The sequence below is a fragment of the Arachis stenosperma genome, chromosome 6 (genome assembly GCF_014773155.1).
Source record: "Arachis stenosperma cultivar V10309 chromosome 6, arast.V10309.gnm1.PFL2, whole genome shotgun sequence".
Taxonomy (NCBI): domain Eukaryota; kingdom Viridiplantae; phylum Streptophyta; class Magnoliopsida; order Fabales; family Fabaceae; genus Arachis; species Arachis stenosperma.
The window spans coordinates 123,257,012-123,329,100 of record NC_080382.1 but is presented as its reverse complement, the minus strand read 5'-3'; the positions used below and the strand labels follow the sequence as shown (position 1 = coordinate 123,329,100).

Genomic DNA, 72,089 nt, shown 5'->3' with positions numbered 1-72,089 from the left:
TAGATTTCCTTCTTCCATTCTTGGTAATGTTACTCCATTTGAGCGTCTTTATCATACCTTTCCAAATTACAACTCTCTTTGAGTTTTTGGTTGTATCTGTTTTGTTATTCTTCAGCCTTATGAACATAGTAAACTTGAACTTCGGTGTCGCATGTGTTGTTTCCTTGGTTATGCCACTAAATACAAGGGTTATCATTGTTGGAATCTTCTCTCTAGACTTATTCGTATATCTCATCATGTTGTCTTCTGAGAGCATCACATGTTTTCTCGGTTCTCCTCCTACTCAATCACCTTTTTTCACTAACCCTAATGTTGATCCTTTTTCTAGTGATAATTCTACAGGTTCTATCTTGAGTCACCCTCCATAGCCTCCTTCTCTTCCGCCTTCTCCATCTCCCGATGATTCCAAATCGGAGGACGATCCTGCTCCTACTGTCTGGCCTCCTCCTTCCACTCGTTCTTCTAGGATAAGAAATTCACCTCCTCATCTTCTTGATTATCATTGTTTCTCTATCATTCTTCATCAACATGAACCAAAGTCATTTAGAGAAGTTTCCACAAATTCGAATTGGCAACAAGCAATGTAGGAAGAAATACAGGAACTTGAAAAAGCACACACTTGGAATTTGGTTGATCCTCCTTCTAATCAGGAAGTTGTGGGCAGTCAATGGGTATACAAGATCAAGACTCGCTCTGGTGGCTCTATTGACCGTTATAAGGCATGATTGGTTGCTCAAGGTTGTACGCAAGAGTATGGTATTGACTATAAAGAGACTTTTACTCCTATTGCTTGTCTCACATCTGTTTGAGCTCTTCTTGCCATTTCTGCGGTCAACAAATGGCTTCTCAGTCAGATAGACATGAAGAATGCATTTCTTAATGGAGATTTGGAAAAGAATGTCTATATGAAATCACCTCCAGGTTATCCTTGTTCTTTTAGCAAAGTGTGTCTCCTTCGCAAGGCACCTTATGGTCTTAAGCAAGCTCCTCGTGAATGGTTTGACAAGTTCAGCACCACTATATGCAATCTCGGTTTTACTTGCAACCCACATGAGAATATTCTCTTTATTTGTAAAAGTGAACATGGAGCTATTTTTCTGCTTTTGTATGTTGATGACATGATCATTACTGGAGATGATGTTGATGGTATCTCTTATCTCAAAGCCTCCCTTCACCCTACTTTTGAGATGAAAGATCTTGATTTTCTCATTTATTTTCTTAGTCTCGAGGTCATATCCAAAGATGATGGCATCTATCTCTCTCAAGTTAAGTATGCTTCAGATCTTTTTGCTCGTGTTGGGATTACAGATAGTTGCACTGAGTCTATTTTCCTTGAGCCTAATGTTCGATTTACCCCTATCGATGACACTGTTTTGGATAATCATACTCTTTATCAACAATTAATTGGAGGTCTCATCTACTTGACTGTCACCTGACTAGACATCGCCTATCCAATTCATGTACTTAGCCAATTCTTGTCAGCTCCTCGTACTACTCACTATGCGGTAGTTCTTCGCATTCTTAGCTACATCAAAGGCACCCTATTTCATGGCCTTTATTTTTCTGCTCATTCATCTTTGTCCCTTCAGGCATACACAGATGCTGATTGGGTTGGTGATCCCACTGATCGTCATTCTACTACTGGTTATTGTTTGTTTCTTAGCGACGCTCTCATTTCTTGGCAAGCTAAGAAGTAAACTTTCACTGCTCGATCAAGTACAAAAGCTGAATATTGTGCTCTCGCTGACACCACTATTGAGGTTGTCTCGATTCGTTGGCTTCTTGCAGATTTGGGTGCTCCTCAGTCATCCCCAATCGATGTCTTTTATGACAATTGCAGTGCTATTCAGATTGCGCATAATGATGTGTTCCATGAAAGCACCAAAGACATTGAAATTGATTGTCACTTTATCCGACAACGTCTTCTTATTGATGTTGTTCACCTTGTCGCTGTTGGAACTCTGGATCAGACTACTGATATCTTCACAAAGGTTCATCATCCTACTCGTTTTCGGACTCTAGTATCCAAACTCAAGATGGTATCCTTAGCTCCCACTTGAGTTTGAAAGGGAATGTTAGAGAATAAATTATAATCAATTTAGATCAATTAGTATCATTTATATTTATATAGAATATCTGTATATTAATTATAGGATTGTATGCTTTTATTACTTTGATTCTTCTAACACTTATATATACTCCTATGTATTGTACCTTTCAAGTCAATCAATAATACATTCTTCAGATTACTCTCTTGTTTCTAACTAATTCAATAAATAATTGTGCATTAGCTAAAGTTAGACAACTCTAATGCTTATATACTACTATTCTTTATCCTTCTATACAAGTAGATTCTATACTAATACTACTATTTCTTATATTTCTATACAAGTAGATGATGTTAGTGTACCAGATTTACTTGAGTGAAGTTGATGCTGAAATTGAGCAAGTCCTAGTTCAAGTTTTTCATATTCAATATCATTTTTTTGGCTTGACAGTACCTTGCTCAAACTCAACTACTTAAAAAGTTTTGAAATTCACTATAAAAGGTATGGCATTGACATTGGCATTAACATATCATAACAATACATACAGATTTACATAATTTGAAAAGAAAATTAAATATAATATTATTAATAAAATACATGTAGTAATTAAAGTTTAGAGTTTCACTAAAGTTAAAAGAAAATACTATTTACTATCAAATTTTACTAGCATTTCAGATTTAAGCAATTAACTTTAAATTATGGTCACTAATTCATTTACATTTAAGATCAAGAGCTTTGTTTTAAATCTCTGAGCTAGTTGTGTAGTTAGCATATTTTGTTCATAATTGGCATGTTTTATAAATAGCTGAGCTTAAATTTTGGTTTAGAATATTTATTATTCCTAATATTATTCAGAAGTTTCTTAATTTATTAGCATAACAACTAGGTTCCAGAAATAAAGATAAGATAAAAATAAAACAATCAATAAATAAGAGTAAAGATTCGTTTGATGAAGAGCAGAATAAAATTCTATTGTACTCAAAATAAAATTTAGGCCAACAATAAAAGTATATACTATAATTAATCATTCAATAGTATGCAAATTAAAATGATCTTTTAAGCATAAAATAAACCTGATTTGCTGTTAAAGCAGCCATGATTATCTAGTGCATGAAAATATTCATTACACTGCATAAAACAATTTGGAGATTTTCTTATGTTAAAAAATTTTTTATTTCTTAAATTTTGAAAACAAAACTATAAAGTTACAATTCACTATACATATCAGACAAAGTATAAAATTATACAAATTTCATGAGTAAAACACTCTTTTTCAATTTGGATAAGAGATTATCGATACAAAAAAAATAAAATATAGAATATGAGATTGAAAATTTGAAATTCTCCTAACATAACACAAGATATAAGAGACCTTTAGAAACATTAGCTAAATTCTACATTAGCATCGAGTCAAGTGTTTGTTTTAATTTGTAACTAAAGCAAACACATAATGTACTCAACAAAGTAAATTACTTATTTTTATAATAACAAAATGAAATTAAAATAGAACATATATAAATCTTTGGTAGTACTTTTTTCTGTTCATCATGAACAAACAAGTAAACTTAGTACCTCCTTCAATTCAAACAAATAATAAAATACAAAATCCATTAAATCCCATAACATAAAAAAAAGTTAGTAATTTTAACAAAAATGATAGTGTATTTAAAAAAATGAATTTGTGGAAAACTCAAAAACGAAAAAAAAAACTCATCGAAAAAACTCCAGTAATGACCATGAAAAGATAGCCACCTAAATGTGATGAATATAGGATAATTTTATCACTACAAATTTTATTTATTAGTCTTTTCTTAATATAATATCTACTTGATTCTTTTTAATAATTTTAATATAATTAATTTTTTTATTAATTAACATCTCATACTGGTCCATGACACTAATTTTCTCTTTACATTATTAAGATCCAAGATTTCTAGTTGATAACTTCTTTCTTTTACCGAAACAATCAAGTTTTGACTTTTGAGTTTTAAATAGATCAATAATCAAAATGCTGTTTTTGAATACGCAATGCCGTGCCTTGTATGTTACAGATAATAATATGCACCTTCCATATTAGCATGGAGAGCACATCTATTAAGATTTTTTTTTTTTTTTATCACAACAACTACACATATCAACTAATGGAGTCAGCTTTAATGAAATAGAAAAAAATAAATAAATAAATAAATTAACGAAATAAAAATAAAAAAAACTCACGCATATATATTGTATGACTATATTTAGTTTTAAGAACAGAACAAGATAAGATATTGAGAATAAAATATAAATGATAGAAACATAAAAATTAGTGTTCTTATATTTTATTTGGTGATAAACTAAAAAAAATTATAAAAGTCCAATTTATTCTCAATTTTTTTCATTCAAAAATTTGAAAAGAAAAATATAATAATAAAAAATATAATTATAAAAAATTAACAAAAATAATGAAAAAAATAAAAAATAAGTTGTGTCTGTTGATAATATTTCTGTGTCCTTCTTATTAGGATACACATAAAATATACTAATTCAATATCTTTGGATACAATGTTTTATGAATTTGGATCTTCTAAATTTTGAATTTCACTTTAAAGAGAAAAGTGTGATCTCTCACAATTTATTTTATAGGTGGGATCAAGAGAAAATATGAGAGAGAAACCATTTAAGGAGGAGAGATCACACTTTACTCTTTAAAGTAAAAATTCAAAATTTAGAAGATCTAAATTCATGTTTTATCCATTTCTCATCTGCCAAATACGATTTTGTATTTCGATATATTTCGTGCCTATAAATATACGCAGCCTATGAGACTACAAGCATATGAAATGGTAAGAAATTTACATCAAACACAAGTACACAACAGGACCCTCACATCCAAAACTCATAAACTTGTCACATCCGAAAGTTAGCAATACTAAGATCAAAAATAAAAAGAACTAGCATTCAAAAATCCTATATCTGTAACATTCAAGTTGTCATTATCACCAACTACTGGTAGTTAACATGAGAAAATTTTTTAAAGCAATAACTACCATTTATGATATAAAAGGGAGTAATCACTCCTATATATGTTAATTGATTATTAAGTCAAGAGTATTATTATTATGATTATTAATTATTAGTTGTTTATTTGCAACGTTTGGTCTTGTCTGCTATATAAGCTGCATAACAAGACACATGAAATTCCGTCATATATTAATGCAAGCTGGTGAGGAAAAAAGAATAGTACATTAAGCATAATACGAAGGAAAGCATAGGAAAAATAACAGAACAAATGAAATTTGTCTTGGTAATATGATGACTTACATCTTTAGGATCAAACATATTAAGGTGCAAACTTTGGCATCTATAACATTGAACCCAGATCAATCATCAAATCAAGCTTGTGAATCCAAATCAATAAAAAAAGCTCAAGATCACATCAAAACATTCCTCTCAACTGTTCAAAGTTTGGTTTCCCACGAATCCCCTAATCTGATAACAGATCAAAAACTAATTTGTTGCAGATTTGAGTTCTACTTAGAGATTTATCTGCTGCATGAATACAAAAAGATTGCCCATTCAAAAACATACAAGTGAGTGCATTGTGATCTACATTTTATCAGGTGCACTCTGAATGCACTTGCATCATCATCATCATTATTATTATTAAAAAAGAGCAAAAATATGTTAAAAAAAAAGAGAACAGAAACAAGAAGGAAGAAGGGAAAAAACGTTAACTATTGCGTGCAACATAAAGAGAAAAAGTTTATTCACTGTATATTGACTAAAAAAACGTTAATCACTTTTAATTTTTATCATTTTTGGCTTTCCTTTTAACTACAAAAATAAATAAACAAATAAATTTTTCTAAGTAATTTTACAAAATAAAAATTGCTAAAAAAGTATGCTTGACAGACCATTAATTTTCATAATTCAATAGAAAATTAAAACCCAAGTAATATCATAAAATATCATAATCAAATTGTGTCATAGAAAACATTGCAATTTATGTCCATAATGATAATAGGATTTGGTTCTTCTTTGTTTGAATTCCCGTTGCTCTCTGCATAGTAACTAGGAATTTAAGAATTCACCGAAGCCTGAAGCATAAGAATGATCTATATGCATCGCTTTTCATATGTGCCGTACAATCAAAAGTTTCTTTTTCAAATAACAAACCACCACCACCATGCAAAGTGTGTGACACCTCTTTGAACCGTGAAGACAACCACCACGTTCACTACAACACTAGTATATAAACATAGCAAAGCTTCAACATATTTCATTCACAAACATCTCAAGGAGTATTCAGTGGAGGAACTAAACAGAAAAACTCAAAGAGCAAGATGGGTCTGAAGGGGAAGCAAGCAATGCAAATTCTTGCAGTGCTTGTGCTAATTTCATTGGGAATGGCTGATAATGCCATCAACAAAATCAAAACTGGGCAGTGCCTTGGTTTATGTGGAGACGACATTGTTTCCTGCATGATTGATTGCTACATTAAGGACATGCAGCACTTCTTGAATTGTGCAATGAAATGTGAAAACAAGAATAACCTGTGCATGGGATCATGCACCGATATCGAGATTCCTTCGCCTACTCATGGGGTGACACCGCCATCTCACAAGGTACCACCATCTCACAAGGTACCACCATCGGCACCACCATCTCACCGGGTACCGCCATCTCACCGGGTACCACCATCAACCTGATACGCATCTTAACTTGTTTCGATATGATATAATCTCACCCTAACGTATATGGGGAAAAATAATCCAGCATGTTATTATTATGAAAATAATTACAGGTCAATTTGAATTATAATTGACGTTATTGAACTCAACGGCAATGTTACTTGTTCTTCTTGAAGGAAATGATGTTATACTACTACTTGATTTGAATAAATAAATATTTTATATAGCAAATTTTACACAAATTCACTTAGAAAACATCCTGAATTGTGTCATTTATACTGAGTTCCTCAAATGTTATATAAATAACATATGCTATACTAAATGGTAAATGCTTATAATGTTTATATAAATAACATGCTTGTTCTCCTTAAATAATGCTTATATAATGTGTTATTTGCCTTGTAATTATATTTAGTTTTTAATTTAAATCCCAATGATAATTGTGAACAATGAGCCAAAAGGAAAATAGTAGAATAACCAAAAGATGACACAAAGATATAACAATCCAACTGAAACAAAATAACTACGAAGACCAAAAAGTTATGCAGATAAGTCTTCAATCCAGAATTACACCTTGCTACATATAAGCATGAATGCAATACTTAAATTAACTTAAGAAAACCTCTAAAAAATGTACAACTGATATCTAGTAGCGAAGTTGAAAAGTAACATCAAGATGGTGCTCTTGACATTCTCAACTTTCATATGCATACCTCATCAGTCACAATGATAAGAACACCTATAGTACATCCTGATATGTCAAAAAATCCGAATACAGTGCTTGAGATATGTACTTAGAGTTAAGTTCAATCTTGCTCTGATTTCTTGGATACTCGACTTTTCTTTTCCTCGATACCAGATTGGAAAAATCTCTGCCGAAGAACCTGCAGAACATCTTCTACTTTGACATCTTTCACTGCCAACAATACCATGGCATGATAGAGTACATCAGCCATCTCTGAAGCAGTACGTGACTTGTCCTCGTTATTCTCTAGTGTTTGACACAACTCATTTGCCTCTTCTCTGCAGATACAAAGATATAAGTCACAAAGGTGCATGTATTTTCTCCAAGCCAATAGAACTATAATTAAACGTATAGGTAATGTTTCTTTTAATAGAAAACTTTCATGTGGAGGCAATTCTATCAGCTATATAACACTTTGCAATGGAAATCACAGGAAATGCATATTTTTCGCTTTCTTCAGGATGAACAAACTTAAATTCAAACTCAAGATAACAACATGATGAGATATATCTAACCTGATTTTTGAGCACAACAACTTATCATTGAGCAATAATCGCTTAGTCCATGAGGGCTTTCCATTCTCTTCTTCTGCTAACTCTGCTTTGCGTTGGGAGATTGTCGACTCTAATGAATACAAAGAGGTTAATGCCAACCTATTTCCTTCAATCTGTAACATAACCAAAATAAATTTGAATATCACTTGAAATTTCCCTCCAGAAATACAATTCTGAACACAACATGCCCTAGGTTGTAATCGCCTAAAGCTAACCTCTTGCTGTTTTAGTGAGTCAAAGACTGATGTATAATAGCATGTTTCTGCCCCTGTGTGGCAGGTAGGTCCATCAGGTTTCCCGAAGTATATTATCTAAGAAGCATTTTCCATAGGGAAAAAAAAGATAATAAGTAACATGCCTATGAATCAAATAGTAATAATAATTCAAGGGTAAAAGGAAAAAAACATACAGAATCACGATCACAGTCAAGAAAAACATCGTGAATATTTATAAAATTATTAGAAGTCTCTCCTTTGGTCCACAATGTTGACCGTGACCGACTGAAGAACGTAGCCTTCCGGGAAGATAGGGTTGTAAACACTGCTTCTCTATTTGCAAAACCTTGCATTAATATGGCTCCAGTGTCAATATTCTGAGCTATTGCCACAGCCAAACCTTTATCATCCCATTTTACACTGTCCAGCAGAGAGTCTACCTGACAAAACTTTAACACTTTAATGTGAAATAAGATGGGGAAAAAAAGACAGCAAGAAATTACACATGCAATGCAATGAATAAAATTCCTTAGCATTAACCCAAATATACAATCACCATTAACTGTGAAAGAATAGAGACCCTAGAGACTTGTTCCTGCGTAATTAAATTTCCCCCCAACGTAGACCGACAAATCTAAATATAAACTAACTTACAAGAGGTGATCTTCACAATTTAATGTAAAGTATAATAGACAATTACACTAGTTTAGCAGTATTGGAGATTTAAAAAAACAATGATAATAGCTTGCCAAAAATAATCATGCAATTAAGATAATAAAGAACTTCTAGTGTTTTCTGATTTGGATCATTTACGGCCCAATTATAAAGCACTAAAATTCACCATTTGATCTCAAGCATCTAGCTACCTCCAGTAAGGATTTAACCAAAACTACTATAATAGATGTTTATGTAACAAATCTCAAAAGCAGAGCCAAGGCTTACACCACATACTTCGCCACAATGTACTTGGTGAAAAAAAAAGCAGGAGCAATGTCAAATCACAAGACCATTGGATAATGAAATAATAGGAAATCCTAAACACTGAACAAAAGTAATATATCATCAACAAAGTGGCGTAGTAATATGTTTTAGAATCTAAAATTAGTTTGCACAATGACCATGACCATTATCGTTGGGTTACATATACTACCAGGTGGTCTTAAACTCATTGAAAATAGAAAACATAAATGCATCATATACATAAACCCATGCTGTTTATTTCAAAGACAACATATGAATTCCACCTTGAGAACCATCTAAAATCTAGCTGAACAGTGAGTGCACTTTTAATTTGGCAAATAAATAAAATTGGTCTCTTATGTTTATCAATAGCTTCAATTCCCGCTATAACATTGCATCATAAAACTTGAATACACACATCATGAAATCCTATAAAAATTTCAAGGTGTACCTTGGGGTCAATGACTATATTTTTGTCTGGTCTCTCCAACGAAGCAAAAGCTAAGACGTGTGTCCTTCTCCCTTTATTGTCACTGGTAAATGATAGCTTGCCATTGAGGATACTAGTGGAAAATTGAAGCATGTGAGCATAGGAAATGGTCATTTTCGAACCTACAATTGCCATGCAAGTTTCTCAGTGTAAATACAAACGAAGAGCCTTTGCAAATTGTAAAGAAGCAAAGCATTGTTTTCAAGAAAAAATGCCAGAGGAGTATTTAATTGCAAGGCCCATGGGGATCAGAACCTGCCCAGGCCTTACTTATAAATTGCAACCCCCCCCCCCCCCCTTTTTCTTTTTCTTTTTCCCATACGCAAACCATGTGTTGGGTCCATAGATTGGTTTGTGTTTCCTAGAAAGAAAATTCCCGGGAATACTACACCCACAAATCAAATTCCAGGTAGGTACATTATTCCTGGAATTCCCAGGAATCAACATTAATATGGATGTGTGATTAGAAAAATGTTTTCAAGTATTAAAACAACAACAATCAAGTATCAAGTATTCTATACAAATTCCAATTAGTATCAAATTTCTATTTTAAACTTACATGAAAACAGCAACAATTTATATACAAATTCCAATTGCTTTCAAATTTGTGATCAAGTGTCATTTTATAAAATTCCAATTAATATCAATTTATCTATTCCACAGACTACACTACATTGAAAAAAATAAAAAAATAAAAGCTGACCTCTGCAGAAGTTCAGAAGCAGAACCAAAGCCTCAATGTTCCAATAAAATGTCACAGTATTCCTATTCACAGAACCAAAGCCAGAGGAAGCACGAGGCAAAAAGGGTCAGAATCAGCAAAAAATAGCCATTGCAGCTACATTAAAACACGATCAGCAGCAACAATCAACTAAATGGCCAAATCATTAAAAATTAATGATTGAAAAACTATAAAAAATAAGAAAGACTCACCTTGGCCGCACGCAGAGAAGAGGGCGACAGAGAACTGAGCCACGGCAAAGCACAGCGGAAGACGCGAGGGGCGTGGTGATGCACAGGAAGACGCGAGCGGCGGTGACGCGGAGGAAGACGCGTACGGCGCGGCGGCGCAGAGGAAGACGCGAGCGGCGCAGCGACGAAACGGGGGCTGGCGAGAGGCGGCGACAAAGAAGATCGAGGCTTTGAACTCTGCCTGTGTGTGTTTTAGTGCTGCGAGTGTGAGCAGTAGGTTGCAGGGGGCTTCTTTGAAGATTAGGGTTTTTCTTTTATTGTTTTTTCAAAAAAGATTAATTTTGACAGAAATTATTTTTAATATGGAAAGAAAGATGGTGTTTTAGTTGAATATTGATATTTAAGTGTTTTACAGTATTGTGGATATTGTCCAACACGCCCCCACGTGGTGCAACACGCTCCCCACGTGTTGGCTAAGATACTGCCACGTGTCCAACACGCCCCCACGTGTTGACTTTCCACCTAAAAAATCCACTCATCTGTAATTACACCAAATACTCCCATTTTCAACAAAAACACCAGTATTTTTTCTATATAAAAAAAATGTTTCTAATTTTGAACCGATTCTCTTTTAAGAATATGTCGTTTTAAAGTTTTCAATAAGGTGGAAATCGATTTACTTGAAGTTGATAGTTGAGAATTGTAAGATGAAAGTTTAGTCAAATTAATCAAATTATCTAACGATTCTCAACTATCAACTTCACTGAAGTCGATTGCACCTGAGTTTCCACCTTTCAATAAACAGGCAGATCAAACCATTTTACACCGGTTGTATATCTACATATCTACATATCTAATAATTTATATATAAGATTGAAATTATAATTTTTATTAAAATTAATTTAAATTATAAAAATTTTATTAATAAAAAAATAATATGATATATATTATTTTTTTAATTTACTGTTAAGTGTATCAATTTTAAAATAATTATTAATTAATTTTAATAATTTATTTTTTTAATAAATTAGATATATATATTTAATATGACTATAAATAATTTAGTAATATTTAGATTCACTAACAAATTTTTATATGTTGTTTTACTATTAAGTAAGGACATATTAAAATTAATTCAAAATAAATAACAAATTATTAAAAAATTTTAATAAACAAAGTTTTTCAATAAATAATAAATAATTTAAACTCACTAAAAAATAACTCAACACTCTTTTTTGATGTCTGCAAAATATATACCTGAAACAATATTATATCAATATTAGTATACAAATTATATGATTAACGTAATTTTAAAATAGTTTGTCAAAAGAATAAAATAATACATATTTTTATAATAATTATAATATTCTCAAACTATAAATGTAGAATAAAAATGTATTACCTATTAGCACCTAAAATTTGTCAATTCTTGTAATTGATAGTAATAAATTTTAATAAATTTGATTAAGAGAATTAGAAATTACTTTTTTATTATAAGCACTCAAAAACTTCTCTATATACCACATTTATCGTGCAGTTATTTTTCAAATGTTCGTGATTTTGCAACAGCATTCGCAGACCATCTTTTCTCTTTATTCTTCATAATGCAACATGCAATTGACCATGGATGAAAACTAGCCTTGGAAGGTATATTCCAACTTTTGATAAAGTTTGTCCCTGAGACTTATTTATTGTCATTGCAAATGGCATAATAATTGAAAATTGTCTTCTTTGAAACCTGACCGGGTAATGTTTCGTTATTTGGAATTAGATTCAGTCTTGGGATAAGAATAATACTTTCAACTTTGTTACCTGTTTAAAGTCTTGCATTTTATCACATGGTTTCCCATTCTTCTAACTTGCATTCTCGTTCCATTGCACAAACCATTAGTTTGGTCTATATTCTGCAGTAACATAACAAGAGCGCCAACCTTCACGATCAACTTGTGTGGTGATAGACCTGCACAATTTATTCCATTTAGAATCTTTGGTCAGAAAGCATCTAACTCAAATTTCATATTTCCCTCCTCAGCACACACAGAGTCAGAATTTAAGTAAACTCTTTTTTATCCAAGTAACCCTGCAGTCATTTTGTTGTTAACGTCAATGACACAATCCAGAGTTGGTGCAAAAATTGCTCTATCCTTGAAATAATTTTCAACAGATAAATTGGATAACATATCTGGATACACAAAATCAATGAGGTCATCCAAAGCTGTCTCAAAGTTCTTAACCAAAATGTCAGATAGTATATAAACGATCGATTCACCATCTGTTGTATCACCAGCCAAACCATCACCAATTTTGAGTAGCCATTCTGCAAAATTCTTGAGTTCTTATATGTTGTTATCTTCACCTAGTGACAATCTCATATTTTTTGTAAGCTTTAGAACATTACAGTTATGCCACAAATATGAAGAATTAATAGAAGACTGAATTATATCTTGCCTTAAGCCTTTGGAAATCACAGGTAAAATTTGTCTAAAATCTCCTCGAAAAATAACAACTTTACCTCCAAATGGCAAATAAGCATTATACGAATATGAGCATCTCAAAGATGTCTCTGAGACATTTGTCTAAAGTTTCGTAACAATACTTACTTATCATTGGAGCTTCATCCCATATGATTAATTTGGCCTTAGTTATTAACTTTGCAAGAGGACTTCCCTGTTTAATGTTATACAAAGAATCTTCATTTATGGTCAAAGGAATTTTAAATCTTGAATGTTTCTTCCATTAGGCAATAGAAGTCCAGCAATCCCACTCAAAACAACATTTAAAACTATACCTCCTTCAAACCTAATTGAGCATGATATAGTTGACCATAAGAATATTTTCCTACAACTACCTTGACCATAAAAGAAGAAAAGTCCACCCATATTACCGCTAACAGCACCCATTATTTAATCGTATGCAAATTTCTGCTCATCAGTTAGTTTTTCTAAATACCCACTTAGTTCACTCGCAAGAGCATTAACATTAAAGTTCAGCTCTTCCATTATAATTCTGTCTTCTAAGTTGGACACCAAATTTTCTGGAGGATATGGCATTCCACAATATTCTTTCAATGACTTTCCATTTGACTTGAGCAACTCTTCAATTTTTGCAAGTGCAATATTTTTTATTTGGACTTCTCACATCATCAAATCTGTATTTTTTTAATTTAAAATAACATAATTAATTAAAAATTTATTAAATAAGTCTTTGGTAAAAAAAATCTGAAATGCATTGTTGAATAATAAATCACACTCCTTATTTTTTGTTTAAAAAATACTTCATTAATAATATGTCTTTTTAAAAATTATTGTTGTGATTAACATGGATATCAAAATCACTATAATATTAAAAAAAAAAAAAGCACACAAACAACCTAAGCAAATGCAAGTATTCAAGGTATGTGAATTTAGTTATGGTTTCTTAGATGCAGTAGATACATTTTACGGCAATAAATCAAAATAAGTATTAAGAGAAGGAAGTAAAGCAAGTATGAAACTAAGATATATTTATTTTTGTTATATTTTCAAAATATTATTAGAAAAAGAGAAAAAGTTAAAGTGAACACCAATAAATAATTGAAACATATGTATGATAATTTTACTCCCAAAAAAGGGCATTATTGTTTATATTTAATTACTCTGAACATCCCTTGTCCAATGTTTTGTTATAATTATAGCCTAAGTTGAATTTTACAATGGCAAAAAATTTTCATAATAAACTATAGTTACCTTTTATTTGCAATAATCTTCTTTGTTCATATAGTACGTCATCAAAAAGAAAGTTCTAAGTCTTTTTTCAAACAAACTCTGGTCTACTTATGTTATTTGATGTTAATAGAACAATAAAAAGTCTCCTAAAAAAGTTGCAGAGTGCCATGTTCCTGCTTCAGAGATTGCGTTAATGAATTTCCTGTCATCCTGCACAGCTCTGCACTAGTCCAAGTGCATAGCATGCATCTTTGAAGGAGTTATAAACCACACCATCAACTGTTCTTAGATCATTGAAACTCGTACATCCCTTTTGAATATTCACAAGTAGCCTTAGATAGTAATCTTCTTTATTCATTGGTGGTATTTGAGATATCCTTCCTATGGCATACCCTTGCTTTCTATGAGTCCACATATGATGTTTTTCATTCCAAACAAATTTTGTCAGAAACTCAAAATAAGTCAGATTTCTTGCATCAATATGCTCTTCATTTTCTTTGAACCATCCAATCAACATAGATTTCTTGAAAAAAATTTCAACAACCGATTGAATTGTATCAGTATCTTTGTAGAGAATTGGCATATCATCAGGATAATGGAATGGCAATCTTATTACTACTGGTTCCTTCATTTGAATAGGATAACCAAACAATCTCCATGCAGCTTCACATGCTGATATATATCTACAATCATAATAATTACATATTTCATCTACCTGAGATCCATTGCTTTGATAAAATGTAGCTATCACCCTGTCATTACCCTTGTGAAGATACTTGAACAGATATTTGATTGATGAAGTTTGGCAAGTATACTTAACATTGATGTGACATCTAAATTTTAGAAGAAGACTGGCATTATATGGAATTATGAAGGAGTTGTCAACCTCCACAATTTTCTTTGATACAATTCGCCCATTATCTCTTCTTTGATATCTTGAAAAGTCTGCTTTGTCAATAATTGTCCTATCTCTAAATGCTTTGGGAAAAAACTTTGAGCATTTACCATTGATCATGCACTGGCTCTTAATATTTAAATGACCACATGGACCATGAACCATATATTTTCTCAACAGCAGCATACAATTTTGGATTTTTCCTTTTATCTGGAATCTCTGTCTTAATAACATTGTCTATGTCATCAACAATTCGTGGCTTTGATTCTGGATGCATGAATAAAAGAAGATGGGTGTGAGGTAAACCTCTCTTTTGAAACTCTATGGTTAGACAATCTGCAAATTTAAAGATATGATATTACTAATAATTTGGACAAAGTAAATAAAGATTTATGTGAAAATCTAAAGTATATAAAACTAAGTATATTGCAAATAAGTTAGATAGTGTGATTTAAAAAATAGTTGATTCTATAAAAAAATAATTGTTACGTGTACAACTAAACTATATAAAACTAAGCGTGTAGTGCAAATAAGCAAATAAAGTAAATTGAAAAAATTATGCTAAAACAAAATCATATAAAACTATATAAGTGTATTATACAATGAGTTTGAGATAATATAAACTATATAAGTATACTGTAATACACTCAAGATAGTGTACTATCCAAGGAGCATATTATATAAGTGTTCTATACATAATCATTTCTTAATACTGATAGTGTACTATATAATGAGTGTATGATAGATAATTAAACAAAGTAAATAAAAACTCATAAAAAGATTAGTTATACTTACATCTAATAATTTTTCCAAAGAATGTTCCTTTCTTCAATGTCCTTATTAATTTATCAACCTTCAACTTGAAAATTCTACATAAAATGTCTGGCCTATCTTCTACATGGAGTCCTTGGGGTGTTACCTCTCTTTTTATCTCATTCTACTCTGGATTACATGTCATAGTGATAAAATAACTTGGATATCCAGCATATTTACATATTGCAAAAGCATCTTTGTAATTATTGAACATGTACCTTAGACCACCGGTAAAGCTTTTTGGGAGAATAATTCTTTGACCGGTGTTAATGGCATTAGTTTCATCACGAACCATACACTCATAAAATTGCTTGAACTTGCCTAGCCTCAAGTTTGGTTGTTTCAATCGCAAGTATAAAAGCTGTTATAACTCAACCAAGTGTAGGCGTCTACTATGAATTGTTGCAGTAATCTTCTTGACCGCAAAAGGATTTGAGACTCGTTAGTCCTTTTTTGAAGTCTATATGCAAAGAAGTCTCTCATGCTTATTGTTGGTTTTTCTCAGTTTTTCTGACATTTGGTCGACAAGAAGTAGCTATATGTAATCTGTAACCATCCTCACCGTATGAAAACCACAAAGGATATTGAAGAGTAAGGTACATTGGATGTACTACTTCTATCATCTGCAATATTCTTGACTTTATCTCAATTATTATATCTCTATTAACCACGTTCTTGTCAATATCTCCAACTATCAGTGCAGCAACCTCATATGCTATTGGAAAATTATATATCTTTGCATATGTATTTCTTCTGGTTATTAACCGCAGCTTAACATTAGCGGAGCCATCAACTTGGTGTCTATCCTGAGCTAAACGAAATGTCTTTGCTAGGACATTATTTTCATCCATCATGACTTTTAAGGATGAAATAATTTCAGTTTCCATCAATTCTGAACCGATGTTTGACCTGTTAATAAATAAACAATATATAAGAACTTTGATTCATTTGTTAAGCATCAAGAAGATCGTATGAGAATTTAACTCCTAATAATATATTAATATAATTAGCATTTTTGATAAAGTTAGGCAATAGATGAATTACACGCATGAGTCAAACAATTACCTAAATGATTCCATGCGGTTTATAATTTTATTCTCAGTATCATAAATGTATAGCTAAGCAAATTTTGGCTTCACTTTTTGGTGATAGTAAACTGCCAATACGGTGACAATTTTGACCTCTAATGCGAAAAATAGGAGGTGCACCACCTTTATTAATTGAATGGTCAACTCTTCATGCCATATAAAGGAATGCAAACATTCCATTGAAAGCCGTTATGTTTTTAAGAAAGTATTTACTTTTTTCCTCTGTTCCACTATGTAACTCTTGCAGCGTTTGAGGTGGAAGCTTCAAAAAAGGCAATTCAACCTTTCCTTCCATACAACATAAAAAAATTACAGGATTGGAGCTACCTCCTTACTTTTCTTAGCATTCATCTAGCTACATCAAGGCTTGACAGTACGGATATTGGTATATGGGATCTCCAAGGTCTAATGTATCTAAATGATAATTACAATAGTTAATTATTGTCCAGAATTCATGAGATTTAGCTTTGTATATACATATAGTGGTGAAGATATATTTAAAAATAAAAAAGAAAAGAATACATCAATACCTTCTTCATCTATTGGGTTTAGACCATTATACTCATGTGGTATTTCAATATCTTCTGGTTCATAATCGATATCATCAACGGCTTCGATCACTATATTGAGATAAACGTATATCAATGGATTAACAAAAATTCAAATTCTCACAATTTTTTGCAGAAAAAAATAGAATTAGAAATTAATTCCAACTTTATTAAGAATAAAACAAAAACATAGATGTGGACCTTCATAATCTCTAAGAGGATCAATGTTAGAAATTTTGGTTGCTTGAATTGATGATTCACCAATGCAATGTCGAGAGTCTCTAAACAATTCATTTTCACTCTTCGCGACAGATTTTATAACTTGTGAATTTTGGATCGGTGTCTTTCCAATGGCTATCGTAATGCCATTAGCATTTTTTCCAATAAGAAAACAACAAACAAATGTTGAAATAGATAAGGCTATGTGTGTGTGTGTGTGTGTGTAAAGAGAGAGTGAGAATGTAATTTTCACATGTACCTGTTTGATAAATTTTTAAAAATTGGCATAGTAGTTAACTGAAGAATCGAAGAATATTGACAATTACCACACATCACAATTTTTTATATAATAATAATAATAATAATAATAATAATAATAATAATAATAATAATAATAATACTAGTAGTAGTAATAATAATAATAATACTAGTAGTAGTAGTAGTAGTATTTCGTAGTAGTAGTAGTTGGTTGGAAGATTAAATGAGATTATAGAATTCCCACGGATAGTGGATTCAAGGTAGAAATGAGATCATAAGGCTAGTTGAGTATCAATTTTCTAATGCATTCACAAAATCAGAATAAAAGGTACACAGGGAATGCATTCGGTATAATATTTTTCTAAAAGGAAGAAGATAAAGTTGCACGCAATCCTGCAACTTTTGGGAGGACGAAGGGAATGCCTGATGTCTCTTTGGGGTGAAAAAAGTAAAATACATGTAATAGGAGTTGTTCTAATTGTCTTGTTAATAAAATGCTGTCTATAATTCAAAGTTTTCTAGGTTCTTAATATTGATACATATTCATGTTTCCATCGTTTTATAGCAAAAAATGAAAAAAAAACAACAATGATTTTGTGATAATTTAGTTTTCCTCTATTGTATTATGAGTAAAATAAATTAGGTAGAGAATTACTAATAAAGAATTAGGAACATAGAATACGTATTTTTTAATTTTATTATAATAAAATATGGTCAGAATATAATACAGATTGTAATATAAATCACATCTGAAAAATTTTCTAATATTATGATTAGTAGACACGTTAATAAAGAAACACACTCCAAAGAACGAAAATTCAATTAACTTACATGTAACATTTGTTAATGGAGTCCTTATGCTAGTTGAACCTGGCCTCATTGCATGCAATAAATTTTTGTTGCTCTCATTTTGTGTGCATATTGAATTGTTAATCAAGAGAGTTTGACTATATGAGCTATTATTGGCCGCAAAACTCTCTTTGGCAACATTTCTTCTCTTTGCTCCATTGTAGGTGTCTTGGAACAATTAATGGTTGAAAAGAATGGAGTATTATGAAACAGAAAGAAAGCATGCCATGAAAGAACTGGGATGAGATAATTATGAATGGTGATTACCTTGAGGTGTCGCTTGTAAACAAGGACTTGTTCTTTTTCTTCTTTTCTGGCTGTCCATAGTTATTCTATGCCTAACCTTGAAAGTCTTGAATTTATCCTTGAATTTTCATTGTCCATTGATAAGAGGTTAAAATAACACACTAAACTTAAGGTACATGAAATTCAAAATTGTTATATATGCAGAGTACATTAGGAGTGTTTGAAAATTGAAGAAAAATAAGTTAGCGGAAATGTGAAAAGTATTTTATGACGTACAAATAAGAAATTAATACTCTACAATTAATCATCTATATTTAGAGTAGGATAATTACATTTGGAATGTTCTCGTACTTTTTTTATTTTTTTTTTTGCTTGGAATACCTTTTACTGAAAAATTACATTTGCAATCTTAGATCAAGGAAACTTGTAGGAGAGCCAAGTTTGGAATATAATAATCGATACATCATGTGATAGAAAAAAAATGATTTAAAATTCATTCATATATACATATATGGGAATATATAATAGTGAACTACTAGAAAAGAGCCAAAAGAAGAGATATATAAATATATATATATATATAACATTATTACTATATAGGAAACAAACTCAAAAAGATATGTTACTGTAATAAAATATCACACCATGAGCAACTATATTTGTGAATTAAAATTATTGATACACCATATCTATTATATTATTATATATAAAATTAAAAAACCTTAGTAAGTGTCGGAATCCCAGTTTGTTACGTCGAAGCCTAAATCTTTTAAGTTGAAACATTTAAAAGGAGGAAAAAAAGGAAGGGTATTTAAACGTCAAGCAAAGCTTATGCATAAAAAAGCCAAAGGTACACCGATAACCAATATAAATTGCAAAATCTATAGACCAAAGGTGATATATTCAAGTAAAGTTTCGGTAATGGCCTTTTTGGACTCATGGAATTGAAATATGATTAGACGAGATATTAAGATATTATAGGAGGCTCATTCGAAAAAGGCAGAGTTCTTAACATTAACTTGAGACCTCCTCTGTATGGCTTCGTAAAGGTAAATGCTGATGCAGCTTTTTCTAAGAATCAAAGAAGCTAAGCGTCAGCAGCAATTGTCAGATACAATCATGTTTGGCAACGAAAGCTCTGCCAGCAAGAAATGCAATGGTATTAATAAGTAATTTGCAATTAGAAAGGGTCCTCATTGGGTCAGACAGTCAATTAATTATAAAAGCAATAAAGTCAAGAAACTCAAATTGGGGAAATTTTGTCAATACTTCAAGATATCTGGGAATTCAACAGGGGAATGCTAATTGCGGATTTACCTGTGTACCAAGACAAGGCAATCAGTTGGCGCATGCGATACGAATTTGGCTAGCTTGAGTAATTTTAATCCAAGGTGGTTTGTGTGTCCTCCAGATGCAGACAAAATAATTGTCACCAAGGAAGGATCTCTATATTCGCCAGGGAGATAGGCCGCGTACAGAAGCTAATCTGGGCACACCCAGATCAAAACCAACATGGCACCTAGGAGCAGGAGACGTTAGAGATTAAGCATCATGCAGACTTGAACAAGAACGTACCCATGTCATCTGGTAGCTAAGGGTGGCAACATGCACCCTACTCGTGGGTACCCAACCCGACCCCACCCAATCGGGTAGGGTTGCCAACCTGATCCACAATGGATATGGTAGGGTACGGGTAGGGTTTTCGTGCGGGTTGAGCCTCAATCCTATATGAGCAACCCGCACTACATATATATATATATATATATATATATATATATATATATATATATATATGTTATATACTTATATAAAAATATGTTTCAAGTAGATGTTGAACTAAAGACCTCTTACTAAATGTAAAAGATCCTTAGCCACTAAAAAAAGATTATTAATTGATAATTTAATACTTTTTTTTTACATAAAAGTTAGTTCTATTTTAAATTATCATCAAGTTATATAACAATGTTGCATTTTTTTGTAACTCGCGGGTAGGGTCGGGTACCCGCGGGTTAAGAACGGTTAGGGTTGGAATATTCTCAACCCTTGAGTAGGATATGATTGAGTTTATATAAAATTCTCAACCTACATGTAGGGTTAGAGTTAGCTCCAAACCCTACCTCATGCTACCCATTGCCACCCCTACTAGTAGCAGGATTTGAGAATGTCTGGCTTCTTCCAGGTTACAACAGGGGCCGCAGACAACGGTGCTCATGCTGCGTAGGCTACAAGAATTAGCGACGGCTATGGAGGTCACACTGGCTCGTTTCTTCGACAGAGGGGACGCCAGAACCGCTGTGGAAGTCACAGGGAGCAGCAGCGCAGATAATCAACAACACTGTCATGGGAGCTTTGGAGGTAGAAGGTCACTGCCAAGTCAGGAGAGTAGAAACTGTTGTGTCGACGAAGAGGCCATCGAGACCAGGTTGCGGGCAGCAGACAGAAGATGGAGTAAATGAAAGTAGCATGGGTAAGGGAGTCCGGGTTGCTGGATTGGGTTATGGATTACATTTGAGTTGTGTCCTTGTAGCCCATCATGGGCTTTGTCTAAACAAGAAAAAAAAAATAAAAAGAGGAGGCTCGTTTTATAGATTTATGTCCAAGATCTTTAATTGCAGCAAGGTTCTTGTGTCTATTTTGTTTTGATGGCTTTTAGGGTGATCATATATGGTTGATGGCCTTTGCTCGGATATTATATTGCTAACCCGAAATCATTCTTCGAAATCTTGCCCCTGTTTTGGGTCAAGGTCGCAGATCAATAAATTTTTCTTTAATAAAATGAAGGTAAGATATAAACTATAAAGTAATATGTCGATAATACCAATGTTATATTTTAAAAGTCTCCAACTTTTACCCTGTGTATCATATAACTAATTTGTAACTAAACAAAATCAAAATATTTAGACTAAACTTATCACGTAGATAAGATAGTTAGATACACAGTAAATAAAAAAGCACTTGTATTATCGTTCTAGAAGTAATTATAAAAACTGCTTAATAAGCTATTCTTTAGAAACCTTTCTAATCTTTGTTGCTGAAAAATTGTAATCTTCTCCAACCATATAAGTTGGTTGTGAAACCCATCTTTTACTTTTAGCAATCTCAAAAGCACTCCCAAAAGCAACTGTAGGTTCATTTGCAAAAAAAATGAGTTGGGTTTGCAACTAAGTTATGTTTGTCCCATGTAATCATAGCATTTTCATCACCAGCTTCATTAACTGCATGATTTTGACCAGCAGAACTGATTTTCTCTCCAGGCTTGATTGGTGTGATAGATTTGGAAGACTCAATGTTAAGTTGGTTGTCATCTACTTGTGAATCACCATCTTATAAAAAAATAAGTAAAAGTTATACAAAGAGATAAGAATCTAATTAACAATCTCATCATTGAAGTTTAAATATTATAAAAATTACAATTTGAAAAAGTCGTAGCTCAACCTCAAAATTTACAGAACCTTGAGAAACAATTGCAATAACTTCAGAATTGTCCTAAAACCATACATAAAACAATCATTGTTTCATGGTTAATACTACACACTCTTAAACAAAACAACAATACTTAAACTTGCAGTCTATTAACTATTTTGGAATACTATATATCAACAATTACGAAGAATAGTTCACTAACGAGGAATTTTTATAAAGAGAGAGTCCACTCAATTTGTTATAAGGAAAGTGCATTTGAAGTTGGGTAAAGTTGGAGATTTTTTATATCATTTAAATATAAGAGGTAAATATATCAATATTAATAAGAGATATACATTATATCCCGTCAATTAATTCAATAGTTTGTCAATACCTGAATGGTTTAAGAATGCTAATTTTGTTACATGCCTTTTTTAACAGATACGAATTGGAAAAACATTTTTTTAAAAATTCAATAGATGAATATTTATTTTGCAAAGATATTTACCTTATTCATATCTGAATAATCAGTTGGAAGTGTTATCATATCAGAATTTGAAGGGAAGAAGGTAGCCCAAAGAAATTTTAAAAACACAATGAGTATATGAAAAAATTACATATATATCATGCTTACTTTAATTTTAAAATACCTGCTCAATATTGTACTTCTATTTGAAGGAATTGATTATGGCTTCATCGTGACACAACTTCACGACTGTGATAGAAACCGGTTGAAAAGAATTGATATTCTCTAACTTGATAGAAACTTTGAAAAGGAACATTCTATTCTTAAATTCACTTAACTCTTCAGGAAATTCAATATTGTTCCCACCCTATATTGAATTGAATTGAAGAATACTAAGTGTCAACAATAAAATATTAATACATGAGCTATAATGTTCACAATTAGTACATAAACATAATATTATTTTAGTACCCTCATTATATGTTTTGTCCTCAGCTCTGCAACAGAAATATTTAGATATTCACTACTAACAGTTTCACACACGATGAATGATGCATAAAATTCCTCATCAGCAACCTTCAAATTTAGTGAATACCTATAAATAATGAAAAAATTTATTATCGCGAATCTCATTTAATAACTACTAGAATAAGGCTCTCACTCACAAATAATACACACATTGGATTAAAATTCTGTGATTTAGCTTTGCATTTGGGACATCTGTATCCATCTCCTTTTTTTTCACGGCCAAAGGACAAACATTGCAACTTTTATACTACCAAGACTTTTCCGAAGAAAAATCCTTCACTACTCAAATGGTCACACAAATTGTTTTTTGAAATTTGGTTGTTTAATAAATTAAAACATTATCACCAAATAATTACACCATTTACATAAATCTGGCATAAGAAAATCTTAGAATATAATCAAGTTACATAAAAACCTCTATAAGATCCCTAATCTCAGAAATTGTTTTGTACAGAGTTTTATTCAAAAAATCATCTTCCACTAAATATAGAGCTCTTTTCTCAATTCGTGCAACCGGTGTTGGTGTCTCAATCTCAATACCCATTATCCTTTATTCAAACAAAATAAAATTAGCGTTACAATTTTGAAGATACAACCATACAGAGCTATACTTATAACGTAATCGTAACTTTAATAAACCAAAAAATTCTAACGTTTGTCTAAATTTTTTAACTTCTTCCAAATCAGCATTGATCATCAACACAGAGTTGTATGTTGTATTTGAGACTCCCATTTTTGCTTACATAACATAAACAGTAATAATATTATACTATTCAAAATCAAGACGACTTTAACAAATTATTTTCTAATGATCTAAAACAAACAACATATCAACATAGGCAAAAGCGTAATGAAGAAGAGGATAAAAGTGAAAGATGAAGAAAGAAAAAATGAATGAATAGCGATTCTGGAATAGCGAAAGGGTGTATGGAGGATCCCGAGCGGTAAGACGCAGTTACAGCGATTCCAAAATGGGGTAGCGATGGTGAGCACGTGATAGCGCGACGGGTTTGTTCATTATGTCATTGAGTGGGTGCTAGGTTTGTTCACTTTTTTGGATTTAGGGTTACTTGTGGGGTTGGTTGTAATAGGTAGCAATTAGACCCTAATTATGATGAGTTTCGTGATCTTGATCAAGGGAAGATGAGAATTACTAGGTAGATTTATGGAAGTAGGTGATGTAATTAAATGGATGGGTTAGAGAGTTTTTTACTGTGTTTGTGTTTAGGCTTGGGTGGATTAGAGAGATTTTTAGTTAAATAAATTTTTTGGACTGTGTCCCATCCAAAAAAGAAAAAAAAGCTCTTCTGAGTCAAATTTGATTATGACTCTAAATAGATAAAATAGATAACAATTAATATTATTTTTTATTATTTTTATATTCAATATTTACTATAAATATAAAAAATACAATAACTAATAAATAAAAATATGAGTAGAAAATGGTTAAACCAATATGCTTACCAATACTTTTGTTAAATTTTGCAAATTGGAGAATAAGTATGTATTCGATTGTTTGATGATCACGTAAATAATTGAGTAATTGGATTGTAAATTGATCCCACAGTGTGCACCTTATTTTTCCTCATTTCTAAATAAAAGGAAAAATTAAGAGAAATAAGTAGTAATATATAATTAAAAAGATAAAAGATTTTGCATATGAATAGATAATTGTTACAAAACAAAATCTCATTATGAAATATTAAAATTTCTCATACTGCAAATCATGAAGAACAACCACAACGTAATGGCCACTTCTCCCTGCTTTTGACTATAATATAAGCTCTCATTTTCTGGTCAAGAGTCCAATAACATCTAATTAAAAAAACTTAATTAAAAGCATCAAATTAAGGACAAATAAATAAAAAACATAATAAATTACTCATAAATTAAAGAAGTTTTACCAATTTATTTAATATTAAATGATAAAACTAAAAATATATTAATAAAAGGATATACCTTTAAAAAAATTCAAAATACAATTTCAAATATTTGCATAAATAAACTGTTAAAATTTATGTTATCGATAAAATGATGCTATTATAATTTCTTAACAAAAATTAAAATTTAAAAAATAATTGTATGTAGATTAATACAAATTAACTACATACCAAATAAGTTAGATTGTTCATTTGTTTGTCTCAATATATCAGCATGAGCTAGAAATTAAAATGATTGGCAGAAATTTTATGATCATCGACCGTATTCTACTATACGTGCCTTGAAGCCTCGCCTGAGAGTACTAATCGGTTAGTATCTATTCATGGGTGTTACTTGATTGATTTTGGTATGAGTAAATTAGTTGTAAGTGGATTTTGTATCATATCATATGCATATAATCACACAATCATATACAATGAATTTTGATTTGTTAGATGTTACTGCTGTCTAAGATTAGAGGTTTGATTGAAGAAATTGAAATGGGTTTTCCTTGAAACTAGCTGGATTTTTTTTACTGAGACGAAAAAAATGGCGGAAATACAAAGTCCCGAGCTCACTGGTTTTTCCCTCGGATGGTTTTTAAATTTATTGGGAATAGCTGTAATTAGTTGACTCTACTTGTACATATTCAAATGAGTTGTATGTTGTATGTCAATCACAATTGATTCAGTTATCGAAAGATTGTGAATTGGGAACCTTTTTTCTCTCTCCAATTTTTAGATGTTTCAGTTCACATCAAAAGGATGTTTGTTTTGCTATGTATGCGGGTAATTCTTTATTGAGTTTGGGACTGTTGTATTTTACGGCAAAATCACTTGATTTGTGTTGCTGAAAAGTCTTGTCACCCCGCTGCGTCTCACCGCCGACTGTCACGTGCCACCATCAAGACACACACACATGTGGATTCGGTTATGGAACTTATCATTCTCTTTCCTTTTACCTTCTTCGCCATCATTGCAGAAGACATGGAGTTTTCAAGGTCACACCACAGAAGAATAAGTATACCTAGAAAATTCATGATAATGTATACATGGGATTGACAATCAGATTTTCTATTGGTAAAGAATTTCACAAATATGATCGCGTTGTAAGTATAGTTTCTAAACCAACAGAGAATCCTTTCGTACAAAAGTTTTGTTTGTCACTTAAGCAAACCCAATAAAAATAAATAACCGAAGTATTCAAACTTCGGGTTGTCTTCTCAAGGAATTGCAGAAAAGTATGATTTATTATTGGTTATGGAAAAAGATATATTTTATTTTGGGTTTTTGAAATAGGAAACAAGTAATGTAAAATAACAAGTCATTAAAATAATAACTAATAAAGCTCTTGGCAATGTATGAGAATTGCAAGTCCTATCCCAGTTATCCTTATCAATTGTGATGAGAATTAGCTTTTGCTCCCACTTGGTCAACCTCTAACTATGAAGTTAAGTGGATAAATCAATTTGATTCCTCAAGTCCTAGTTTTTCCCTTGGAAAGGCTAGAGTTAGTGGAATCCAAATTAATTAGCAAAGGAATTCCAATTTTCAGTCAACACCTCGAGTTTGATAACTCAAGCGTCACCAATTACTTAACCAAAGTCAAAAGGAAAAATTCTAAATTAAATTGAAAACATCATAAATAGAATAAAGCAATCATAAATATGAAATAGCTCAAACTATGTTTAAACATAAATTCAAATCTAACATGGAAAGGTTCATAAGCTAAATTGAAAAGATAAATATCAATTAAAGTAATAAAATAAAAGTAGAAAATAAATTAAAGGAACATTGAACCTGTGATGAAGAAGAAATAATCCTAAATCCTAAAACTAAGAGAAATCCTAATTCCTAAAACCTAAGAGAGAGGAGAGAATCTATCTCTCTAAAAACTACATCTAAATTATGAAAAGTGAATTATCAGCCTATGCTAAGTATCCATTGAGTCTCTGCATGTTCCCTGGCTTTATTCTGTGTTTCTGGACCAAAAACTGGGTCAAAACGCGGCCCAAAATCGCTCCCAGCGTGTTCTGTTAATTCTGTAGATCGCGCATGTCACGCGTACGCGTCATCCACGCGTGCGCGTCATTCAGCATTTTTCTTGCCACGCGTACGCGTCGTCCACGCGTTCACGTCATTCGTGCATCTTCCAATCCACACGTTCGCGTCAGGCACGCGAGCGCGTCATTGCGATTTCCTCTATTGCGCGCGATCGCATGAGCCATGCGTCAGTGTCGCTTCTTGTTGATCATCTCCTTAATTTCTTGTTTCCTTCCATTTTTGCAAGCTTCTTCTCCATTCTCTAAGCCATTTCTGCCCTATGAAGCCTAAAACACTTAACACACGGATCACGACATCGAATGTTATAAAGGATAATAAAAATATACAATTAAAAGATCTTTAGGAAGCAAGTTTTCAATCATAGAATAAATTTAGGAAGGAATTGTAATATCATGCAATTCATATGAATAAGTGGGTGAAAAGCTGATAAAAACCACTCAATTTAGCACGAGATAAATCATAAAATAGTAGTTTATCAGGGATGTCGTCATCATTTAAGAAACTTTTGATACATTTTTATTTTTTTTAAAATCTTATTCGACATGTTTTTTCAAGTAAGTACCTGATTGTTTTTGTAAAGATCTAAGTGGATGTTACTTATGTTAAGCATCAGAATGTTCCTTTTGCATACTAACTGGATGTTACTTTATACATTTTTCGAGTTTTCTTGTACTGTAGTTGGGGATGTCTATGTTTATTTAAGAATTGCATGCCCTTTTCTTTTTAAATCCTATTTGGCACATTTCTCAAAAAAGGTACCTAATTGTTTTTGCAAAGATCTAAGTAGATGTTACTTCTGTTAAGCATCAAAATGTTCCTTTTGCATACTAACTGGATATTACTTTATACATTTTTCGAGTTTTCTTGTGTTGCAGTTGTGGATGTCTATATTTCTTTAAGAATTGTATGACTTTTGTTTTTTAAATCTTACTCGGCATGTTTCTCTATGCAGGTACTTGATTCTTTTTATAAAAATCTAAATGGATGTTACTTCTATTAAGCATCAGCATGTTCCTTTTTCTTACTAAATAGATGTTACTTTATACATTTTTCAATTTTTCTCGTGTTGCAGTTGTGGATGATTGTATTTCTTTAAGAATTGCATGACCCCTTTTTTTTAAGTCTTACTCGGCATGTTTCTCCGTGCAAGTACATGATTATTTTTGCAAAGATCTAAGTGGATGTTACTTCTGTTAGGTATCAGGATATTCCTTTTCCATACTAAAGAGATGTTACTTTAACAGAAACCATCTGAATGACAAATCGAAAAAGCTTATGCCACATAAGTAAAAAACTAAACCAAAACACAAAACATCACACACGTATTAATCAATGATGATTTTTCCTAATAGAATGATTAACAATGATGATTTGTCTAAATCAATTGCAATTTAACTAACAATAATCACACAGCTTTTGGCATCATCGATTCTTCTATTTTGATGATGGAATCAAAATTGTTCACAATAATTAGTAGTTGCTTCTTGTTACTTCTTCAATATGAAATGAAAAAAAAAAGAATGAAATTGCTTCTGCTCAAGAAACTATCTAATTGTGACCTCTTCCTAATCATTAGCGTAATATGTTACTTTAAAACTCAATTTTGTTACAAGATTTTGCTAAAAATCTAAGAGCAATGAAGAACATTGTTAAACTAGCATACACTCTTCTCTGAATCTTAAGACATGCTTATAATCTAATCATTAGTAATAGGAATAAAGCTTTTGTTGTTGTTTTGTATATAATTTAATGTTTAAACTTGTAACAAATGATAAGAAACACAATCTCTTTTTGCCAAAGAGACTTGATAGAAGTATTTTGTTACACTTCTAAATATTTTTTTTGTCATTCTTACAAAAATAATCAAATGAATAAAAGAATGAATTGCATTTTGTACACCCATACTTATTACATCTCTCAACTAATTTCTACATTCTATATTCAATTTCAATCTTTCATTTTGACTGTACCAACACAGATATATAAAGAAAGAAAACAAACTACCAGGAATAAATTGCAAGTTACAACCATCATGAATTATAATCTCTCAAGTTGATGATAAATTTTGACTTATTCAGTTCCAAAATCTCATATCCCCTTTGATGGTAATCAGTGGCTAAGAGAAGGGGGTTAAATCTTAACCCCTTTTTGCTGAATATTAATTTTTGCTTTTTCAAAGAAACTTCAAGAGATATTTCTGCTTTTATCTCATAACAAGTCAAGAGACATTTTCTTTTTGTCTCGTAACCGGTTAAGATATATTTTTCATTTTTGTCGCCAATGCAACAAAAACAGAATAGGAGTTGTAGAGAAAGAGAGAATCACACCCAAAAGTATCCTGGTTCAGCTGCTAAGTGCAATGTAGCCTACATCTAGTCTCCATCACAACAGTGATGGAATTTCACTATAATCATCAGATTATAAACACCAATTCTTCCCTAGGATCTACCCAATCCTATCTAGGACAAATCCAGATTCTATCCCCAAATCTGAACTTGACTTGGACTCCTACCAAGCTTTTAACCGCAAAGTGCTAACCCAACTTGCAAGAAAATCCCCACAGGATCGTGAAACACAACATCCAGATGTACAAAGAAACTCTGAGACATCTATGGCTTTTTCTCTAATATTGATCACTGCTTTTTTCCTCTCACTGGCTTTTTCTTACAAACTTCATGATGTTTGCCTTTTACCATGAGACTCAGACAAACAATACTAAGAAAAAGAAAACAAAATGAACATCTTTGAAGGAGAAGAACTCAGGAAGCTTGGGTATCTATGAGAACTCTGTGCTTTACATTTTCTCTCCTTGATCTCAACCCTTGGCCGTTCACCTTTATTATAGAAGGGAAAGCTTCTAAGGTTGAAACTGATTCAACCAAGCCAGCAACATCTTCTCCAACAAACAGCAGCGATTTGGACAGAGAGAAGAAAGATGGAAAACCAAAACAAAACCAACATGCATGTACCTCTCTCAACCCTTCTCATCAAGCTCTTTCACTCTGAGCCCTTGATCTTGACTTTGGCTCCAAGAAAGAACTCTGACCCTTGATGAACCTATGATCCTTGACAGCTTCATGCTTTCCATTTTTGCTTCCTCCTATCTTGTAGCTCCAGAAGCTATCTTCTTTCTTTGATAAACAAAAACGAAAATGAGCTTTTTCCACTGAGATCTTCTTCTCTGACCGAGACGGATCTTTTCTTTTTTTTGGCATGGAAGATCTTGAAGCTCTTCTTGAAATCTTGCCTTCAATGGCAAAAATCTAGCCATACCCTACTTCAGATCTTCTTCTTCACAGGCTTTCTTCATCCTAGCCTTTTCTTCTTCCATAGCTTCACGGTAAATGTAGTTCTCTTCTGATAACTTCTATTTTCTTCTTTTCTAATTGAAGTGACCGAAGAGCAAAGAAGAGAGAGGAGAGAGAAGATACAAAACATTTAATGCACAATTAAATAGAATTGAATTGTGAGTATCAGTTACCAAGGAAAGAAATCAATTAAAATGTAATTTGAAATCCATTAACAATTGTAGTAAGTAACCGAACCATTCCTCTTCCATTCTTTCCTTCTTTAATTTCGGATCTATAATGGTGTTGGGCCAAGAGAGAATTTCGTTTGGGCTTTATCAAAACCTTGGGCCAACTTTGAGCTTCTACATAATTCAACATTCAGCCACTTATCTTGAACCAAGAGATGTGTGGCTTAATTTTGTTTGAAAATCAGAATGGGCTTCTAATGACCGGCCCAATCAAAAAAATGTTTTTCATTTCCTGTACACTAACAGCAACATTAAACAACCAATTGGAAGCAAATATTGAATTAACAATTTTTCTAATTAATATTTTTAATAATGTTTGATCATCATAATAATTCAAGTTTTTCAAACTCAACACTCTCCCCTTTGATGACAAATATTATTAAAAATGAATTGAAAAGGATTAGGATTAGAAAACTCCCTTGATGATTTGGCCAAATCCTCCCCCTTATTGTGTGCCTCATTATCCATCAATTTTATGGAAGCAATACTTGTAAGCATGCTCAAACAGTTAAAGCAAAGCATCAATCCAAAAAAATAGTGTTTCCTGCCAACAAAGCAACAAATCAAAGCAATCAACAAAGTGTTCAGCCACAAAAACATAGCATCAAAACAGAGCATGAAACAGAGGGCTCAAAAACAAAGGACAAGAATTATAGCAACTGGCAGCCCCAATTCTATTTTCAATTCAGCCGCTTTTTAATCTTTTCCTCCCCCTTTTGTCATCAAGGAGGGAACTTGCAAAATAGATGAAACAGCAATGCAATTCATAACATAAATATTAAAACATAAACAAAGTACCAAAGTGATTAAGTACAGTCATCCCAAAATGAAACAGTTCAAATGAAACTAAGTCCAAAAGCAACAAAATAAATTGTGTCCATGGGCATAAGCAGCAGAGATCAAATCTAAGGGCATCAGATAGATTAATATCAGAATCAAGAAAATCTTGTTCTCCTTCAGAGTGAGCCATGTCCTTGTCAATAGTTTCCAAACTCTTGATAAGCAAATTTATCTTTTCACAACATTTGGTCCAGGCTTTTTCATTCTCATAGGCTTGCTTTTGCGCCTCTTTATAGGACCTGACCATCATGATGGACATATTAGAGAACTCTATAAGGACATCTTTTATGGTTTCTGAGAACCGAGACTTGTCAGGAGAATCAGGAGAAAGACTTTCATCTTCACTTTCAGAGAATGCTGATGCCTTTGAACTCTTAGTCTTTTTTCCTTTGGCAGATTCGAAAACTCCTCCACCTTTGATTGTAGAGACCCTGTTCTCAACTGGCTCATTGCTGAGATCCACATTAAAATGCTCAAAAATACATGTCAGGAACATACCATATGGCAGATTGGATTTCTTTTCACTACGGACACAGTCCCACATGTGTCTAATCATAAGATGAGCAAATGATATAGAAGCAGAATTTAGAATTACAAACAGCACAAGAGTATCACAAATAATAACCCTCTGGTAAGAACCACTTTGAGGCATCAAAATATGAGTGATGATTCAGTGTAGCAAGGCTCGCACAGGACCAAGAGTCTTATGGGTTAGATTTGTGCCATCAAGAGCAGAAAAATTTTCACACACTCGAGTCAGAGCTACTTGAAGGGAAACACCAGCATGGTTATCCCATTTACCATACATATATGTCATGGCCCTTTCATCTTGATACCCCAGAACAGCACTTCTGGTATCACGATTCAAAGTAAGATGAACTCTTTTGACATATGAATGTAGTGCACCATCATAAAACATCATGTTTGCATAAAATTCACGTACCAAATTTGGGTAAACTGGTTTTCAAATTTTGAAAATAGGAGTCCATTTCAGATTATCAAAATATGTAGTGAAATCAATGCCTTTTTCAAAAATATTTTCAAGATTAACCACATAAGAGGCACAGAGATGACAATTTGCCAACACTTGGCAATGAATTGCAAAAGCCGCAAAAGCGGGAAGGATCAAAGTGAGAGTGGCTTTTACCATATTTATTTTTGAAGTCCAATGAATCAAGGGTGGATGGTTCTCTGATGTCATGAAGGATAGGCTTCTTTGTACGTTGAGTGGGGGCCAAGCGACCTGAAGGATGAGGGGTAGAATTCCATGGTGGTGGAGACAGACGTGGAGATGGAGGTGGTGTGTCTTCTTCTTCTTCGGGTACTTGCTCCTTTCTCTTTGAACTTCTCTTTGATGATGCTGCTTCCTGCCTTGTTGAAGCCCTCGCATGGATTCCTTTCCTTGTTATGGAGTTAGTGGAGTGAGAAGAGGGGAAAGAGGATGAATGGGAATGAATGTGTATGTATGTATAGGATTGTGGACCTTTGGATGATGGAGGATTTTTGGTTATGGGGGTTCGAGTGCTTCGGTGAGTGGCAAGTTTCTTCCTCATGATGAAGAGAGTGAAATAGAGAAGGAGAAGTTGAAGAGAGGGCCGAAGAGAGTGGAAGGAGGAGAGAGAGGGTTTTAACAAAGAATTTAAAAATAAAAAAATAACTGTAAAGACCTTTCCTTGAAAAGTGGGATAAGATATGGTAAAAAGATTTGATTTGACAAAAACTCCCTTTTAAAAGATATGATGTGAAACCCTTTTAAAAAAATAAATTATTTAAAAATAATTGATTAAAAATATGATGCCAAAAAACAATGAGCCAGTATTATGGAATGGGCTCAAAGGTGGTTGAGCGGGCTTGAGTCCAAGGTATCAAATTTCAGTCTCCCCTTATTATGCATAGCAAGTTGATTGGTCCATTATTTAAGAGTGTATCTAAGTATATTGGGAGAATGAGAGTTAATGGCCATAGTGACCAAACATGAACTTACTTTTTGAAAAGAATTAGATCTTTGCATATATGCTTCTGTTCCTTCCTGAAAGTTGCTTGTCTTCTTTTTTGAATTTCTAGAACAATTCATACCAAAAACAACAAATAAAAATATAGAAACCAAGCATTAGCAATAGTTATGAAATCAAAGGAACCTGCTTATAAAAGACAAGAAAAATAACTTGCAAGAATATAAGAAGTAGCAGTAAATAGCAGACAGAAACCTTCAACTAATGAGAACGGTAGCGGTGCGATGGTTCTTGCGGCAGATTGACAGCACGATCGCGTGGTGAATAAACTAGCTATCGGCACAAAAAGTGGCGCACCAAGGAGACAACGACGTGGTGGTCATGGCGGCGAGACTAGTGGCGCACTAGAGCAGCGACGAATCGGCACTTTGGATGAGAAAGAAGACTGACGAAATGAGAAGGAATGGTGATCACAATCGTTCCTGAGGAAGACAATGATCCCTACGCGACGAAGTGGCGGTGCGACGATGAAGTGAATATGAGGGAATGATGGAGCTGCTTCTGATTTTCTTTGCGGTGGTGAAGAGGTGGCTGTGGGATGTCGCCTAACGGCGCGGTGTTAGATGTCGCGGCAGCTGCACCAACTATAGAGGGGTGTGGACGGCGTGGCTATGAGAATGGGAGAAAAGGGGAAAGGTTTCTTTGCGCGACTATGGGAGTAGGAGAAAAGGGGAAGGATTTTTACAATTTCTTATTAGGGTTTACTTAATCAACTCTTAATTATTTAAATTTTGAATTTAAAAAAATTAATTATTAAATGAAATTGTTTAAAAAGTTGGCTAGTTTATCTTGGCTATCTATACTTTTTCTAAATTTATTTGAGAGGAAAAAAGAGTTCATGAGAAATTAACATCTCACTTTAATTAGTTGAAGGAAAAACTGAATTTTAATATATTAAGTAGATACTTATATAGCTACACTTGTATTCAACAAACATCCTCATGCATTCTCTCATTTTCTAGAGTTTTTAATTTTTAAATATATTTTTATCTATTTAAAAAAATGACAAAAAAATTTATTTAACCTTAAAATACTAATTTTTAATGATAAAAGTATCTTATTTTTTAAATTATATTTGTAAAAAATTATATTAAAATTTAATTTCTCAAATAAATTTTTGAGAATATATTTTTAATATGAGTATTTTTATCACTTTTTAAAATTCTTTAAAATTATCATGAAATATATTTTTATTTGTATTTTTTGAAAAAAAAAACAATTTTTATAGGTTACCCACAAAAGAATTATCAGGTTTTAGAAATGTTACGCGGATATTTTGACAATTGAAATTTATAGAAAGTCTTTGATAATCACAAATATTTGACATGGTTTAAAATTTAAATTTTGAGAGAGAAATTTATTCCACTTAAAAGTACCACTTCAATGTGCATGAAAGTCATTATTTTATTGATAAAGATGAAAAAAAAGAATTTTACAGAATTATAAACACACAAGTAAAAAGAATTTGAATGTACTTAATTCAATAAAGTTGACAACACTTCACATATTTCAAAGTGTTTATATATAAAACAGAATTTTACAGAATTTCGAAGTCGAAATTACAATTGAAAAGACTTTAAAAAAATTAAATGATACAATTTTACAAAAAATATAAACTTTGCATAAAAATAAAAATGGTGAAACTGAAATACAAAGAAAATAGAAAAAATCTTGCATAAAAAAGTTATTTAGACAAGACTCAGGAATTCATTCGGATATGAGTAAGTAAAATATGTTTTTTGGTGAAAAATTTTAACATCTTGTATCCCGTTTACTCCCATATTTATAGACTTTTTCTGCCAATAAAATCTTATCATGTGTCGACCCTTAACTCACCTTAATAGTAACTATTCCTGCCAACCATTATTTTAATAAACCATTCTGCAACTTTCGTCTTTGACCCTTCGAATCAACCACTATTTTGTCGATGCTTTTTCTATCGAACTCCCTCAATCGACTTGCTTAATGTCGACCAATACTAATGTCGGCCAACAAATATCAAAATTTGCAATATAAAAATAATGTGAAAGTTGCATTGAACTATAACCAAGTTTTTAATATTTTTAAGGTGTGAAGCTTTATATGTTGAAGGTGCAAAAATTTTAAGATAGATCACATTTACACTTTATTTGAATAGATGATAGAAAAAAAAAAAAGAAAAAAATCAAAAAAATGATTTTTTTTTACAGTGTAAACATTTTTTGTTTGATACCTTATTTTGTTTATAGTATAAACGAAATACGTATAATATTAATTTGTTTATACTATAAATAAAATAAAACATACGATTTATTTTAATAAAAATATTATAAACTATCTATTTCGATTATTTTATTTATTTAAAAAAACACCTCAAAATTCTTCGAAAAAGAAAAGTTGTCCTCGAAAAAATGGTAATAAAATTAGAAAAACAAAAAATTAGAAATGCGAGCCGTATGTGTTTCTCTTTGCAACGTCAAATCTGATCTAGGAGTGGCATTTCTTGTCCCTTTGCTAAATACGTATATCTAAATTATTTATTTATTTATTTCATATTTAAAATTATATAATCATTTTAATAACAATTAATAAATATTAAATAAAATAAATTTAAATTATTTGAATTAATTTTTAGTTTGTTGGGCATCCATTTATTACAAGAAGCCCGTCTAGCTCAGTTGGTAGAGCGCAAGGCTCTTAACCTTGTGGTCGTGGGTTCGAGCCCCACGGTGGGCGATTGTGTTTTTAGTCATCCAATAAAAAAATGTCCTCTTTCAAAATACACGTCAATCAATCCATCAATCATGATTCATGACACAGAAATTTCGGATTATAATCCCCCCACACACCCCTACCAAAGTACCAAGTACCAACGTCTCTCTAGCCCAATATTAAAGTCAGGAAATCAAAGAAAAAAGCGTTGAAAAAACAAGATGACTATGGCATACACACAGTAGTCATAATAAGAATAGCTTCGCCTATACCAATAGTCCAATACCATACGGCATTTGCTACGCTGAAGTTGTGAACATGGATGTGAGTTGTTGTTCAAACTTGTCAAGCCGGTACAGGCCGGAACTGGTGAAGAGAATGCAGGAGAGTAAGTGCTTCCGGTGCGGTGAGATAGGACACTGGAGTTGGGACTGCCCTTTTCCAGCTGGCCATGTGAAGAAACCCACCACCTCATTCTCATCATCCGGTAACTGCCAAACCATCTTTTGCCGCTGTGGCCATGGCCCTTGCGACGTTTCAACGCACTCTAGTGGAAGGAACTTCTATGCTTGCCCCATCACAAGGGTATTCCTGCTCTTTATCCCCCCCCCATTAAGTTTCTTCCTTTTTATTTTAAAGCCGAAGATCTCAGTAACTGATTAATTTCGTTAAAAATGCTCCATCGACACTCAATTTCATTGTCTATACTGATACTCAAATACTTGGGCTATTCCGTGTTTTTGGTATTGTTATGTGTGTCTCCGTGTGATTTTTTTTTAAGAGCAATGTTAGGGGACAGTAATTTTTGTGATTGTTAGCCATTAACTAGCCACGAATGATGATTTGATGGTATGAGATTGGTGTGAGATTTCATCCAATAGCTCATATTTCTCTACTGGTTACATGCTGACCAAAATTCAATAGAATTGGTAGCCCTTAGACTTTTTCTTTTTTTAATGTAAACAAAGTAAAGAAAAAAAGTTATCCTAAGATAAAAATAATATAAAAATATTTATTTAAATATATATTATTTGATTTATTTAATAAAATAAATTGTTGGTTGAGATATATAATATTATAAAAAGTTATTAAGATCGGTTATCAAAATTAATTATTATATATTTGTGTATAAATTATATTTTGTAATCTATTCTAGTGAGATGATAATATTCGAGTAGAAAATTTTTTTAAATCTCCGTAAAGCAATATATCACGATGGTTCCACACATTCGTTTCTCTTGGTTTTGATTTTAAGGGCAAAGCATGTGGAGGATATAAGAAGCGTATTGAGTGGTGTGATGATGGTATTGAGGAGAGTTACAAGGAGCCTCCACCGTATAGGTACCCTGAGTGTGATTGCGGAGCTGGTGTCTGTAGAAAGGTCGAGGATCCGGATGTCCATAAATACTATTTTGCTTGCCCTATTCCACGGGTATGTATGAATAATTCAATATATATTGGAATTGTTATATTTGTCATATTCAACACACGTTGAGCTTTGCAATATTGAATATTGCTATTTAGGATTATGTGGGTCAATAAATTTTGGGAGGGGAAGGTTGGTAGATGTATAACTTTCTTAATCTTATAAAAAAATGGATGGAAATTTATCCATTTTTTTTTTTACTCATGGTACTATTAGTCTGTACAGTAACGCGATATAAAGTTATAAACTATTTGGTGCGCGAAATTTAACTCCGCACAATTGAACTGATAAGTGCATCGGGTCGTTCAAGTAATACCTCAGGTGAGTGAGGGTCAAATTTCATGGAGATTGTCGAATTGAGCAAGTAATGACTATCTTGTAAATCTTAGTCAGGCGATTAGAAAATATGGTTGTTTGTTAAGAAACATAAACGAAATAATAAAAATGAAATACCATATTAGTGTAAAAGCAATGATAGATAATTAGTTAAGGCTTTGGAGATGCATATTCTTTCCGGATTAACTTTTTTTACTGTCTACTTCAACATGAACGATTAATTCAATGGCAGCCGTAATTGACTAACTCATGTAGCATCCTCATCAAGATAGTCTCTTCTGAACCATAGCAATCCACCATATCCGAGCAACTCATGTAGCATCCTCATCAAGTTAACTCATGGCTTTCCACCATAGCCGAAGGTGAAGACCTAAGCAATCCACTCCCCTTCGCAATCCTACTCAAAACGCCACAGACAAGGTCAGATCTTCCGGATCAGAGAACGTTGCTTCTCATACTTTAACCTTGACGCTACAGAAACCTCAGTAGCCCACGGTCAACGGGATTATATGTCACATGTACAAAGTCGCCCAGGCACGTTCTTGGGATCTGCAGTGCATTCTCTAACTTGTGGCTCAATGCTATTCGGGCAAGACTCATACAGAACCCGTGTAGAACAAGGATGATTGTCACGGGTCATCCTCAATTCATGATATGAAGAACGAAAATGCACAAGAGAATGGAATCAAACGTGTATTGAAATAGAACAGTAATATTATTAATCCATGAGAATCAGCAGAGCTCCTAACCCTAACTTAGGAGGATTAGTCGCTCATAGCTTACAGAGAAACAATATAATTCGAATATAGTGTGTAGAGGAGGAAGAAGATCCTAAACAAGGGTGATCTTCTCCTTTAAATACTAATCTAATACTTAGGGATTACAAAATTAAGATAGACTGGACTATTATTAGGAAAATTCTCTTCCTGGACTCACTTGGTGAGTGTTTGAGTTGAGTTTGGGGTGAATCCACGAGTTGGTACTCCTTTTTAGGCGTTGGACGCAAGCCTTGCTCCCTTGTGGGCGTCCAAACACCAGCTGCTCCCTTTTGGGCGTTGAACGCCCGAAAGGGAGTAGTTGTCGGCATTCAACACCCGTTTTGGGCCTTTATTTCTAAAGACAAGTATAAACTATTATATATTGCTGGAAAGCTCTAGAAGTTAGCTTTCCAACGACGTTGAGGACGCGTCATTTGAATCTCTGTAGCTCTAGAAATGCTTGTTTTAGTATATGAAGGTCAGAATCTGACAGCATCTGCTACGCTTTCCTTGCCTCTGAATCAGACTTTGCCAAAGCTCCTCAATTTCAGCCAGAAATTACCTAAAATCATCAGAAAACACAACAACTCAAAGTAAAATAAAAAAAAAAGTGAATTTAGCACTAAAACCTATGAAAACATAATAAAACTTAAACAAAATATAACTAAAACAATATAAAAATGATGCCAAAAAACGTATAAAATATCCGCTCATTACTATTAGTACAAGTAACTATGTAAGAAAATTACAAATACAAAAAAGAAGTACTTGTGTATAAATACATATGCTATTTAACTTATTTTTTTGTGTATGATGTATTTCAATAGCTAATTGTTAACTATAAATAGCTAAGAGGTACCAATTCATTTATTGTTAAGTGTTAGCAATTTTAATTTATATTAATCATTATTTTTAGAAATAAATAGTCAAATTAGTCTCTGAAAGATTATTTATTCTACAAATTAGTTTTCGAAAGATTTTTTTAATCAAATTCGTTCTTCAAAAATTTTAAATTAGTCATTTTAGTCCTTTCATTGCTAATAGCGTCAAAGTTTGTTGATGTGATACGTTACTTGACACCACAATACATGCCTAATAGTCCTAGTTGGTGGCTAATATGATAAGTTTATGAAATTAGATCAAATAAATTTCAAATTGAGGGATTCCAATACCTCAAGTTCTCCCCTCAATTAGGTTTTGATTTGATCTAATTTCATAAATTTATCATGTTAATAGTCAATTAAGACTCCTATGTGTGTGTTGTAGTATCACTTATCGTGTCATATTAACAAATTTTGGCGCTATCAACAAAAAAAGACTAACGTGATTAATTTAAAATTTTTGAAAGACAAATTTGATTAAAAAAATATTTCGGAGACCAATTTAGAGAACGAGTAATCTTTTAGGAACAAATTTGACTATTTATCCGTATTTTTAGCTATTAGTCCAATATCTTTTAGACCACCAGTCCAACACCATATTTTTAGTTAATAATTTAACTACTGATCCAAAACAATAAATTGTTTTTTCTCTATAGTATTGCTCAAGTTTATATCAAAGTATGTAAAAAACCTAATCTATGTTTTGTTATGTATCTACTTAACATCAAACAGGGCCATGGAGCATGTGATTACATAGTGTGGGAGGATGAACTACTTGATAACAAAGTCACAGTTCCAATCCAGCAAATCAGTCAAAACCATGACTATGAGTTGTGTAAGGGAAGTGATTTGGTTGCGGACGGTTCCAAAGAGATGAGAGTGTTGCAAAATTCAGAGAGTCCCTTATTGATGGTTGTATCTGATGGGCATGATGAGAGGGATAATGCAGTGGAAGAGCCAAAGGGAGACCCTTCAAGTTTTGTTGATTTTCCGGAATTTGAGGATGCTGACGTGGATTATCTTCAAGAAATTGTAAACTCGGGGGAATGGGATGCTGTTGAAAAGAAAGCACTGCAATCGTTTAGTTGGTCAACTACTTCAAAGATCGGTTTTCAGCAAGTTTTTTTCAGAAATAACGGTTTTTCAGGTGATGTTGCAGAAATAACGGTTTTTTCAAGCACTTGTATAGAATTGCATTTCATTTTAAACTTGGGTTATGTGTTCGTCTCACATCCCTCTCCCGTTACTACCTTTGGTAAAAGAAAAATATAAAAAGATTTAAACTCTAGATGACAAAAGTTTATAGACATAGTCTGAGCATAATTTGTTTATTAATTCTTGTCAGAAGTTTAGAAAAGACATGTTGGAATTCTCTTGAATCCATTTAAGATGCAGGTCGTTGTTCATTGGGCTGGCTAGGTTACCTTATTTTTCTCCATCCCTCCCGGAGCTTGGAGTTCCCCACACCTCGGCCATTCTTTTGTTGTGAGTATGATTTCCATAAAGTTTAAACATCATTTTGACTATATAATTCTTGTAAAAACTTCTAGTAGTTTAACTTTTCTTATTTTAGTTTATCTTCTAAACTTTTAAAGTGTGCAATTTGATTTCATAAAATTATCAGCTATAATGTCACTTATCAGTTATCATAGTATTAGCCTAGATATTTCTACCAGAGTTAGTTAGAACCGTTAACTATAAGTGACATTATATCAGCTAACAATTACATTGTATTTTCACAGGCATTTTCCCATCCTTTGATAAGATTATCACTCCTAAAGAAGCAATAATTGTCAATAATTCCCGCAAATGCAACCAGCTTGCAATAACTAACTTCAATGAGCACGTCCAACTTTCTTCAAACGGTTGCGGCCGTTATGAAACTTGGAGAGATTTTGCCGGTGATACCCTCACTGTGTCAGAAGGCAGTGAAAGAAAACCAATGTCAAAGGGCGAAAGGAAAAGGCAAATGGTGTTAGTCGCACAGCAACAGCTTCTCAGGGATCTTGAGTCTCTACTAGATCAGCATGATCATGAATCCATGAGAGTGTATGCAGAGGACACTTTTGCTCTGTTGGATGACCTTTCTGTTGACTACAAAAAGTTTTCCGAACATATCTGGGACTTCATCGATAACATTTCGGCCGTTGTTGATATCAAGTCCACGGAAAATTGCCTAGTTGAGGAGTTAAGTCAATGCATCAATAAGGAGAGAGAGAGGTTAGCTGAAATCAAAGAAGAGTTCCTTGCGGCTGAAGCTTTGCTCAAAGAATCTAACCAGAATGAACAAAGGCTTCGCGAAGAAGTCTCGCGTCTTGAGGTCATGCTCCAAGAGAAGCAGAACAAGCTGAATTCTTGTGAGTTGGAGAGATTGGAGATAGAGATTCGTCTTGGAGACTTGAAGAGAAAAATAAGTGAGGTTGACACAACATTGAAGGGTAGAGTTAAGGAAGCTGAATTAGCAAGGAGGCTCAATGAAGAGAGACAAACAAAGAAAATGGAAGCTATGGTGGCTCTAGAGAAGGCCAAACGGGTAGTAGAAGATTGAATGCTATGTATGAACTAAACTTGTTAGGAGTGACGGACTCCGAAATACATGTAGTGGAGACCAAAGTATGATAATAAAATGTTGTTTTAGATTATTTTTGAAAAAAAAATATTTTTTTATTTATTGAAGAAAAAAATTCCAGTTATAGCTTATTTGAATCCGGGTTTTGTACCAAGATTTTTGAGTCTTCTAATAGAGTAGTCAAAGTGAGTTGTAATTTGTTAACTCGGCTTGGTTTATTCGTAAAAATAGACGAGTCGAGACTTGATTAGAAGCAGGTCAATTTGAACTAAGATAACTCGCAAGTTAATACAGGTTCGGATTAAAATGGATATGGGTTTTTTCTCATTCGGCCTTTTTTTTAATTTCTCTTATGAGTATATTGATGAGTTTATATTATGAAATATTTATTATAGATTTGTATTTTAGACGTTAAATAATTTATTATAAAAATATATGATTGTATGATAAATCTTGTAATTATGTTACGTACATAAAAAATTAATCACCAAATCAATTATTTGTATAAAATACACATTAAAATATAAAATATAAATTAAAAATAAATTAAATAATATTTATATTTATACATATAATGGTGAATTTAATTATTAATTTTTTGTGTATATATAATATATTTTTTTAGTTTAAGATTTAGAGTTTGAAGATTAGTTTTATGAATATTAAATAAAAAATTGTTAAAATTATGTAATTTTTTTAAAAGAAATTTTTTTAAAAACAAATCACTCGTTTAATTCATTAGCTTAGATTAATCGAGCCAAATTAATGTTTTTTTTATTTTAAAATATAAACCAACTAATCTTGCCTGGAAACAGATCGGCTTTAACTTCTCGAGATCAGCCGAGCTATGTACTGCAAGGTTGAACGTCTGTCTCTTAGAATCCGAGTTCCCTTATGTTCATTGTTGGTATGAGAGCACGAGCAATACAAAAAAGGTGGAGTGTACCTGCAAAGGCACTCCGAAGCTTAAATCAGTATGTATTCTAGCTTTACTTAGAAAAATTTGGTCTTTAGAGATGTTCTACTTCCCCTTTTATATGTGACGAGTTCCTTATCTGTTACATTTTCGGTACTAACGTTCGACTAAGTGGTATCGTAACCGACCTTATTTTGTCGTTGGAATGTCGGTTATGATGGAAGCATTCATGTCGCCGAGTTATAGCTCATAATTCCGAATAGTAACGGAAAATGACGAGGTATATCATATGTTGCTAATGGTTATGGGGCCGAGTTATAACGTATAATAATGACGACCATTATTAGGAGATAATGATGACCATATCACAGCCCCCAAGCTTAGCCTGAGGAGGATTTTAATGAAGCAGGTTGAGCTTTTGGATGAGTTATAACTCGGCTTGCGTGGGTTAGTGGATGAGCCCCCAAATCAACTTACTTCATTAAAAGAGGGTGTTGTGTTTTGTTTTATATTTTATTTTGTACGTGGGGAGTCGTGTCCGTTAGTTTCTGATGAGAGAGATAGAGTAATGGTTTTATTTAATTTTGCTGGTTCCCAATGTTGGGTTCGCCGTTTGATGTGGCTTTGGGAGTGGGAGTTATTATTTGAAACGTTTTGTTTCTTTAATAACTTTCATCTTTGGAGGTTTTTGTTCGCTGTTGTTGGCGTTTGGTTATATGCTTCCTTCTTTGAAGAATGAGTAAGAGAGGTATGATTCTGCTTCTTCATTTCTGATCTGTTTCTTCATCTTCCTCCCTCTTTCTTCTTCTTTCTTTTGTTCTCATTCTGTTTGTTGAGCTAATGGGTTTTGAGAAAGAGAAAAAGGATAAGGTGGATTGGTCTTATGATTGGGTGGGGGAAGATGTTAAGTCACGGGTGTCACTGTTCTCTGATGAAGCGGCGGTGAGGGAGGTTGATGTGACAAAAATAGTGAGGGTGGGTTCTGGAGTTAAGGTAGAGTTGTTACCATGTAGTGTTGATGATAGAGTTTATCACCAGGAGTGGGGGTTTGGGTTTTTCTACATGCACAGTTGTGTGTTGGAAGAATTGCGGGTCAGGCTACCGTATACGGAGTTTGAGTGTCAGATTCTGAAGCAGTTAAACTGCGCCCCATCGCAGCTTCATCCAAATGGGTGGGCTTTCCTTCGATCCTTTGAGGTTCTGATGGAATTCCTTGAGGAGATGCCATCTGTTGATCTGTTCTTTTCGTTATTTCAAGCTAAAGGGGTGTGGAAGGGAAGTTGGGTGAACTTTAATAGTACTCCGGGTTTTGGGATTTTCAAGCTCTACAAGTCCTCATTTAAAGACTTTAAGGAGATGTATTTTAAAGTCAGGGGTTCGGAGAAGGATTTCCCGTTTTTTATTGATGAAAATCTCGCCGAGAAGTTTCCACTGTTTTGGTGCTCGGAGCCTCAAAATATACTCGGCCCCGAGGTGATATCTCCGAGGAATGAATGTTTGATAGAGTTTTTGGTGGAAAATGTTGATCGTAAAAATTTGATATCGATGTATGAGTTGCTGAGGTGGGAGGAGGATAAAGGTGCTGTTGTAGAATACTTGGGTGAGTGTTAGGGCTTATGCAGATATCTGTGTTATTCTTTTAAAAATCTCTAACATGAATTGTTTTTTGTAGGTGGGAAGTATCCTGGCGTCTCAGCTGCATCTTTAAGGTCTCGTTTTAAGACCAAGAATTTGGACAAAGAAGTGTCTTCTTCTAATGTTGATAAAGGAGTTGGAACTGGCGAGGTTACTCAACCTCCCCGTGGTCGGACTAGGGTAATTGTTTAAAAGAGAAAGTCGGATGTTGTAGAGCTTTCTGAGAATTCTGATGAGAAGGAACATGTAGTTCCTTTGGAAGAGATGCAAGCTTTTATGGGTAACCATAAAAAACTTCATGAGATATCCGAGCATAGTGAGGGTTTTTCTATGTGGGGAAAGGAGTACCCATATATGGCTGTGGTTGATGAATATTGCCAGTCTTCTGCTGATGTTTCGCTTGCCAAGGAAGTTGGTGATATGGCTATTGGGCAGTATATGCAGGTAATTGCCGAATTTATTTCTGTTTTCATTTATGTTCTGAGTTGTTGTAAGATTGATGTTGTTTATTCTGTCTTAGGTTGTCGGACTTCGTCTTACCAGTCTTGGACGGAGTCAAGAGTTGAAGTATAAGAAGGCTTCACTGGAGAAGAGTGAAATTTCTTTGTTAAAGGAAGAGCTGAGCAAGGAGAAAGCTGCTTCTTCTGGGCTTCAGAATCGGTTGAGTGAGACAGAGAAATTATTGAAAGAAACAAAGGAAAGTTATGTTAGAGATGTCGAAGATTTGAAGAAGAAGGAGAGTGATCTGGCGAGCATACAATCTCGGCTTATTGAGCTCACTGCTCAATTTAAGGATATGGAGAAGAAGAAGGCCGATGAGATATTGGATTCTTTTGTTGAAGGTTTTGAAAGGGCAAGGTTGCAGGTAAAGTTTTTGGTACCGGATGTCGATCTCTCTGGTATGGATCCTGGAAAGATAGTGCGAGATGGTCAGCTGATCGAGGATGATGATGCACAGAAGATGAAGCGGATAATGTTTAATGTGTTTTGTTAGAAACTTTTTGAATTTGTTTTGCATATGTAATAGTTAGTTCTTGTGTTGAACTGTTTGAATTGAGTTGTTTGAATTTTGAATGCGATGCTTTTTAAGAAAAAGCTGTTTATTCGGAAAGTGTTCCGAGTTTGTTGGCGTTGCGGTTGAGGATATTATCTGGTAATAGTAGTTTGTAGCTTAGACGAGTATTGGCGTTTGTCTGAGCTGTATGGATAGAGCTATATTTGAATTATAAGATCATGCACACAGTTACTTGATAGAGAGTGAAATGATATTCGTCTCCTTTATATTTGGAGTCTTTTTTGAACCTTTAAATACAAAGGTGCAGGTAGGCTAGCCTCGTTAAAACCTCTCCAAGCAAAACCCCTTGGGATAAAATCTTGGTAGTAGGAAAAAGAGTACAAGCCTGTCCCTGTCTTTTAACTATAAAATTTCTTTAGGGAAGACACATTCCATGTATTAGGCAAGAGTTTACCATCTAGTGATTCAAGCTTGTATGCTCCTTGGCCGAGTACTTCTGATACTCGGTATGGACCGTCCCAATTAGCTGCGAGCTTTCCATGTGTTGGTGGTTTCCGAGCAGTTTCTGTTTTCCGAAGTATCAAGTCTCCTTTTGAAAATGATCTGTGCTTCACTGTCCTGTTGTATTGGCGAGCTAGTGCGTGTTGTGCCGCTCTTTGTCGTAGTGTAGCGAGGTCTCGTGTTTCTTCTATTGTATCGAGCTCGGCCCTCCGAGCTTCGTCCTGAGTGCCGAGTTGTGTTCTGAATGAGCTTTGTGATATTTCCAGTGGTATCATAGCTTCCGAGCCATATACTAGCCTGAATGGTGTTTCTTTTGTTGATGTTTGTGGGGTAGTGTTGTACCCCCAGAGGACTTCAGGTATTAGCTCGACCCAGAGTCCTTTGGCGTCGTCTAGCTTCTTCTTTAGTGCATGTAGAATGACCTTATTTGCGGCCTCAGCTAGTCCGTTTGTTTGAAGATGCTCGACAGAAGCGAAATGTTGCTTTATTTTCAGACTCTGCAAAAAAGTTTGAAATTTTTGATCGGCGAACTGGCGACCATTGTCAGATATGATATGTTGAGGGATGCCAAAACGGCAGATAATGTTTTTCCAAACGAATGAAATCATTTGCTGTGATGTTATTTTTGCTAAAGGTTAGGCTTCCACCCATTTGGAGAAATAATCAATGCCGACAATGAGAAATTTTACCTGGCCCGGTGTCATGGGGAACGGACCGAGTATATCTAAACCCCATTGATTAAAAGGCCAACTGATGTCTGAATGATGCAATTGCTCGGCTGGTATGTGTATCAGCGGTGCGTGTCTTTGGCAATTGTTGCAGGACCGGATTTTCTGTTGGCTGTCCTGTTTCAAAGTAGGCCAGAAGAATCCAGCTCGGAGGATCTTGGATGCTAAGCTTCGAGCTCCTGTATGTGTTCCACAGATTCCTTCATGTGCCTCGGCTAATGCTATGTCGGCTTCTGGCTTGTTAAGGCATTTGAGTAGAGGACGAGTATAGCCTCGTCGATACAGCGTTCCATTGAATATGGTGAAGGACGATGCTTGTCGTCGGAACTTTTTATTGTTCTCAACCCCTTCTGGTATAGCACCTGTTTGTAGATAATGTATAAAGTCGTCTCTCCAATCCTTTCCCTGTGTAACACTTAACACGTTTGTCAGAGTAACAGTGGGTGATGTTATGGTAAACTGTTATAGTGTAGATAACTCGGACTGTGTACTGCCAAGTTTGGATAGGATGTCGGCTCTTTGATTTTGTTCTCGTGGTATATGTTGTATATTAAATTTGGCAAATTTTTTTGATAATTTCTTTACTAATAGTAGATATTTAGAGAGGAGAGCATCTTTTACCTGGAAAAGGTCATTTACCTGTTGTACCACTAATAGTGAATCACAATATACCTTGATTGCCGAGATTTGGAGATCTAGACAAAGTCGGAGTCCGGCGATCAGTGCTTCATATTCGGATTGGTTGTTGCTGGCTTTGAAAGCTAAGTGTATTGAATGTTCCAGTATGAATCCGTCGTCGGCCTCCAAACGGATTCCTGCTCCACAGCCCCCATTATTTGAAGATCCGTCTACATATAAGGTCCATTGTTTCGTATGATCTTCTTCTGATGGAATTGTAAGCTCGGCGATGAAATCTGCCAGAAATTGAGATTTGATCGGTCCCCGTGATTGGTATCTGATATTGAACTCAGATAATTCCACCGCCCATTTTATAAGTCGTCCTGCAATTTCTGGTTTGTGTAACACTTGTCTTAGTGGGTGGTCGGTTCTGACGTGTATAACGTGGCTCTGGAAGTAAGGTCGGAGGCGCCGGGCCGAGAATACTAGTGCTAGTGCGAGCTTCTCAATCCTTGGGTAATTGAGCTCGGCATGCTGGAGAGTCTTACTGACGAAATATATCGGATGCTGAACTTTGTTTCTTTCTGTAACAAGTGCGGAACTGATCGCCCAATCAGTAACTGACAAATATAGGAATAAATCTTCCCCTTGTAGGGGCTTATGTAAAATCGGCGGTTGTGAGATGTTTTTTTTTTTAATTTTGAAAAGGCTTTCTCACAATCGTCGTTCCACTCAAATCTATTTTTCTTTTTTATTGTTTGGAAAAAAGGAATAGAAGTCGATGCTAGGCAAGGAACAAATCTGGAAAGTGTGGCAAGTCGTCCTGTGAGTCGCTGAACCTCTTTGACTGTTTTAGGGCTGGCCATGTCCAGCACTGCTCGGCATTTTTTTGGATTTGCCTCTATTCCTCTGCATGTTAGTAAAAACCCTAAAAACTTACCCCCTTGAACGGCGAATGCACATTTCTCGGGGTTGAGGCACATGTTGTACTGGCGGATCTGGCCGAATATTTCTCTGAGGTCGCTTATGTGATCATGTCCGATTTTTGTTTTGGCGACCATATCATCGACGTAGACTTCGATGTTTCTGCCGATCTGTTTGGCAAACACTTTATCCATAAGGCGTTGGTAAGTTGCACCTGCGTTCTTTAATCCAAATGGCATAACTTCATAACAATAGTTACCGAAATCAGTGATAAAAGCTATTTTATTTTGGTCGGGAGGGTGCATGAGTATTTGATTATACCCTGAATACGCATCCATGAAACTTAAAGTAGCATAACCTGATGCGTTGTCTACTAAAGAGTCTATGGATGGTAGAGGGTAAGAATCCTTTGGGCATGCTTTGTTTAAATCAGTGAAGTCGACGCACATGCGCCACTTACCGTTTTGTTTCCTTACCATTACCACATTGGCTAACCAGGTAGTAAATATGATTTCTTTGATAAATTCAGCGTTGATGAGCTTTTGGGTTTCTTCTAGTGACGCTCTCTTTTTCTCTTCTCCGAGTTTTCGTTTCTTCTGCTGCACTGGTCGGACTGCTGAGTTTATCGCTAGTTTATGACTGATAATTTGTGGGTCGATGCCGGGCATGTCTGAAGGTGTCCATGCAAAAAGGTCGGCGTGTGTTTGCAGGAACGTTGTTATGGCCTGTAACTCAGATGTGTTGATTGATGTACCTACATAAGTAAATTTGTTAGGGTCATTATTAAAATACACTTTTTGTAGGTCGTCGGAGGGTGTTGGTCACTCGAGGAAATTGGCTCTTGGGTCAAGGTCGGCCAGTGTGTATTCCTTTTGTTTGAGGTCGACATTGTTGACTTGTTTTGTTGAGCGGTTTTGGAATTTCATGCTGATGTTGTAACATTGTCGTGCCTCTTTATGATCTCCGTGGATTGTTACAACTTGATCGTCCTGCAGTGGAAACTTTACACAGAGATGAACAGTAGAAACAATGGCGCCGAACTTGTTCAGAAAAGGTCGGCCAAGAATGAGGTTATACGGACTAAAACAATCAACTACTAAATATTGAATATCATTAGTTTTTGAAAGAGGATGCTCACCCAGTGTGGTTTGTAACCACACTGATCCAAGTATTGGAACTCGTTCTCCTGAGAAGCCGACCAAGTCTCCTCCTGTGGACTGTAGCATGTTGTCGCTGAGCTTCATCTTTTGAAATGTGGAGTAGAACAGAACATCGGCACTGCTCCCCGGATCCAAGAGCACTTTTTTCACTAACGGATCCCCTAGCTGAAGGGTTACTACCACAGGGTCGTCCAAATTTTGTATACTGGAGTTGAAGTCGGCGTGTGTGAAAGTGACTTCTGGTTGTGGATTAGCAATTGCTATATCTTGCTGTGGTCCGTTTACCGAACATATTGCCCTGAACGATCTTTTCCTTGCCGAATTTGAGTATCCTCCACTAGCGTATCCTCCTGAAATACAATTGATTATACCTCGTGGTCTTTCATATTGGCTTGAAGATGCCTTCTCTTTTCCTCGGTTTTGTTCAGAGACGTCGTTTGTTCCGGAGCTAGGGCCGCGCTTTTGGATGTGACCACCAATGTATTTGTCGAGGTGTCCTTGCCTTGCTAGTCGTTTTAAAAGGTCTTTGGCGACCACGCAATCATCGGTATTGTGGCCGTGTTTCTGGTGGAAAGCGCAGTACTTCGATTTGTCCACGTTCTTTGCGTCTTGGTAGGTACCGGCCTTTCTCGGTGGCTTGATTAGCTTTGAGTTCAGGATCTCCTTGATTATGTCTTCTCTCTTAGTGTTAAACTGCGTGTAAGAATCAAATCTAGGTGTTAGTTTAAAACTTTTCTTAGTGGTTGAGCTCTTATCGTCTTCGCGGAAGTGTGACTTGTCAGATTTCCGAGCTTGTCTGAGCTCCTTGATATCAATTTGTCCTTTTGCCTTCTCGTGAAATTCTACTAGAGTCTTCGGCTTGGCTACTGCGATTGTCTCTTGGAACTTTCTGGGTCGGAGGCCGCTTTTAATTGCTTGTAGATGGACCTCGGGGTGAAGGTCTGGTATGCTGATCGCGACCTTGGTAAAGCGGGTCATGTAGTCCTTTAAGCTTTCGTTTGGCCCTTGCTTGATAGTGTTCAAGTAATCGGAATCGTGCAAGTATATTGCGGATCTGGCGAAATGCTCTTCAAATAACTTCGCCAACTGTTGAAATTTCGAAATGGAACCTGCAGGCAAAGCACACAACCAATCAAGTGCAGGACCGTCTAAATAATTCAGAAAACAACGACATAAAACTGTATCTGATGCACCATTGACGATCATTATTGATCGGAACTTCTTTAGAAACTTTCTCGGGTCTCCGAGTCCATCATAGGGCGTGAGGGTCAGCGGCAGAGTGAACCTCTTCGGTAGTTCAAAGTTCATCACTTCTTCTGTGAAGGGACCTACAAGGTCATCGAACTCTTCTTTTTCATCTTCGGGTTGCCGCTCTTCGCCTCGAGCGGTCTCCGAAACATGAGAGGGTTGGGACTGATGTTCCTCGTCATCTGCCTGCTGGTGATGAGCATCGTTGTGCTCAATCCGAGCATGATTTAGTTCAGCAATTTGGGCAGCCATTATTTGGTTTTCGTCAGCCATTCGTTGATTGGCTTGTTGTAGCTCAGCTACCATTCGCATGAGCTCGGACAGTGAAGGAGGCGGTACGTCAGCCATGGATGCAGATGGAGGTGATGGGACCAAAAGAAAAAATATGATTTTCTCGGCCCCACGGTGGGCGCCAATTGATCTTGCCTGGAAACAGATCGACTTTAACTTCTCGAGATCAGCCGAGCTATGTACTGCAAGGTTGAACGTCCGTCTCTTAGAATCCGAGTTCCCTTATGTTCGTTGTTGGTATGAGAGCACGAGCAATACAAAAAGGGTGGAGTGTACCTGCAAAGGCACTCCGAAACTTAAGTCAGTATGTATTCTAGCTTTACTTAGAAAAACTTGGTCTTTAGAGATGTTTTACTTCCCCTTTTATATGTGACGAGTTCCTTATCTGTTACATTTTCGGTACTAACGTTCGACTAAGTGGTATCGTAACCGACCTTATTTTGTCGTTGGAATGTCGGTTATGATGGAAGCATTCATGTCGCCGAGTTATAGCTCATAATTCCGAATAGTAACGGAAAATGACGAGGTATATCATATGTTGCTAATGGTTATGGGGCCGAGTTATAACGTATAATAATGACGACCATTATTAGGAGATAATGATGACCATATCACCAACCTATTTTGTTAATTTTAGCTAGCTGCTCTTAAAGAATCACTAGAACAAGTTTCCTTGATCATTTCTACAGAAATATTTTAGAAATCATTAATTCTAGTATGATCATATGTAAGTTATAAATACTTTTTTTTTTTAGATAAAGGAGCTTGGCACAAAAATAGAATGAAAAAACAAAAAAAATAATAACTAACTAACTTAAACCGTAACCTCCTAGCAACTTATCAAGTAATAATATACCCTTTTGTCATCTTTGATATTGTCATCAACAACAAAAAGGAATCCTCACGTCTCCACTCTTAATAACTAAGACTAGACATGTTAATGATCTCTTCTACCCCTTTTTTTTATTCTGAAAAATTCTTCTATTCCTTTAGCTCCAGACGTTTTAAACTATCGCAAAGAAACATATGAACCATTTCTTGCGCTCCTCCTTGCTAAAAGTTGCACTGTTCAACTTTAAAAATGTTTCTTCAAAGTACCCGAAAAGGACCATTGCCTGTCAAAAAGAGATAACCATGCGCACCACACCTGCCAAACAAATTCACATTTAAGAAACAAGTGGTGAACATATTCCACATCCTTATTACATATTACACACATATTATCCTCATGATTAACTATGTCAAGCCGACACAATCTTTCTTTTATATTCACCCTGCCTATTAAGACAAACCAAATAAATAGCTCCACTCTTGGAGGAACTAAACATTTCCAAATAGTCTTGGTGAAACTATAACTTGTTACGTCTTTCGATAACGTTTCCTCCTGCAACACCTGCACAAATGAGTTAGTCGAAAAAATTCCTTGTCTATCAAACTTTCACACAATCAGGGACGAACCGAGGAAGAACCAGAGGGGGCATTTGTCCCCACTGTATTTTTTATTTTTTTAATATATATATATATATATATATATATATATATATATATATATATATATGGTTCCTTTAAATTTTAAATGATTCTAGTACAAATAAACTAAATTTAATCAGCTAAAATTCCAAATTCACTTTTTTATTTCTCTATTATTTAACCTAATTAAATTTAATTTTTGTGTCATCACTCTTTTATTCCCTTAAATTTTCTTCTTATTTTTTATATTTTCAACCTTCTTTTTCTATTTCTTGTCTAGTGATAATTTTTTCTTCATCAAAAGGTAAATTTCAAATTCTCTATATTTTTTATATAGCGCTCTCCATGATTTTATGTATCTTCTAATCTCATTTTTTTCTTTTTGATATTTTCAATTGCAAATTTTAATTCAAAGAATTATAGTTTAGGTATTAATCTAATATTTTATTTTATTCTTAATTTATTCATCTTTATTACTTATTTTTTATTTTTTATTCCATTATATGTACCTATGTTGCATATAAAATTTTAAAATAAATTGATTAATTTACTAATTTAGAATATATTTTTTATTTTTAAAAATAGTAATGAAAAAATATTTTAATTACAATACATAATTAAACAGATGAATAAAATCTTTCATCTAACATTTTATCAAAATTAAATTAAAAAATATATAACAAATTTAATTATTTTAAAAAGAAAGAAAGAAAAAAAGTGTAAATTAAGTTTTTATTATTTTATATAAACATACTTTTCATATACAAATTTAATTTTTTTAGTATTTATATATAATTCTAGTTTCAAATTATAAATATTAGTGTATCATTAGGCGCTAATGTGCCAATTGATTCAGTCTTTTATTATTAAATATGCATAAAAAAATTAGTTAGGATAATAAATTATCTATAATTTAATTAAAATATTTTAAGTTCAAATTTTAGAAATAAAAAATTATATTTTTATAAATTATATATAATGAATAATATTTTAAGAAAGTGTTTATTAATTATTTTTAATTTTTATATCTCTATATAATTAATAATATTCAACAAAATTTATTTTAGTATATATATTTTTGCCCCTACTCCTAAAATTTTCTGGGTCCGTCACCGCACACAATCCTATCCTCTCTGCCAGCTGCTAGTTTAACAAGTCTCAAAGTGTCATGTAATTGATTCACATGTTTCAACTCCCATTGAAATAGTTGACGCCTCCATTGGAAATTCCAAACCCATTCTATCCCATCACAAAACCCACAATCCCCAATGGCATATTCCTTTTCGATTGAAACCGAGAAGAGTCTTGGAAACATATCCTTCAGGGGACCACAATATACCCAGGCATCCTCCCAAAATCGAGTTCTTCTATCATCACCAACCTCCATGGTCAACCAAGTTATCATCTTGTCTCTTACATGTTGCTCCTTAATTTGTAGTTGACAAATATCTTTCTATGGACTCCCTCTAGTAGGTAATGTCTGGGTAGAAAGTAGCTCATTGGGATTGAGATTATTACAAGAGTTACCTTTTTCTACAATGGACATTTGATAAACCCCAATTTTGTGGTTTATCTTGTGTTGAATTTAGGGAATTTTATCAACTTTTCCCACATTTATTCAATGAAATAGCATGGTTTCGTGAATTTCTTTTAATCTGTACTTAAGAGTAAAAACATGCTTTTTAGCCCTTTAAATCGCTAATTTTATTTCACTTTAATTCCATTTGATACCTTGATATGTTTGTTAAGTGATTTCAGGATTAGAAGACAAAGATTGGGTTGAAGGAATGAAGAAAAAGCATGCAAAAATAGAGAACTCATGAATAAATGAAGGAATTGCTAAGTTGTCAATCCTGACCTCTTCGTACTAAATTGATCCTAACTTGAGCTATGAAGGTCCAAATGAGGCGGTTCCAATTGCGTTGGAAAGTTAACATTCGGGGCTTCAAAATGATATGCAATTTATCATAGTTGCCTTGCAGTTAGGTGATGCGCACGCGTCGCCCATGCGTGCGCGTCGCAACCTCAGCATGGAACATTTTAAGCAACTCATGGCCAGTAATTTCTAGCTCATTTTGGGCTCAATCCAACTTATTTCTAATGCTATTGAACCCAAAAATTGAAAGGGAATGAACCAAGGAGTGTTAGTTGGAGTTTTTTTATCATGTTTTAGATGTAGAATTCTAGAGAGAGAAGCTCTCTCCTCTCTCTAGACTTAGGGTTCTTGTTTCCATTTTCCTTTTTGATCTAGATTTTAATCTTGTTTCATTTTAGTTTTCCTTTACTTTTATTTACTTCTCTTGTTAATTTCTTATTTTTCTCTCTTTTAAGTTGATGAACTATTGTTGGATCTTGATTTCTTCTAATGCAACTTTATGTTTCCATGTCTTCTTTTATGTTTATCTTCATTGCTATGGTTGATTTCTTGCTTATGTTAGTTATGAGTTTTGTTAATTCTTGCATTTTGTGATGTTTACTTTTATTGCACTCTAGGTGTTTGATGGAATATTTTCTCTAGTTTTTTTAGTAGTTTTCTTTACTCTTGGCCTAGGCTAAGGGAATTGAGTGACCTTGAGTCATTGGGTATAATTGAATTGGTGATTTGAGAACCCTATGTGGTCAATTTGATAACCATTGACACTAGCCTTCTACTAAGTCAATTAGTAGCTAGGTTAGGACTTATGGATTGATGTTGATCAAGCCATTTGATATACTTCAAGCATAGAAGTAGACTTAATGAGTTCAGTTTCCCATGTCTTAGCCAAGAGTTCTTTTCCTTTCTTTTATTAGTTCTTGTTGTTTACTTTCTTACTTTTATATTTCCTTGACAATTACAAAATCAAACCCCTTTTGTTTTCTCATAGCCAATAATTGAGCACTTCATTGCAATTCCTTGTCAGACGACCCGAAGTTTGAATACTTCAGTTAATTTTCATTGGGGTTTGTACATGTGACAACTAAAATCTTTAAAAGTTGATTTGAGTATTGTTAGTTGGTTGGGAACCATACTACCAACGGAATTATTGTGTGAAATTCCTAACCATACGAAAATACTCTCTTTCAACATTCCTCCTTTGAAAATCTCTACCACCACTTAAACAAAAGTGTCGTATTACGAAGCATCACATTCCCTACTGCTAAACTACCTAACTTTTTCGGAGCCTGAACCACTTCCCATCTAACCAAAGCCATACCATTCCTACTATCCTCCTTACTCCACAAGAATTTTCTCTGTAATGAAATCAATTTCTCAACAATAGCCTTCGGCATCTTTTATAAGCTTAAATTATATATCGGCAAGCTATTAAAACAGCTGTAATAAGCACCAACTTTCTCGCTTTGTTGAGCACCTTCGATTTTCGTAAGGTGAACTTCTTTTCCACTTTGTCTATTATTGTCTTTCAAGTCTTGACCAACCACGGGTTAGCTCCTAGAGAAATTCTAAGGTACTTGACTGGTAGAGTAACTTTCTTGCACCCCAATAAGCTGCACATACTTCGCACCCACTGTTGGTTACAATTGATTGGGATCAAACTAGATTTATCAAAATTGATGCTTAACCCCGACATCAACTCAGAGCAACGTAGAAGCCTCTTGTAGTTCTTAATAGTCTCCGCCTTTAGCGGACAAAACAACATAGTGTCATCTGCAAACGGAAGATGCGATAAGTCTATATTGTCTCTCCTAATCAATAATAGGGATATCCGTCTGTTCCTAACTACCTCTCGGACCATTCTATGTAGGACGTCAACAACAAGTACAAACAAAAAAGGAGATAGTGGATCACCTTGTCTCAAACCTCTTTCTATCTTGAACGACTTCGTTGGTGAACCATTTATCAAAACTGACAGAAGTTGTGCCGACCCACTTCATAACCCACTCTTTCCACTTTCATTCAAACCTCATCTTCTGCGAAACGATGTCAACAAAATTCCACTTGACCCTATCATATGCCTTTTAAAAATCTAGCTTGATTATTGTCGCTTTCTTTTTCCTTATTTTAAGCTAATGCATAGTTTCACACGCAATAAGTGTCCCATCATGAATTTTACGACCCTTGACAAATGCACTCTGAGTCTCTCCATCCAGTCTTGGCATCACTGATCTCATCTTCCTAACTAGCACATTCGAAATCACCTTATACACACATCCAATCATACTAATCGGGAAAATGTATTTGATTCCTTAGCCCCAATGAACTTGGGAGCCAAAGCAACCCATGTAATATTAGAGTATTTAGGTAGTCTAGATGTCTGAAAGAAACCAGTCACAGCTGCTGTAAATTCAGTCCCAATCTCATCTCAACACTTCTTAATAAAGTTCATGTTGTACCTATCACTGTCTGGTGCTTTAGATGATTCACATTCCCACACTGCCACTCTAATCTCTTTAACTGATGGCAATACTTCTAAAGCCACAGAATCCTCTTCAGATATCATATCCACTAGTCCATCCCTAAAGTCCACCACATGAGACTCCTCTTGATGATACAATTGCTTATAAAAATCTCTGATAGCAATCTTTATTCTAGCTAAGTTTCTAACCAATCTTCCATTAATTACCAGAGCATCAATCCTATTATTCCACCTCCTCAAAGAAGCTATGTGGTGAAAGTATCTGGTATTTTTGTTCATGTCCTTCGCATGCTGAGATCTTGACATCTGTTTCCAGTGCAACTCATTTTTGACATACCATCTCTCACAGCAAGTCACCAAGGCCTTCCTTCTTGTCTCTACTATTCCATTATATTTACCACTGCTTACCATGCCATCCATCTTCTTAATCTCTTCCTCAAACTTCATAATTTTCTTATCCATGTCACCAAACTTGTCCTTGTGTCATCTTTTCAGGGAGAGTGTCAAAGCCTTCAATTTTTTTGTGAATTCTACTTTCCCTAATTCCCTCCATTCCTCCTTAACCATTCTTAGAAAATCATCATGTGTAAATCATAAGTCTAGGCTTCTGAACGGTCATGGGCTGCCTCTCATCTTTGTATCTTCTACTGTCATCGGACAATGATCTGACAAACCCTTTCGTTCTCCTCTTAGGCGAGTCTTTGGAAACTCCTCAATCCATTCTAGAATAATTATCACTTTATCAATCCAACTACATGAACAACCTCTAAACCATGTATACTTACGGTCATTAAGCGGTAAGTCCACTAAGTGCATATTTTGTATCTAATTCTTGAATTCTTTAGCAGATATTGTTAAGCTACCAGTACCTTTTCTTTCCTCCACCTGGACAATCTCGTTAAAGTCTCTGATGAGCGGATAATTTGTACCCTTTTTGGCATTGTTTTTAGTATGTTTTTAGTAGTTTTAGTTGAGTTCTTAGTATATTTTTATTAGTTTTTAGTTAAAATTCACTTTTCTGGACTTTACTATGAGTTTGTGTGTTTTTCTGTGATTTCAGGTATTTTCTGGCTGAAATTGAGGGACCTGAGCAAAAATCTGATCCAGAGACTGAAAAGGACTGCAGATGCTGTTGGATTCTGACCTCCCTGCACTCGAAGTAGATTTTCTGGAGCTACAGAAGCCCAATTGACGCGCTCTCAACGGCGTTGGAAAGTAGACATCCTGGGCTTTCCAGCAATATATGATAGTCCATACTTTGCCCAAGATTTGATGGCCCAAACCGGCGTTCAAAGTCACCCTCAGAAATTCCAGCGTTTAACGCTGGAACTGGCATAAAACTTGGAGTTAAACGCCCAAACTGGCATAAAAGCTGGCGTTTAACTCCAGAAAAGGTCTCTACACTTGAAAGCTTCAATGCTCAGCCCAAGCACACACCAAGTGGGCCCGGAAGTGGATTTTTCTGTCATTTACTCATTTCTGTAAACCTTAGGTTACTAGTTTACTATTAATAGGATCTTTTGACATTGTATCTGTACCTCATGACACTTTACACGTTTCTTTGTGTACCTTCCACGGCATGAGTCTCTAAACCCCATGGTTGGGGGTGAGGAGCTCTGCTGTGTCTTGATGGATTAATGCAATTACTACTGTTTCTTATTCAATCATGCTTGCTTCCATTCTAAGATATCACTTGTTCTTAACCCGGATGAATGTGATGATCCGTGACACTCATCATATTCTCAACTATGAACGTGTGCCTGACAACCACCTCCGTTCTACCTTAGATTGAGTAGATATCTCTTGGATTCCTTAACCAGAATCTTCGTGGTATAAGCTAGAACTGATGGCGGCATTCAAGAGAATCCGGAAGGTCTAAACCTTGTCTGTGGTATTCTGAGTAGGATTCAATGATTGAATGACTGTGACGTGCTTCAAACTCCTAGCAGGCGGGGCGTTAGTGACAGACGCAAAAGAATCACTGGATTCTATTCCGGCCTGACCGAGAACCGACAGCTGATTAGCCATATGCTGTGACAGAGCATAGGAACATTTTCACTGAGAGGATGGGAGGTAGCCACTGACAACGGTGAAACCCTACATACAGCTTGCCATGGAAGGAGCCTTGCGTGTTTGATGAAGAAGACTGTAGGAAAGCAGAGATTCAGAAGATGGAGCATCTCCAAAACCCCAACCTATTCTCCATTACTGCAATACAAGTAACTATTTCATGTTCTTTTGCTTTTTACAATCAATCCTGATAATTTCTGATATCCTGACTAAGATTTACAAGATAACCATAGCTTGCTTCAAGCCGACAATCTCCGTGGGATCGACCCTTGCTCACGCAAGGTATTACTTGGACGACCCAGTGCACTTGCTGGTTAGTTGTGCGGAGTTGCAAAAGTGTGATTGCAATTTCGTGCACCAAGTTTTTGGCGCCGTTGCCGGGGATTGTTCGAGTTTGGACAACTGACGGCTTATCTTGTTGCTTAGATTAGGACTGTTTTGTTTTTTTAATTAGTTTAGAGTCTTTTAGTTGAGTCTAGTTTCATATTCTAAGTTTGGTGTCAATTGCATGCTTTTACTTTTCTTTTAATTTTCGATTTTGCATGTCCTTAGTCCCTTTTTGATCCGTAAAAATTCTAAGTTTGGTGTCCTCTTTGTGTTTTTCTCTTAAAATTTTCGAAAATTAGTGTTTGATTTTCTAAAAATTTTAAGTTTGGTGTCTTTTTGTGTTTTTCTCTTTCCTCTTTTCAAAAAATCAAATCTTTTTCATAAAAATTTTTCAATCATATCTTTTTAATTGCTATTTTCAAAATCTTTTTAATTACTTAATTGATTCAGTTCTCAATTTGCTTTGATCTTATTTTTTTTTTATTTTCGAATTTTTTTAATTTTCTTGTGTTTTATTTTATTTTTTTCATTTAACTCAAAAAAAAAAAACAAAATTTATCTGTTTGCAATCATTATCATTTCCCTTTTGTCCATTATGGACATAAGCGGGATTGATCAGTCCAAAAGGACTCTGGAGTCATATGCTAACCCCATTACAGCTGCATATGAGAGTAGCATCTGTACACCTCCCATCAAAGCAAGCAGCTTTGAGCTAAATCCTCAACTCATTATCATAGTGCAGCAAAATTGCCAGTATTTCGGTCTTCCACAGGAAGAACCTACTGAGTTTCTGGCACAGTTTTTACAAATTGCTGACACAGTGCATGATAAAGAGGTGGATCAGGATGTCTACAGACTATTACTGTTTCCATTTGCTGTAAAAGATCAAGCTAAAAGGTGGTTGAATAACCAACCTACAGCAAGCATAAAGACATGGAAACAGTTATCAGACAAATTCCTGAATCATTTTTACCCTCCAAAGAGGATGACACAGCTAAGACTGGACATCCAAGGCTTTAAACAAGAGGATAATGAATCCCTTTACAATGCCTGGGAGAGGTATAGAGGTATGCTAAGGAAATGTCCCTCTGAAATGTTTTCAGAGTGGGTACAGTTAGACATTTTCTACTATGGGCTTACAGAAAAAGCTCAGATGTCTTTAGACCACTCAGCTGGTGGATCTATACACATGAGGAAGACAATTGAAGAAGCTCAAGAGCTTATAGACACTGTTGCTAGAAACCAATATTTGTATTCTAGCAATGAGTTCTCTCCAGAAGAGGAAGTCATGACAGTAGTCACTGACTCTAATCCTCAAGAACAGATAATTGAGCTTAATCAACAACTACTCCTGATGACAGAACAGTTAGCAGAATTTAAAGAGATGCTCTATGAAACTAAAGTTGCTAACAAGAGCATAGAACTACAGTTGAATCAGGCAAAACAGCAAATATCTAAACAGATAACAGAGGAGTGTCAAGCAGTTCAACTAAGGAGTGGAAAGACACTGAATACCACTGCTCAAAAGAACAAAAAGCCAAACAGGAAACAATTGACAGAGGATAACCAAACCACTGTTCAAAATCCCTCTGAGGACAGTAAGAGCCCAGAGAGGAATGATATTGGCGTTCAAACGCCAGAAAGGGAAGGAAAGTTGGCGTTAAACGCCCATTCCTTGCCCAGTTCTGGCGTTCAAACGCCAGAAAAGGGAGAGAAGTTGGCGTTTAATGCCCAAACTTCATCCATTCCTGGCGTTCAAACGCCAAGGGAAGATCAGACACCTGAGAGTGCTGACAGTAATCCCTCTAAAAAGGCTTCTTCAACCACTTCTGTAAGGAATAAACCTGCAGCATCTAAGGTTGAAGAATATCAAGCCAAGATGCCTTATCCTCAGAAACTCCGCAAAGCGGAACAGGATAAGCAATTTGCCCGCTTTGCAGACTATTTAAGGACTCTTGAAATAAAAATTCCGTTTGCAGAGGCACTTGAGCAAATACCTTCTTATGCTAAGTTCATGAAGGAAATCTTAAGTCATAAGAAGGATTGGAGAGAAACTGAAAAAGTGTTTCTCACTGAAGAATGCAGTGCAGTCATTCTGAAAAGCTTACCAGAAAAGCTTCAAGATCCTGGAAGCTTTCTGATACCATGCACATTAGAAGGCACTTGCACCAAGACAGCCCTATGTGATCTTGGAGCAAGCATCAATCTAATACCTGCATCCACTATCAGAAAGCTTGGGTTGACTGGAGAAGTCAAACCAACCAGGATATGCCTCCAACTTGCTGATGGCTCCATTAAACATCCATCAGGCATAATAGAGGATATGATTGTCAAGGTTGGGCCATTTGCCTTTCCAACTGACTTTGTGGTGCTGAAAATGGAGGAGCACAAGAGTGCAACTCTCATTCTAGGAAGACCATTCCTAGCAACTGGACGAACTCTCATTGATGTACAAAAAGGGGAAGTAACCTTGAGAGTCAATGAGGATGAGTACAAGTTAAATGCTGTAAAAGCTATGCAGCATCCAGACACACCAAATGACTGCATGGGCGCTGACATCATTGACTCTCTGGTAGAAGAGATCAATATGGCTGAAAGCCTAGAATCAGAGCTTGAAGACATCTTCAAGGATGCTCAACCTGATCAAGAAGAACTAGAGGAAGCAAAGGAATTTTCGAAAATTCCTCAGGAGGAGGATAAACCTCCCAAACCTGAACTCAAACCACTACCACCTTCCCTGAAATATGCATTTCTGGAAGGGGGTGAAACTTTTCCAGTGATTATAAGCGCTGCTTTAAATCCACAGGAAGAGGAAGCACTGATTCAAGTGCTGAGGACACACAAGACAGCTCTTGGGTGGTCCATAAGTGATCTTAAGGGCATTAGCCCAGCTAGATGCATGCACAAGATCCTGTTGGAGGATAATGCCAAACCAGTGGTCCAACCACAGAGGAGGCTAAATCCAGCCATGAAGGAAGTGGTGCAGAAAGAGGTCACTAAATTACTAGAGGCTGGGATTATTTATCCTATTTCTGATAGCCCCTGGGTGAGCCCTGTCCAAGTTGTCCCCAAAAAGGGAGGCATGACAGTGGTTCATAATGAAAAAAATGAACTGGTTCCTACAAGAACAGTCACAGGGTGGCGTATGTGTATTGACTACAGAAGACTCAATACAGCCACTAGAAAGGATCATTTTCCTTTACCATTCATAGACCAAATGCTAGAAAGACTAGCTGGTCATGATTATTACTGCTTTTTGGATGGCTATTCAGGTTACAACCAAATTGCAGTAGATCCTCAGGACCAAGAGAAAACAGCATTTACTTGCCCTTCTGGCGTGTTTGCCTATAGGAGGATGCCTTTTGGTCTGTGCAATGCACCTGCAACCTTTCAGAGGTGCATGCTCTCTATCTTCTCAGATATGGTAGAGAAATTTCTGGAAGTCTTCATGGACGACTTTTCAGTATATGGAGACTCATTCAACTCCTGTCTTAATCACCTAGCACTTGTCCTGAAAAGGTGCCAAGAGACTAACCTGGTTTTAAACTGGGAGAAATGTCACTTTATGGTGACTGAAGGAATTGTCCTTGGGCATAAAATTTCAAGCAGGGGAATAGAGGTGGATAAGGCAAAGGTAGAGGTAATTGAAAAATTACCACCACCTGCCAATGTTAAGGCAATTAGAAGCTTTCTGGGGCATGCAGGATTCTACAGAAGGTTTATAAAGGATTTTTTGAAAATTGCAAAACCTTTAAGTAACCTGCTAGCTGCTGACACACCATTTGTGTTTGACACACAGTGTCTGCAGGCGTTTGAGACCCTGAAAGCTAAGCTGGTCACAGCACCAGTCATCTCTGCACCAGATTGGACATTGCCATTTGAATTAATGTGTGATGCCAGTGATCATGCCATTGGTGCAGTGTTGGGACAGAGGCATAACAAACTTCTGCATGTCATTTATTATGCTAGCCGTGTTCTAAATGATGCACAGAAGAATTACACAACCACAGAAAAAGAACTACTGGCAGTGGTCTATGCCATTGACAAGTTTAGATCTTATCTAGTAGGATCCAAAGTGATTGTGTACACTGACCATGCTGCTCTTAAATACTTACTCACAAAGCAGGATTTAAAACCCAGGCTAATAAGATGGGTGTTGCTTCTGCAAGAGTTTGATATAGAAATAAGAGACAGAAAAGGGACAGAGAACCAAGTAGCTGATCATCTGTCCCGAATAGAACCAGTAGCTGGGGCGTCCCTCCCTCCTACTGAGATCTCTGAGACTTTCCCAGATGAGCAACTCTTTGCCATTCAGGAAGCTCCTTGGTTTGCAGATATTGCAAATTATAAAGCTGTGAGGTTCATACCCCAGGAGTACAGCAAAGTGCAAAGAAAGAAATTAATTTCAGATGCCAAGTACTACCTCTGGGATGAACCATATCTCTTTAAGAGATGTGTAGACGGAGTAATCCGCAGATGTGTACCCAGAGAAGAAGCACAAAAGATCCTATGGCATTGCCATGGATCACAGTATGGAGGGCATTTTGAAAGTGAGCGAACAGCCACTAAAGTCCTCCAGTGCGGCTTCTACTGGCCTACTCTCTATAAAGATTCCCGAGAGTTTGTGCGTAACTGTGACAGTTGCCAAAGAGCTGGTAACTTGCCTCACGGATATGCCATGCCTCAACAAGGGATATTAGAGATAGAATTGTTTGATGTATGGGGAATTGACTTCATGGGTCTATTTCCACCATCATACTCAAACACTTACATTCTGGTGGCAGTGGACTACGTATCTAAGTGGGTAGAAGCAATTGCTACACCCACTAATGATACCAAGACCGTGCTAAAATTCCTCCAGAAACACATCTTCAGCAGGTTTGGTGTTCCCAGAGTACTAATCAGTGATGGGGGCACTCATTTCTGCAATAGACAGCTATACTCTGCCATGGTTAGATATGGAATCAGCCATAAAGTGGCAACTCCGTATCATCCACAGACAAATGGGCAAGCTGAAGTCTCTAACAGAGAGCTAAAAAGAATTCTAGAACGGACTGTGATAGCCCGGAGAAAGGATTGGGCAAAGAGCTTGGATGATGCTCTGTGGGCATACAGAACAGCATTCAAGACTCCTATAGGAACCTCTCCATACCAACTGGTGTATGGGAAGGCCTGTCATCTGCCCGTGGAACTGGAACATAAAGCCTATCGGGCAACCAGGTTCCTAAACATGGATGCACAGTTAGCTGGTGAAAAGAGATTACTCCAGCTAAATGAGCTAGAGGAGTTCAGACTCAATGCCTTTGAAAATGCAAAAATTTATAAGGAAAAGGCAAAGAAATGGCATGACAAGAAGTTGTCAACCAGAGTCTTTGAGCCAGGACAAAAAGTTCTGCTCTTCAACTCTAGGCTCAAATTGTTTCCAGGAAAACTCAAATCCCGGTGGAGGGGTCCGTATGTGATTACAGGAGTCTCACCATATGGATATGTTGAGCTTCAGGATATTGATTCTGACAAAAAGTTCATTGTTAATGGACAGAGAATCAAGCATTATCTTGAAGGCAATTTTGAGCAGGAATGCTCAAAACTGAGACTTGAGTGATTCTCAGTGAAGGTCCAGCTAAAGACAGTAAAGAAGCGCTTGCTGGGAGGCAACCCAGTCATTAGGAGGTTATATGATTTGTTCTTACAGAGGCAAGTATCAAAAATGAAGGAATTCACAGAGTTGCAGAAGGATTCAGCTCAAAAAAGCAGAGAAAATGAGCTTACTGGCCAAAAAACGCCAGTAAGGGGCATTTTGGGCGTTAAACGCCAGAATGGGTACCATTCTGGGCGTTTAACGCCAGGAATGGTGCCATTTTGGGCGTTAAACGCCAGAATGGGCACCATTCTGGGCGTTTAACGCCAGGTGTGCAGCATCCTGGGCGTTTTGGAAAAACGCCCAGTGACAAAGGAATTCTGGCGTTTAACGCCAGCCAGGGCACCTGGCTGGGCGTTAAACGCCCAAAAGGGGCATCAAATGGGCGTGAAATGCCAGAATGGGTGCCATTCTGGGCGTTTAACGCCAGAATGGGTGCCATTCTGGGCGTTTAACGCCAGAAAGGTGGGGGGACCACAATTTTGTTTTCAACCCAAATTTTTTCAAACTTTCCTTTTCTTACCCATACTTTTCTACAAAATCACACTTCAACCATTCATCATTCACTTTCAAATCTTCAAAAAAATCAAAACCATTCTTCTAATCTATTTCAAATCAATTCCAAATATTATTCAAAAACTCACCTTTCTCTCAAATTCTTTCCATATCTTCTCAAATCTCCTTTCAAATTTTTCTTTTGTTTTCGAAATCTCCCCTCCCCACCTTATAAATACACGTTTGCCCCCCCTCATTCCACCACACCATTCGAATTTCCTCTTCCTCTCTCTCTCTCTTCTCTCCTTTCTTTTGCTTGAGGACAAGCAAATCTCTAAGTTTGGTGTGCTTTTCTGTGATCACTAAGCCAAGATTCATCAAGATCATGGCTCCTAAGGGAAAACAAACCAATTTAAGAGGAAAGAAAGAGAATAATCCAAAGAATCTTTGGAACCAAGAGAAGTTCTTAACCAAAGAACATGAAGACCATTATCACAAGATAATGGGTCTGAGGTCAGTGATCCCGGAAGTGAAATTTGATCTGAAAGAAGAGGAATATCCGGGGATCCAAGAGCAAATTCGAAACAGAGGATGGGAAGTTCTAAGCAATCCTGAGATAAAGGTTGGAAGGAACATGGTTCAGGAATTCTACTCAAATCTGTGGTTAACAGATAAGCAGAGAATGACTGGAACTGCTTACCATACCTACAGAACTATGGTCAGAGGGAAAGTCATGTACTTCCATCTGGACAAAATAAGAGAAATCTTCAAACTGCCTCAACTGCAAGATGATCCTGAATCCTTTAATAGGAGGATGGTGAGAGCAGATAAAGGGTTGGATCAAGTTCTAGAGGACATATGCCTCCCTGGAACTAAATGGATAACCAATTCTAAGGGTGTCCCAAACCAACTCAAGAGGGGAGACCTCAAACCAATTGCAAGAGGTTGGCTAGACTTTATTGGGCGCTCCATACTACCCACTAGCAACCGTTCTGAGATCACCATCAAGAGAGCAGTGATGATTCATTGCATTATGCTTGGAAGAGAAGTGGAGGTTCATCATGTGATTGCTTGTGAGATCTACACAATTGCAAATAAGAATTCCACTGAAGCCAAATTGGCTTACCCAAGCTTGATCTCCTTGCTCTGTAAAGAGGCTGGGGTGAAGATGGGAGTAGATGAATTCATATCCATTGAACATCCAATCACCAAGAAGTCAATGGAAGGACAAATGCAAGACAACTCTATCAAAAGGAGGGCGCAGGAGTTCCTCCCTGAATTCCCTGAAATTGGCTACTGGGCCAGCCTAGAAGCATCTATCACCAAGTTGCAAGAAACTATGGAGCAACTGAAGGAAGAACAGCAGAACCAGAACTGCATGCTCTGCAAATTGCTGAAGGAACAAGAGAAGCAGGGGCGTGAACTCCAAGAGATGAAACGCCAAAAGCTCTCCTCTCAAGCTGAGGGAGCATCCACTTCTCAAAATCAAGGTTGTTGAGTCCTAACTCTGTGAAAACCTCTATCATTAGGAGCCTATTTTTGCGTTTTTTTTTCTTTTGTTTTCTATTCCTATTTTTATTCTTTAGTCTTATCTTATATCTATATTTGAGTCTTGTCCTTAATTCATAATTAATAAAATTCATGCCTTAAAGTTATGAATGTCCTATGAATCCATCACATCTCTTAAATGAAAAATGCTTTAATCACAAAAGAACAAGAAGTACAGGATTTCGAAATTTATCCTTGAAACTAGTTGAATTAGTTTGATGTGGTGACAATAATTTTTGTTTTCCGAATGAATGCTTGAACAGTGCATATGTCTTTTGAATTTGTTGTTTTAAGAATGTTAAAATTGTTGGCTCTTGAAAGAATGATGGAAAAGGAGAACTGTTATTGAGGATCTGAAAAATCATCAAAGTGATTCTTGAAGCAAGAAAAAGCAGTGAAAAAAAATTTCGAAAAAAAAAGGGAAAGAAAAAAAAAAGTTGTGAACCAAGGCAAAAAGAGTGTGCTTAAGAACCCTGGACACCTCTAATTGGGGACTCTAGCAAAGCTGAGTCACAATCTAAAAAGGTTCACCCAATTATGTGTCTGTGGCATGTATGTATCCGGTGGTAATACTGGAAGACAGAGTGCTTTGGGCCACAGCCAAGACTCATACACTAGCTGTGTTCAAGAATCATTATACTTAACTAGGAGAATCAATAACACTATCTGAGTTCTGAGTTCTTATAGATGCCAATCATTCTGAACTTCAAAGGATAGAGTGAGATGCCAAAACTGTTCGGAGGCAAAAAGCTACTAGTCCCGCTCATCTAATTGGAACTATGTTTCTTTGATATTTTGGAGTCTATAGTATATTCTCTTCTTTTTATCCTATTTTGATTTTCAGTTGCTTGGGGACAAGCAACAATTTAAGTTTGGTGTTGTGATGAGCGGATAATTTGTACCCTTTTTGGCATTGTTTTTAGTATGTTTTTAGTAGTTTTAGTTGAGTTCTTAGTATATTTTTATTAGTTTTTAGTTAAAATTCACTTTTCTGGACTTTACTATGAGTTTGTGTGTTTTTCTGTGATTTCAGGTATTTTCTGGCTGAAATTGAGGGACCTGAGCAAAAATCTGATCCAGAGACTGAAAAGGACTGCAGATGCTGTTGGATTCTGACCTCCCTGCACTCGAAGTGGATTTTCTGGAGCTACAGAAGCCCAATTGGCTCGCTCTCAACGGCGTTGGAAAGTAGACATCCTGGGCTTTCCAGCAATATATGATAGTCCATACTTTGCCCAAGATTTGATGGCCCAAACCGGTGTTCAAAGTCACCCTCAGAAATTCCAGCGTTTAACGCTGGAACTGGCATAAAACTTGGAGTTAAACGCCCAAACTGGCATAAAAGCTGGCGTTTAACTCCAGAAAAGGTCTCTACACTTGAAAACTTCAATGCTCAGCCCAAGCACACACCAAGTGGGCCCGGAAGTGGATTTTTCTGTCATTTACTCATTTCTGTAAACCTTAGGTTACTAGTTTACTATTAATAGGATCTTTTGACATTGTATCTGTACCTCATGATACTTTACACGTTTCTTTGTGTACCTTCCACGGCATGAGTCTCTAAACCCCATGGTTGGGGGTGAGGAGTTCTGCTGTGTCTTGATGGATTAATGCAATTACTACTGTTTCTTATTCAATCATGCTTGCTTCCATTCTAAGATATCACTTGTTCTTAACCCGGATGAATGTGATGATCCGTGACACTCATCATATTCTCAACTATGAACGTGTGCCTGACAACCACCTCTGTTCTACCTTAGATTGAGTAGATATCTCTTGGATTCCTTAACCAGAATCTTCGTGGTATAAGCTAGAACTGATGGCGGCATTCAAGAGAATCCAGAAGGTCTAAACCTTGTCTGTGGTATTCTGAGTAGGATTCAATGATTGAATGACTGTGACGTGCTTCAAACTCCTAGCAGGCGGGGCGTTAGTGACAGACGCAAAAGAATCACTGGATTCTATTTCGGCCTGACCGAGAACCGACAGCTGATTAGCCATATGCTGTGACAGAGCATAGGAATATTTTCACTGAGAGGATGGGAGGTAGCCACTGACAACGGTGAAACCCTACTTACAGCTTGCCATGGAAGGAGCCTTGCGTGTTTGATGAAGAAGACAGTAGGAAAGCAGAGATTCAGAAGATGGAGCATCTCCAAAACCCCAACCTATTCTCCATTACTGCAATACAAGTAACTATTTCATGTTCTTTTGCTTTTTACAATCAATCCTGATAATTTCTGATATCCTGACTAAGATTTACAAGATAACCATAGCTTGCTTCAAGCCGACAATCTCCGTGGGATCGACCCTTGCTCACGCAAGGTATTACTTGGACGACCCAGTGCACTTGCTGGTTAGTTGTGCGGACTTGCAAAAGTGTGATTGCAATTTCGTGCACCAGTCTCCCATAAAGTAACAAGAGACCTGGCACAATCCAGCAATAAAGCTCAATTCCTCCTACACTACAAATTTCTCATCTCTAGTATGAGCGCCATAAACCAAGAAGAAAGCACAATTGAAATTATTTTTTAATAAAATCCCCCTTCAACACACAGTCATCTCTCTCCTTTATAGCAATTATTCATTTTAAACATAATTTCATCCCATAGTAACAGCAATCCACCCGATACACCATCAGACGCAACATATTGCCATCCCACACTATCGCACCCCCAAAGCCGCGCTACGTCAAATCTTGTCACTACATGCCTTTTAGTCTCAATCAATCCTAGCATATTTAGTCTATATTTCGTCTTTAAGTTCTTTACCATTCTCAATTTTTCATCCTCCCTCAACCCACTAATATTCGAAGAACTAAAAATCATTTTAAAAGGTTATTACACACATTTTTTTTATTCTTGGGTCTGCATCGTCTTGCTTTTGTCTTTTGTTTTGTCAATCTTTTTTTTTTGAGTATTTTCTTCATTCTAAACTTGAAAGATTGCCATAATATCATTTTTTTTATTGTATAACATTGCACCAGTAAGTTATAAATACTATTGAAAAATTTTATGTGTTTTAAGAATGGTTATGTTCTAATAATTTTAATAGTTAATTTAAATTATATAAATATTTTATAATAAAAATCAAGGGTGAATATCCATCCCAGATTTTGATAATTTTTTTGAAGGATCACGAGATATTCAATAAAAAAAAGTTTAATTTTGATGCATTGATATAATTGTGCAATCATGTCCGTTCTTTTTTATGACTATTTACGCGATTAATTTGAAAGGTAGTTATTTTTACTAATGTGGTATTACGCAATTAGATACACGTGTAAAATTATTTTACATTGCATCAAAATTGAAATCTAAAAAAAAAATATCCTTCTCAGTCTGTGATATTTAACTTTGTGAGACTGATTAGGCCCTCCGTTAATGATATCTTTCCATAACATACTTATGTAATACGTTAATTACTAATATATCTTTTATTTAATTTTTATAAATAAAAATAATTTAAAAATTATTAATATTTTTCAATCTTACACAATAAATTTAATTAATATATTTAAAAAAAATAATAAAAAAAATTAAATAGCGTGACAAATATTTTCAAAAACAACGAAATTTCTATTAAAAAAATTTGTTAATTTTAATTACTTTTTAACAGATAAATCAACCGTTTAACATATTATATAAATTCATTCTATTAATATAAAAAAATAATAAAAAAGTTAAATAGCCTGACAAGTATTTTCAAAAGACAACGAGATTTTTATTAAAAAAATATGTTAATTTTAATTATTTTTTAACAGATAAATCAACAATTTAATATATTATATAAATTTATTCTATTAATATAAGAAAATATTAATAAAAAGATTAAATAATCTCACAAAACTAATAATAAAAAATAAAAAATAAAAAATTTTTATTAAAAATCTCGTTATTTTTTAAAAAAATTGTCAGCACGGTTTAGAATTTTTTTTTTTCAAAAATCAACAACTAAAATTTATTACAATATCAATATTCACCAAAGACTTTAAGATTTTTCAATACCATCACCATGATAACGTTTAGCATGAGAATCCTCCCAGGCCTGTCTTAAATGAGGGTAACTGCAGGTAATAATATTAGGATTACCCTTTTGTCTTTATGGTAGCATTTATTCTCTGTCAGGGATTTGAATATTCTAAATTTTAAATTTTTACTTTAGAAAGTAAAATGTAATTTTTTATTTTTAAATAATTTCTCTCTCATATTTATTCTTGATCCCACCTATAAAATAAATGATAAGAGATCACACTTTATTCTTTAAAATGAAATTTAAACTTTAAATGATCCAAATCCCCCTGTCAGTATAAAAGTGTGAAATGAAAACCAATTTCTTATTTTCTACTGTAAGTGAAAACAACAAATTAAAACACTTCAATGAAGTTTGAACATTTTTTTTTATTAGAATATACACGAATACTTAACAATTAATTTGATGATTAAATTTTAATTTTTAACGTTTATTCTTCTTACACAAAAGAAAAAAAATTAATTTCTTTTC

At 34.9% G+C, this 72,089-nt stretch overlaps 4 protein-coding genes and 1 non-coding gene across 7 annotated transcripts; 2 read left to right on the top strand and 3 right to left on the bottom strand.

The window, feature by feature from the left end:
- Nucleotides 1-7,241: 7,241 nt before the first annotated feature.
- On the bottom strand, nt 7,242-10,869 carry LOC130932840 (histidine biosynthesis bifunctional protein hisIE, chloroplastic). 3 transcript variants are annotated; one of them, XM_057862273.1, is made up of 7 exons: nt 10,619-10,869; nt 10,389-10,450; nt 9,647-9,807; nt 8,430-8,684; nt 8,236-8,331; nt 7,982-8,133; nt 7,242-7,744 (listed from the first exon to the last, which is right to left on the bottom strand). In XM_057862273.1, the coding sequence occupies exons 3-7, from the start codon at nt 9,797-9,799 to the stop codon at nt 7,528-7,530; spliced, it is 873 nt and encodes a 290-aa protein (XP_057718256.1). In that variant the 5' UTR covers nt 9,800-9,807; nt 10,389-10,450; nt 10,619-10,869; the 3' UTR covers nt 7,242-7,527. The 3 variants fall into 3 exon arrangements, with proteins under 3 accessions (XP_057718256.1, XP_057718257.1, XP_057718258.1); XM_057862274.1 differs by having other exon boundaries at nt 8,430-8,675; XM_057862275.1 differs by lacking the exons at nt 10,389-10,450; nt 10,619-10,869 and having other exon boundaries at nt 8,430-8,671; nt 9,647-9,769.
- Nucleotides 10,870-14,506: 3,637 nt separating this feature from the next.
- LOC130934526 (uncharacterized) lies at nt 14,507-15,361 on the bottom strand. The gene has a single exon (XM_057864088.1). The coding sequence runs from the start codon at nt 15,359-15,361 to the stop codon at nt 14,507-14,509; it is 855 nt and encodes a 284-aa protein (XP_057720071.1).
- Nucleotides 15,362-36,628: 21,267 nt separating this feature from the next.
- TRNAK-CUU (transfer RNA lysine (anticodon CUU)) lies at nt 36,629-36,701 on the top strand. Its single transcript has one exon. It is a non-coding gene; the product is annotated as a tRNA-Lys (tRNA).
- Nucleotides 36,662-42,760, top strand: LOC130935129 (uncharacterized). Its single transcript, XM_057864708.1, has 5 exons — nt 36,662-37,262; nt 37,933-38,109; nt 40,811-41,225; nt 41,474-41,563; nt 41,821-42,760. The coding sequence occupies exons 1-5, from the start codon at nt 36,996-36,998 to the stop codon at nt 42,624-42,626; spliced, it is 1,755 nt and encodes a 584-aa protein (XP_057720691.1). The 5' UTR covers nt 36,662-36,995; the 3' UTR covers nt 42,627-42,760.
- A 7,045-nt stretch (nt 42,761-49,805) lies between these two features.
- Nucleotides 49,806-51,740, bottom strand: LOC130934525 (uncharacterized). The gene has a single exon (XM_057864087.1). The coding sequence runs from the start codon at nt 51,738-51,740 to the stop codon at nt 49,806-49,808; it is 1,935 nt and encodes a 644-aa protein (XP_057720070.1).
- Nucleotides 51,741-72,089: the final 20,349 nt, after the last annotated feature.

Coding starts and splice junctions, on each gene's coding strand:
- LOC130932840 (XM_057862273.1), bottom strand. CDS start 9,799: ATGACCATTTCCTATGCTCACATGCTTCAATTTTCCACTAGTATCCTC. Junction 8,685..9,646: donor ATATAGTCATTGACCCCAAG/GTACACCTTGAA, acceptor AAAGTGTTAAAG/TTTTGTCAGGTAGACTCTCT. Junction 7,745..7,981: donor TTGTTGTGCTCAAAAATCAG/GTTAGATATATC, acceptor TTGTATCTGCAG/AGAAGAGGCAAATGAGTTGT.
- LOC130934526 (XM_057864088.1), bottom strand. CDS start 15,361: ATGGTTCATGGTCCATGTGGTCATTTAAATATTAAGAGCCAGTGCATG.
- LOC130935129 (XM_057864708.1), top strand. CDS start 36,996: ATGGATGTGAGTTGTTGTTCAAACTTGTCAAGCCGGTACAGGCCGGAA. Junction 41,226..41,473: donor CAGAAATAACGGTTTTTCAG/GTGATGTTGCAG, acceptor TTTAAGATGCAG/GTCGTTGTTCATTGGGCTGG. Junction 41,564..41,820: donor ACCTCGGCCATTCTTTTGTT/GTGAGTATGATT, acceptor GTATTTTCACAG/GCATTTTCCCATCCTTTGAT.
- LOC130934525 (XM_057864087.1), bottom strand. CDS start 51,740: ATGGCTGACGTACCGCCTCCTTCACTGTCCGAGCTCATGCGAATGGTA.